The sequence below is a fragment of the Triticum dicoccoides genome, chromosome 6A (assembly GCF_002162155.2).
Source record: "Triticum dicoccoides isolate Atlit2015 ecotype Zavitan chromosome 6A, WEW_v2.0, whole genome shotgun sequence".
Lineage (NCBI taxonomy): Eukaryota > Viridiplantae > Streptophyta > Magnoliopsida > Poales > Poaceae > Triticum > Triticum dicoccoides.
The window spans coordinates 433,496,118-433,568,206 of record NC_041390.1 but is presented as its reverse complement, the minus strand read 5'-3'; positions in this window follow the sequence as shown (position 1 = coordinate 433,568,206).

Here is a 72,089-nt window from a genome sequence, read left to right as displayed (position 1 = left end):
ATGGACATTGGATGTCATTGATAACGGGATCACATCATTAGGAGAATGATGTAATGGACAAGACCCAATCCTAAGCATAGTACAAGATCGTGTGGTTCATTTGCTAGAGCTTTTCTAATGTCAAGTATCGTTTCAGACCATGAGATTGTGCAACTCCCGGATACCGTAGGAGTGCTTTGGGTGTAGGTATTAAACGTCACAACGTAACTGGGTGACTATAAAGGTGCACTATATGTATCTCCGAAAGTGTCTGTTCAGTTGGCACGAATCAAGACTGGGATTTGTCACTCCGTATGACGGAGAGGTATCATAACGAGCTCAATGTGACTAAGGAGTTAGCCATGGGATCATGCGTTACGGACAAATAAAGAGACTTGCCGGTAACGAGATTGAACGAGGTATGGGGATACCGGCGATTGAATCTCGAGCAAGTAAGATACCAATGGACAAAGGGAATTGTATACGGGATTGATTGAATCCCCGACATCGTGGTTCATCCGATGAGATCATCGTGGAACATGTGGGAGCCAACATGGGTATCCAGATCCCGCTGTTGGTTATTCGCCGGAGAGATGTTTCGATCATGTCAGCATGGTTCCCGTACCCGTAGGGTGTACACACTTAAGGTTCAGTGACGCTAGAGTTGTTATCGGAAATTGTATGTGGTTACTGAAGGTTATTCGGAGTCCTGGATGAGATCCCGGACGTCACGAGGAGTTCCGGAATGGTCCGGAGGTGAAGATTTATATATGGGAAGTCCGGTTTCAGTCACCGGAATAGTTTCGGGGTTTATCGGTATTGTACCGGGACCACTGAAAGGTGCCCGGGGGTCCACCATGTGGGGCCACCTTCCCCGGGGGACATAATGGGCTGAATATGGGAGGGAACCAGCCCCCTAGTGGGCTGGTGTGCCCCCAAAGGCCCAAGGCGCCTAGGGTTGGAAACCCTAGGGGGAGGGGACGCCTCCCACCTTGCTTGGGGGGCAAGTCCCCCCCTGGCTGCCGCCCCCCTCTAGATGCATCTAGGGGGCCGTCCCCCTCTTCCCTTCCCCCTATAAATAGTGGGGGTGGTAGGGCAGCCGCACCCCCTTCCCTGGTGCAGCCCCTTCCTCCTCCAACTCCTCCTCCTCCGTAGTGCTTAGCGAAGCCTTGCCGGAGAACCACGAGCTCCACCGCCACCACGCCGTTGTGCTACTGGAGTTCTCCCTCAACTTCTCCTCTCCCCTTGCTGGATCAAGAAGGAGGTGACGTCCCTGGGCTGTACGTGTGTTGAACGTGGAGACGCCGTCCGTTCGGCGCTTGGATCTGATCTTCCGCGATTTGAATCGCCGCGAGTACGACTCCATCAACCGCAGTCTTGTAATGCTTCCGCTTAGCGATCTTCAAGGGTATGAAGATGCACTCCTTCTCTCTTGTTGCTAGCATCTCCTGGATAGATCTTGGTGACATGTAGGAAAAGTTTGAATTATTACTACGATCCCCAACAGTGGCATCATGAGCGAGGTCTATGCGTAGATTCTATGCATGAGTAGAACACAAAGTAGTTGTGGGCGATGATTTGTTCAATTTGCTTACTGTTACTACTCTTATCTTGATTCGGCGGCATTGTGGGATGAAGCAGCCCGAATCGACCTTACACGTACGCTTACGTGAGACTGGTTCCACCGACTAACATTCACTTGATGCATAAGGTGGCTAGCGGGTGTCTGTCTCTCCCACTTTAGTCGGGTCGGATTCGATGAAGAGGGTCCTTATGAAGGGTAAATAGCAATTGGCATCTCACCATTGTGGCTTTTACGTAGGTAAGAAACGTTCTTGCTAGAAACCAATAGCAGCCACGTAAGACATGCAACAACAATTAGAGGACGTCTAACTTGTTTTTGCAGGGTATGCTACGTGATGTGATATGGCGAAAATGATGTGATGAATGATATATCTGATGTATGAGATTGATCATGTTCTTTTAATAGGAATCACAACTTGCATGTCAATGAGTATGACAACCGGCAGGAGCCATAGGAGTTGTCTTAATTTAATGTATGACCTGCGAGTCAATGTAAACGCCATGTAATTACTTTACTTCATTGCTAACCGTTAGCCATAGTTGTAGAAGTAATAGTTGGCGAGACAACTTCATGAAGACACGATGATGGAGATCATGGTGTCATGCCGGTGACGAAGGTGATCATGCCGCGCCTCGAAGATGGAGATCAAAGGCGCAAGATGATATTGGCCATATCATGTCACTTTATGATTTGCATGTGATGTTTGTCATGTTTACCTCTTATTTGCTTAGAATGATGGTACCATAGATAAGATGATACCTCACTAAAATTTCAAGAGATGTGTTCCCCCCAACTGTGCACCATTGCGAAGGTTTGTTATTTTGAAGCACCACATGATGATCGGGTGTGATAGATTCTAACGTTCGCATACAACGGGTGTAAGCCAGATTTACACATGCGAAACACTTAGGTTGACTTGATGAGCCTAGCATGTACATACATGGCCTCAGAACATGAGAGACCAAAAGGTCGAGCATGAGCCATATAGTAGATGCGATCAACATGGAGATGTTCACCATTGATGACTAGTTCGTCTCACGTGATGATCGAACACAGCCTAGTCGATTCGGATCATGTATCACTTAGATGACTAGAGGGATGTCCATATAAGTGGGAGTTCATTAAATAATTTGATTAGATGAACTTAATTGTCATGAACTTAGTCTAAAATTTCTTTACAATATGTCTTGTAGATCAAATGGCCCACGCTAATGTTGCCCTCAACTTCAACGCGTTCCTAGAGAAAACCAAGCTGAAAGACGATGGTAGCAACTATACGGTCTGGGCCCGTAACTTGAGGATCATCCTCATAGCTGCCAAGAAAGCATATGTCCTTGAAGCACCGCTAGGTGACGCACATATTTTCCCAGCAACTGAAGACGTTATGAATGCCTGGCAGTCACGTAGTGATGATTACTCCCTGGTTCAGTGTGGCATGCTTTACAGCTTAGAACTGGGGCTCCAAATGCGTTTTGAGCAACACGGAGCATATGAGATGTTCCAAGAGCTAAAAATGGTTTTCCATGCTCATGCCCGGGTCGAGAGATATGATGTCTCCGACAAGTTCTACAGTTGTAAGATGGAGGAAAACAGTTCTATCAGCGAGCATATACTAAAAATGTCTGGGTTGCACAACCGCTTATCTCAGTTGGGAGTTAATCTTCCAGATGACTCGGTCATTGAAAGGATCCTCCAGTCGCTTCCACCTAGCTACAAGAGATTTGTGATGAACTACAATATGAAAGGGATGGAAAAGACCATTCCTGAGTTATATTCAATGCTGAAATCAGTAGAGGTGGAGATCAAAAAGGAACATCAAGTGTTGATGGTGAATAAGACCACTAGTTTCAAGAAAGGAAAGGGTAAGAAAAACTTCAAGAAGGACGGCAAGGGAGTTGCCGCGCTCAGTAAGTCAGTTGCCGGGAAGAAGCCAAAGAATGGACCCAAGCCTGAGACTCAGTGCTTTTATTGCAAGGCAAAAGGGCACTAGAAACGGAACTGCCCCAAGTACTTAGCGGATAAGAAGCCCGGCAACGCCAAAGGTATATGTGATATAAATGTTATTAATGTGTACCTTACGAGTGCTCATAGTAGCTCATGGGTATTTGATACCGGTGCAGTTGCTCATATTTGTAACTCAAAACAGGAGCTGTGGAATAAGTGGAGACTGGCGAAGGACGAGGTGACGATGCGTGTCGGGAATGGTTCCAAGGTCGATGTGATCGCCGTTGGCACGCTACCTCTACATTTACCTACAGGATTAGTTTTAAACCTCAATTATTGTTATTTAGTGCCAGCTTTGAGCATGAACATTGTATCTGGATCTCATTTAATGCGAGATGGCTACTCATTTAAATCCGAGAATAATGGTTGTTCTATTTATATGAGAGATATGTTTTATGATCATGCCCCGCTGGTCAATGGTTTATTTTTATTGAATCTTGAACGTGATGTTACACATATTCATAGTGTGAATGCCAAAAGATGTAAGCCTGACAATGATAGTCCCACATACTTGTGGCACTGCCGCCTTGGTCACATTGGTGTCAAACGCATGAAGAAACTCCATGTAGATTGACTTGTGGAGTCTCTTGATTATGAATCATTTGACACGTGCGAAAATGCCTCATGGGCAAAATGACCAAGACTCCGTTCTTCGGAATAATGGAGCAAGCAACCAACTTGTTGGAAATCATACATACTGATGTATGCGGTCCAATGAGCGTTGATGCTCACAGTGTCTATCGTTATGTTCTCACCCTCACTGATGACTTAAGTAGATATGGGTATATCTACTTGATGAAACACAAGTCTGAGACCTTTGAAAAGTTCAAGCAATTTCAGAGTGAGGTAGACAATCAATGTGAAAGGAAAATAAAGTTTCTACGATCAGATCGTGGAGGAGAATATTTGAGTCACGAGTTTGGCACGAACCTAAGGAAATGTGGAATCGTTTCACAACTCACGCCGCCTGGAACACCTAAGCGTAATGGTGTGTCCGAACGTCATAATCGCACTCTATTGGATATGGTGCGATCTATGATGTCTCTTACCTATCTACCACTATGATTTTGGGGTTATGCTTTAGAGACTGCCGCATTCACTTTAAATAGGGCTCTGTCAAAATTTGTTGAGACAACACCATATGAATTATGGTTTGGGAAGAAACCGAAGTTGTTGTTTCTAAAAGTTCGGGGATGCGATGCTTATGTCAAGAAACTTCAACCTGAAAAGCTCGAACTCAAGTCGAAAAAATGTGTCTTCATAGGATACCCTAAGGAAACTATTGGGTATACTTTCTACCTTAGATCCGAAGGCAAGATCTTTGTTGCCAAGAATGGATCCTTTCTGGAGAAAGAGTTTCTCTTGAAAGAAGTAAGTGGAATGAATGTAGAACTTCATGAGGTACTGCCTCTCGAACCAAAGAGTAGCGCAGCTCAGGAATATATTTCTGTGGTGCCTGCACCGACTAGAGAGGAAGTTAATGATGAAGATCATGAAACTTTGGATCAAGTTGCTACCGAACTTTGTAGGTCCACAAGGACACGTTACACACCAGAGTGGTACGGCAACCCTCTCCTGGAAATCATGTTGTTAGACAATGGTGAACCTTCGAACTATGAAGAAGTGATGGCGGGCCCAGATTCCAAAAAATGGTTTGAAGCCATGAAATTCGAGATAGGATCCATGTATGAAAACAAAGTATGGACTTTGACAGACTTGCCCGATGATCGGCAAGCCATAGAAAATAAGTGGATCTTCAAGAAAAAGACTGACGCGGATGGTAATTTGACCGTCTATAAAGCTCGGCTTGTTGCTAAGGGTTATCGACAAATTCAAGGGGTTGACTACGATGAGACCTTCTTGCCCGTAGTGAAGCTGAAGTCCGTCCAAATCATGTTAGCAATTGTCTCATTCTATGATTATGAGATATGGAAAATGGACGTCAAAATGACATTCTTAATGATTTCCTTAAGGAAGAATTGTATATGATGCAGCCGGAAGGTCTTGTTGATCCTAAGAATGCTGACAAGGTATGCAAGCTCCAGCGCTCCATCTATGGGCTGGTGCAAGCATCTCGGAGTTGGAACATTCGCTTTGATGAAATGATCAAAGCGTTTGGGTTTATGCAAACTTATGGAGAAGCCTGTGTTTACAAGAAAGTGAGTGGGAGCTCTGTTGCATTTCTCATATTATATGTGGATGACATACTATTGATGGGAAATGATATAGAACTTTTGGAAAGCATAAAGGCCTACTTGAATAAGTGTTTTTCAATGAAGGACCTTGGAGAAGCTGCTTACATATTAGGCATCAAGATCTATATAGATAGATCAAGATGCCTCATTGGTCTTTTGCAAAGCACATACCTTGACAAGATATTGAAGAAGTTCAATATGGATCAGTCCAAGAAGGGGTTCTTGCAAGGTGTGAGATTGAGCATGGCTCAATGCCCGACCTTGGCAGAAGATAGAGAAAAGATGAGTGTCATCCCCTATGCCTCAACCATAGGATCTATTATGTATGCCATGCTGTGTACTAGACCTGATGTGAACCTTGCCATAAGTTTGGTATGGAGGTACCAAAGTGATCTGATACGTCTCCGTCGTATCTACTTTTCCAAACACTTTTGCCCTTGTTTTGGACTCTAACTTGCATGATTTGAATGGAACTAACTCAGACTGACGCAGTTTTGAGCAGAATTGCAATGGTGTTATTTATGCGCAGAAACAAAAGTTCTCAGAATGACCTGAAACTTCACGGAACATCTTTTGGGAAATAATAACAAATCCTTGCAAAAGATGAAGACCAGGGGCCCACCACCTGTCCACAAGGGTGGGGGGCGCCCCCTACCTCGTGGGCCCCCTGGAGCTCCTCCGACCTCAACTCCAACTCTATATATTTGGTTTTGGGAAGAAAAAAATCAGAGAGAAGAATTCGTCGCGTTTTACGATACGGAGCCTCCGCCAAGCCCTAAAACCTCTCGGGAGGGCTGATCTGGAGTCCGTTCGGGGCTCCGGAGAGGGGAATCCGTCGCCATCGTCATCATCAACCATTCTCCATCACCAATTTCATGATGCTCACCGCCATGCGTGAGTAATTCCATCGTAGGCTTGCTAGACGGTGATGGGTTGGATGAGATTTATCATGTAATTGAGTTAGTTTTGTTAGGGTTTGATCCCTAGTATCCACTATGTTCTGAGATTGATGTTGCTATGACTTTGGTATGCTTAGTGTGCTTGTCACTAGGGCCCGAGTGCCATGATTTCAGATCTGAACCTATTATGTTTTCATCAATATATGAGAGTTCTTGATCCTATCTTGCAAGTCTATAGTCACCTATTATGTGTTATGATCCGTTAACCCCGAAGTGACAATAATCGGGATACTTACCGATGATGACCATAGTTTGAGGAGTTCATGTATTCACTATGTGTTAATGCTTTGGTCTGATACTCTATTAAAAGGAGGCCTTAATATCCCTTAGTTTCCATTAGGACCCTGCTGCCATGGGAGGGTAGGACAAAAGATGTCATGCAAGTTCTTTTCCATAAGCACGTATGACTATATTCGAAATACATGCCTACATTACATTGATGAATTGGATTTAGTTCTGTTCACCCTAGGTTATGACTGTTACATGATGAACCGCATCCGGCATAATTCTCCATCACTGATCCATTGCCTACGAGCTTTCCATATATTGTTCTTTGCTTATTTAATTTTCCATTGCTATTGCTATCATCACTACAAAATACCAAAAACATTACTTTTGCTATCATTACCTTTTGCTACCGTTACCACTACTATCATATTACTTTGCTACTAAATACTTTGCTGCAGATATTAAGTTTCCAGGTGTGGTTGAATTGACAACTCAGCTGCTATTACTTGAGAATATTCTTTGGCTCCCCTTGTGTCGAATCAATAAATTTGGGTTGAATACTCTACCCTCGAAAACTGTTACGATCCCCTATACTTGTGGGTTATCAAGACTATTTTCTGGCGCCGTTGCCGGGGAGCATAGCTCTATTCTTTGAGTCACTTGGGATTTATATCTTCTTATCATTATGAAGAACTTGAGAGATCCAAAAACCAAGATGTATCCCTCAACTATGAGGGGAGGTAAGGAACTGCCATCTAGCTCTGCACTTGATTCACCTTCTGTTTTGAGTAAGCTTGCGACACCTAAACCTCCCTATTCTATTCGTTCTGATATGTCGCATGTTATTGATGATGCCACTTCTGCGATGCATGATACTTATGATGAAACTACTTCTATGCTTGATACTACTGTGCCACTTGGTGAATTTCTTGATGAACAACTTGCTAGGGTTAGAGAGAATGAAAATATTGAATCTGATAATACTGATAAAAGTGATGATGAAGACTTGCCTGTTATTCCTAAGGGTTATGTTTTTGATAAAGAAGCTTCTTTAGCTATTTTAGCTTGCAAAGATAGATACGAACTCAAGAGGTTATTAGCTAAATGGAAGCAGCAATCTCTAAAAGCTAGAATGAAACCTGACCCTGCTTTTGCTACTTCACCTATCTGTGTTCCCGATAAGGATTATGAATTCTCTATTGATCCTGATATAATTACTTTGGTTGAATCTATTCCTTTTCATGGCTATGAATCTGAAACTGTTGTGGCACATCTTACTAAATTAAATGATATAGCTACCCTGTTCACTAATGATGAGAGAACTCGCTACTTTTATATCCTTAAAATATTTCTGTTCTCATTAAAGGGTGATGCTAAGATATGGTTTAATTCTATTGATCCTGGTTGTGTGCGTAGTCCCCAGGATATGATTTATTACTTCTCTACTAAATATTTCCCTGCTCATAAGAAACAAGCTGCTTTAAGGGATATATATAATTTTATGCAAATTGAAGAAGAGAGTCTCCCACAAGCTTGGGGGAGGCTTCTCCAATTACTTAATGATTTGCCTGATCATCCTCTTAAGAAAAATGAAATACTTGATATTTTTTATAGTGGACTAACCGATGCCTCTAGAGATTACCTGGATAGTTGCGCTGGTTCTGTTTTCAGGGAAAGAACGCCGGATGAAGCTGAAATTCTATTGAATAATATGTTGACAAATGAAAATAATTGGACACTTCCTGAGCCAGTTCCTGAGCCTATTCCTAAACCAACTCTGAAGAAGAGAGGTATTCTATTTCTCAGTCCTGAAGATATGTAAAAGGCAAAGAAATCTATGAAAGAAAAAGGTATTAAAGAGGAAGATGTTAAGAATTTACCTCCTATTGAAGAAATACACGGTCTTAATTTACCGCATGTTGAAGAAACATATGATCTTAATCCTTCACCTATTGAAGAAATACATGGTCTTGATAACCCGACACAGGTAGTAAAGGTAAATTCTCTCTATAGATATGATAAAGCTGAAATCCCATTTACTAAATTTGCTAGCCCATGCTTATATGAGTTTGATAAATTTATGGCTAAGCAAGAAGACTTCAATGCTTATTTTGGTAGACAATTGAAATACAATTCAAATATGCTTGAACATTTGGGTGATTATATGGCTAATGTTAAAGGTGAACTTAAACTTATTAGTAAACATGCTTCTATGGTTACCACTCAACTAGAACAAGTACTTAAAGCTCAAAATGATTTTCTCAATGAATTGAATAGTAAGAATAATGATAACGCTGTTAGAGTTATGACTAGAGGTGGTAGAATGACTCAGGAACCTTTGTATCCTGAAGGCCACCCTAAGAGAATTGAGCAAGATTCTCAGAGAAATAATATAGATGCACCTAGTCCTTCTAAAAGGAAGAAAAAGAAAAATGATACGACTTTGCATGCTTCTAGTGAACTTATTGCCGAAACACCTGAGAATCCAAATGATATATTCTATCTCTGATGCTGAAACACAATCTGGTAATGATCCTGAAACTAGTGATAATGTTAACGAAAATGTTCATGATGATGCTCAACCTAGTAATGATAATGATGTAGAAATTGAACCTGGTGTTGATCTTGATAACCCGCAATCAAAGAATCAATGTTATGATAAGAAATATTTATTTGCTAGCAAACATGGTAAAGAAAGAGAACCATGGGTTCAGAAACCCATGCCTTTTCCTCCCAAACCATCCAAGAAAAAGGATGATGAGGATTTTGAGTGCTTTGCTAAAATGATTAGACCTATCTTTTTGCGTATGCGATTAACTGATATGCTCAAAATGAATCCTTATGCTAAGTATATGAAAGATATTGTTACTAATAAAAGAAAGATACCGGAAGCTGAAATTTCCACCATGCTTGCTAATTATACTTTTAAAGGTGGAATACCTAAGAAACTTGGAGATCCAGGAGTACCCACTATACCATGCTCCATTAAAAGAAACTATGTTAAAACTGCTTTATGTGATCTTGGAGCCGGTGTTAGTGTTATGCCTCTCTCTTTATATCGTAGACTTGATTTGAATAAGTTGACACCTACTGAAATATACATGCAAATGGCTGATAAATCAACTACTATACCTGTCGGTATTTGTGAGGATGTGCCTGTTGTAGTTGCAAACGTTACTATTTTAACGGACTTTGTTATTCTTGATATTCCTGAGGACGATAGTATGTCTATTATTCTTGGAAGACCCTTTTTGAATACTGCAGGGGCTGTTATTGATTGCACTAAAGGCAATGTCACTTTTCATGTTAATGGTAATGAGCATACGGTACACTTTCCGAGGAAACTACCTGAAGTCCACAGTATCAATTCTATTGGAAAAATTCCATCGATTATATTTGGAGGTTTTGAATTTCCTCTTCCTACTGTCAAGAAGAAATATGATATTCTTATTATTGGGGATGTGCATATCCCCGTTGAGGTAATATAGTGTTATTCAAAATTTCTCCGGTTCCATGTTATTCGGAATTAGTTCGTTAACAAGACTTGATCAACCTTGTTAGTGGATTCCTTTTGATGAGCATGAGATGGATGAAACTAGAAGTCACAACCTTTTGTACCCTCATTTTACTTTCTGTTATTTATATTAAATATAATAAAAATAGTATTTTCCGTCTGTTATCTGAATTATCCGTGCAATATAAAAATACCCCAAAAATAAAAGTTCTCCAAATGCCCTGAAATTTAAATATGATTTTTCTAGAATATTTGAGAATATTTGGCACAAAGAACATAGCAGGAGGAGCTGCTGGCACCTGGCCATGAGGGTCAGGGGCGCGCCCTACCCCCTGAGCACACCCCCTGCCTCGTGGGTCCACGGTGGCCCTCCTCCACTTATCCTTTCGCCCACACACTCATTCCTCCCACAAACACGAATATCCAGCTCAAACCCGAGTCCAAGCTCATTTTGCTGCCATTTTCGATCTCCTTGCTCAAAGCACCTCTCACAAAACTGCTTGGGGAGATTGTTCCTTGGTATGTCACTCCTCCATTGGTCCAATTAGTTTTTGTTCGAGATAATTAGATTTATGCCCCTAGTTGTGTCCCACTTATATGTTTTACCCCTAATTTCCAAAAGTCACCGGTTCTGTCCAAGTCACTTTGCTCCTCTTATGCTTTTGCCCTTTGACCGTTTGACTGACAGTTTGAAAACTTCATAACTAATTCATACTGAATCAGAAAAATGCAAATAAGATACCAAACTGTTCAAAAAAACATCACCTATATGTCAGTGTCATTTGCATTCATGAAAAAAAGTGTTGGAAAGTGCACATCCGAGTTTTAGCTCTTTTGATACCACCATGAATAGTAAAATCAAAAAAATTCAAAAAAAAATATGGTGGCAAAGAATGACAAATGTTCTAAGTGCTTGCCAAGTTTCATTAGGGAACGACATTCGTGGAAGTCATGGCAAACAAATAATCTATTTTGGAGTGTTGATTGTTTTTTCTCCTGGGGCACCCATGAATGTCATTCCCTAACGAAACTTGGCGAGCACTTAAAACATTTCTCATTCTTTGCCACCATTTTTTTTGAATTTTTTGAATTTTTTTAGATTTTACTATTCATGGTGGTAGCATAAGAGCTAAAACTCGGATGAGCACTTTCAAACACTTTTTTCATGAATGCAAATGACACTGACATATAGATGATGTTTTTCTGAACATTTTGGTATCTTATTTGCATTTTTCTGATTTAGTATGAATTAGTTATGAAGTTTTCAAACTGATGGTCAAATGGTCAAAGGGCAAAAGCATAAGAGGAGCGAAGTGACTTGGACAGAAGCGGTGACTTTTGGAAATTAGGGGTAAAACAGCCGAGTGGGACATAACTAGGGGCATAAATCTAATTATCCCTTTTTGTTCTAGTGCTTTATTCATTGCAAATTTGTGTTGCCTAGGTGACCATGTTCTTGAGCTTGCATGTCAAATTTATATGGTTCCAAGTAGTTTTGAAGCATGATTTAGGCTCTCTTATGAAGAAAAACTTGAATTGGAAGTTTCTATCCCTAGAAAACTTTATGATGAAATTAAAACTAAAGATCATGAATGCTATGCTTTATGTGATTTGGGTGCTAGTGTTTCCACGATTACAAAGACTTTGTGTGATTTGTTAGGTTTCCGTGATTTTGATGATTGCTCTCTAAACTTGCACCTTGCGGATTTCACTATTGAGAAACCTATGGAAAGAATTAATGATGTTCTTATTGTTGCAAATAGGAATTATGTGCCCGTGGATTTTTATTGTTCTTGATATAGATTGCAATCCTTCGTGTCCTATTATTCTTGGTAGACCTTTCCTTAGAACGATTGGTGCAATTATTGATATGAAGGAAGGAAATATTAGATTCCAATTTCCATTAAGGAAAGGCATGGAACACTTTCCTAGAAAGAAAATTAAATTACCTTATGAATCCTATATACTTAAGAAGTTCATCCCCACTATTTGATTTATCTCAACATGCAACATAGACACCTCAGCACCCAATCACACCAAGCCACATCACACCTCATGCACTCCCTAAAAGAAAAAAGAAAAAAAAATAAAATCTATCGCAATCAATCCCCTCGTCCGACGCCCGCACATAGCCTTTGGTTACCAGGTCACAGGAGGGCACCCACCAGCCACCACAACATGCTGATGCTTCTAACGCATGAGCCCCAATTAACTCTCCCACCCAGTCCCTCAATTAACTCCACGGTCCATTGATTTCCGTAACTCTATTCATCTTCTCCACTGAGTAATCGATGCTGTGGATCTCCCCTTTAAGCTTCCATCTTTGCTCACATGGATCCCCCTTGCCTAACCCAGGGTGGGTGGTCGGACCGAGGTGAGCCCCCCTCCCGGCGCCACGCCTGCCACTGCTGACGCCATCGACTGCCACCCCTCCTTCTCCGCCCCCGCTGCGGTCCTTGGTGGCCTCCGACGGGCCCTGCTTCATCTGTCTCTCCCTGCAGATGGACGACATGAAGAGGAGATTGCTGCATGCGGTGGTGGCCTATACTGGTGGTCCAAATCAGACTGGCCGCTGGTGTCTCACCTGGAAGGAAGCTCTGCCCGACGACTCAGCCATGGAGTGGATGCCGCATGGGCCAGGTCCCTAGCCGGTGCATGGATTTCTTTTCGGCCTCGAAGGGATGGGCTGATGGTGACGCCGGTGAGGCCTCCATTGCAGGAGCGTTGGATCGACCTCGACTCCGATTTAGAGTTGGCTTGCTCCCCCAACGTCACCTGTACAAAAGGTGTACTCTCCCTCCTCTATCTTCTCAGGTCTGACTGCATTTTTGAGTTAGTTTGGATTGAAAAGTCCGATTTTGTTGTAGGAGCCATTTTTCGGAGAAAGCTCTGTTTGGTCTCCATCCACATCCTACTGGCAGCAAACCCGGTTAGTCTCTCATATCCACAATCCTCTCAACCCACACACTGCCAACAAGCATATATATGTCGAGATATGATAGATCATGCTCATATCTCTGACCCGGTTGATTCTAATTGGAAGCGCCCTTCGAGTATTGTTTGTCCAGCTTCTATAATATTTTGCTTTGTATCGATTCCTATGGATTTTTGTGCATGACCCGCTGTGCTTTCTTACTAATCAACCCATCAGCCTTTTCAGACTTGGATAGTCATGTTGAGGAGCTTGCTTTCTTGTATTTTGCCAAAGCAACACACATGAAAATTTAATCGTACTAACTTGTGGAATTATTTTCTAGGATGAGGAGGTGTAGTGTGAACAACTCTACCTACCGATCAACAATAAATGATCTGTCCAGTGAAAGGTTTCTTTTCATAAGCATGTTCTAGGCATTTTTGTTTTTTGAATCTTGAACTGATAGCAAAATGTTTCAGATAATGTTCTCTTGATTTCTGATATTGAATAGTTAAAGTTGAATCCAGCCACATTTCTTTATTGTACTTATTGATACAAGCTTTGATTTTTTGGACCACAACTGTTTTACCTCCGACAATGCCATCGAGCATCAGCTCCCTATATTTTGCTATATATAATTTTTTTAAAAGTTTATACTCTACTGTAGAGTTTTTTTATCAGGAACTAATTGGGGCTTTTCTCTATAAGTAGCGCTTTTTATACAGCTCTGACCTCTACTCTTTTTCTTGGTGTAGATTATCATCTTTCTCCTACGATGTTGCACATTATATTATTTGAGCATTGCTTCCTTTGGTTGCATTGCTCCAGTTTTTATGGCATGACATTAGAACCATGTAACAAAGGAATTCCGGTTTTAGTTGAAACCTGACTCCAATGACATAGTAGATACAAATTGCATTGGGATTTAGATCTACACGTTTGGAGTTCAACTATTTGTCATGCCTAACATCACGTTATTCGATGGAGGATGTACGAGTGTAATGTATTCCTTATGCAGATGTAAAATTTATGATCAATGAACAGAATTGCTTCACTTGGTAATATTAAATATGAACACAATTCTGGTTACATCTTTTCTACTGTTCGTCAATCCTGTTTTGTCCGGCACCCATCATTCTATAATTTTCATTATACACTGTCTATCTTTGTACTCCCTGTAGTATCAAAAAATGTCTTACATTATGGGATGGAGGGAGTAGATGTTTGTTGAGTTCATCTATTAAAGAGATACTTAGTATTCAAGTCCACATGAAAACTGATTTGAAACAAGTGATTTTCCATTGGTCAAACAAATATATACAACAAGTTGTACACAGATGTCCCCGCAGCAACGTGCGGGGAAATCATCTAGTATATTATGAGAGCCATTTATGGATTGCCTACCAAAGATGGCAATACCTAGATCTATTCTTGCTTGTTATGCCTAGCTAGGGGCGTTAAACGATAGCGCTTGTTGGGAGGCAACCCAATTTTATTTTTATTCCTTCTTAGTAATAAATAAATTATTTAGCCTCTGTTTTGGTTGTGTTTTTTGTGTTTAATTAGTGTTTGTGCCAAGTAGAACTGTTGGGAAGACTTGGGGAAAGTCTTGTTGAACTTGCTGTAAAAAACAGAAACTTTAGCGCTCACGAGAACAGCTGTAATTTTTATTTGGAAAGTGATATTTAGTTAATTCTTTTTGCAGACGATTAATAGATAAATTCCTCAGGTCCAGAAATTTAATTTAGAATTTTTGGGGTTCCAGATCTTGCGCTAGCTACAGATTACTATAGACTGTTCTGTTTTTGACAGATTCAGTTTTACGTGTGTTGTTTGCTTATTTTGATGAATCTATGGCTAGTAAAATAGTTTATGAACCATAGAGAAGTTGGAATACAGTAGGTATAACACCCATATAAATAAAGAATGAGTTCATTACAGTACCTCGAAGTGGTTTTTTGTTTTCTTTCGCTAACGGAACTCACGAGATTTTCTACTTTAAGTTTTGTGTTGTGAAGTTTTCAAGTTTTGGGTAAAGATTTGATGGATTATGGAACAAGGAGTGGCAAGAGCCTAAGCTTGGAGGTGCCCATGGCACCCCCGGGATAATATAAGGACACCTAAAAGCCAAAGCTTAGGGATGCCCTGAAAGGCATCCCCTCTTTCGTCTACTTCTATCAGTAACTTTACTTGGAGCTATATTTTTATTTACCACATGATATGTGTTTTGCTTGGAGCGTCTTGTATGATTTGAGTCTTTATTTGTTAGTTTAACACAATCATCCTTTCTGTACACACCTTTTTAGAGAGCCATACATGATTTGGAATTTGTTAGAATACTCTATGTGCTTCGCTTATATCTTTTGAGTTATATAATTTTGCTCTAGTGCTTCACTTATATCTTTTAGAGCACGGTGGTGGATTTGTTTTATAGAAACTATTGATCCCTCATGCTTCACTTAGATTATTTTGAGAGTCTTAATATCATGGTAATTTGCTTAAAATCCTAATATGCTTGGTATGCAAGATTAATAATAAAAGTTCTCTTATGAGTGTGTTGAATACTATGATAAGTTTGATACTTGATAATTGTTTTGAGATATGAAGATGGTGATATTAAAGTCATGCTAGTTGAGTAGTTGTGAATTTGAGAAATACTTGTGTTGAAGCTTGTGATTCCCGTAGCATGCACGTATGGTGAACCGTTATGTGATGAAGTCGGAGCATGATTTATTTATTGATTGTCTTCCTTATGAGTGGCGGTCGGGGACGAGCGATGGTCTTTTCCTACCAATCTATCCCCCTAGGAGCACGCGCGTAATACTTTTCTTTGATAACTTGTAGATTTTTGCAATAAGTATATGAGTTCTTTATGACTAATGTTGAGTCCATGGATTATATGCACTCTCACCCTTCCACCTTTGCTAGCCTCTCTAATATCGCGCACCTTTCGCCGGTATCATACACCCACCATATACCTTCCTCAAAACAGCCACCATACCTACCTATTATGGCATTTCCATAGCCATTTCGAGATATATTGCCATGCAACTTTCCACCGTTCCGTTTATGACACACTCCATCATTGTCATATTGCTTAGCATGATCATGTAGTTGACATAGTATTTGTGACAAAGCCACCATTCATAATTATTTCATACTTGTCACTCATGCATCATTGCATATCCCGGTACACCGCCGGAGGCATTCATATAGAGTCATATCTTGTTCTAAGTATCGAGTTGTAAGAAAAATAAAAGTGTGATGATCATCATTATTACAGCATTGTCCCAAGTAAGGAAAGGATGATGGATACTATGATCCCCCCCAAGTCGGGATGAGACTCCGGACAAAAAATAAATAAAAGAGGCCAAAGAAGACCAAATAAAAAAAGAGAAAGAAAAGAGGCCATAAAAAGAATAAAAGGCCCAAATAAAAAAATGAGAGAAAAAGAGAGAAGGGACAATGTTACTATCCTTTTACCACACTTGTGCTTCAAAGTAGCACCATGATCTTCATAGTAGAGAGTCTCTCATGTTATCACTTTCATATACTAGTGGGAATTTTTCATATAGAACTTGGCTTGTATAATCCAATGATGGGCTTCCTCAAAATTGCCCTAGGTCTTCATGAGCAAGCAAGTTGGATGCACACCCACTTAGTTCTTTTTGAGCTTTCATATACTTATAGCTCTAGTGCATCCGTTGCATGGCAATTCCTACTCACTCGCATTGATATCTATTGATGGGCATCTCCATAGCCCATTGATACGCCTAGTTGATGTGAGACTATCTTCCCCTTTTTGTCTTGTTCACAACCACCACTTTATTCCACCTATAGTGTTATGTCCATGGCTCACGCTCATGTATTGCGTGAAGATTGAAAAAGTTTTGAGAATGTCAAAAGTATGAAACAATTGCTTGGCTTGTCATCGGGGTTGTGCATGATTTAAATATTTTGTATGGTTAAGATAGAGCATAGCCAGACTATATGATTTTGTAGGGATAACTTTCTTTAGCCATGTTATTTTGAGAAGACATAATTGCTTTGTTAGTATGCTTGAAATATTATTATTTTCTATGTCAATGTGAACTTTTGTCTTGAATCTTTCAGATCTGAATATTCATACCACAATTAAGAAGAATTACATTAAAATTATGCCAAGTAGCACTCCGCATCAAAAATTCTCTTTTTATCATTTACCTACTCGAGGACAAGCAGGAATTAAGCTTGGGGATGCTTGATACGTCTCCAACGTATCTATAATTTTTGATTGCTCCATGCTATATTATCTACTGTTTTGGACATTATTGGGCTTTATTATCCACTTTATATTATTTTTGGGACTAACCTATTAACCGGAGGCCCAGCCCAGAATTGTTGTTTTTTGCCTGTTTTAGGGTTTCGAAGAAATGGAATATCAAACGGAGTCCAAACGGAATGAAACCTTCGAGAACGTGATTTTCTCACCGAATACAACTCAGGAGACTTGGACCCTACGTCAAGCCAATCAACAGGAGGCCACGAGGTAGGGGGCGTGCCTGCCCCCCCCCCCAGGCGCACCCTCCATCCTCGTGGGCCCCCTGTTGCTCCACCGACGTACTTCTTCCTCCTATATATACCCACGTACCCCCAAACGATCAGATACGGAGCCAAAACCCTAACTCCACCGCCGTAACTTTCTGTATCCATGAGATCCCATCTTGGTGCCTGTTCCGGAGCTCCGCCGGAGGGGGCATCGATCACGGAGGGCTTCTACATCAACACCATAGCCTCTCCGATGAAGTGTGAGTAGTTTACTTCAGACCTACGAGTCCATAGTTAGTAGCTAGATGGCTTCTTCTCTCTTTTTGGATCTCAATACAATGTTCTCCCCCTCTCTTGTGGAGATCTATTCGATGTAATCTTCTTTTTGCGGTGTGTTTGTTGAGACCGATGAATTGTGGGTTTATGATCAAGTCTATCTATGAATAATATTTGAATCTTCTCTGAATTCTTTTATGTATGATTGGTTATCTTTGCAAGTCTCTTTGAATTATCAGTTTGGTTTAGCCTACTAGATTGATCTTTCTTGCAATGGGAGAAGTGCTTAGCTTTGGGTTCAATCTTGCGGTGTCCTTTCCCGGTGACAGTAAGGGCAACAAGGCACGTATTGTATTATTGCCATCGAGGATAACAAGATGGGGTTTTCTTCATATTGCATGAGTTTATCCCTCTACATCATGTCATCTTGCTTAAGGCGTTACTCTGTTTTAACTTAATACTCTAGATGCATGCTGGATAGCGGTCGATGAGTGTAGTAATAGTAGTAGATGCAGGCAGGAGTCGGTCTACTTGTCTCGGACGTGATGCCTATATACATGATCATACCTAGATATTCTCATAACTATGCTCAGTTCTATCAATTGCTCAACAGTAATTTGTTCACCCACCGTAGAATACTTATGCTCTCGAGAGAAGCCACTAGTGAAACCTATGGCCCCGGGTCTATCTTTATCATATTAATCTCCTACTACTTAGTTATTTACTTTGCTATTTACTTTGCCTTAATTTACTTTGCATCTTTATCATAAAAATACCAAAAATATTATCTTATCATATCTATCAGATCTCACTCTCATAAGTGGCCCTATAGGGATTGACAACCCCTATTTGCGTTGGTTGCGAGGATTTATTTGTTTTATGCAGGTACGAGGGACTTGCGTGTAGCCTCCTACTAGATTGATGCCTTGGTTCTCAAAAACTGAGGGAAATACTTACGCTACTTTTCTGCATCATCCCTTCCTCTTCGGGGAAAACCAACACAGTGCTAACAGAGGTAGCAGTTTACATTGAGTATGACTTGACTGGATCTCTTTTACCATGAATTACAATATCTAGTCAGTCCTTGATCTTTAAAGGTGCTATGCATTTATGTTTTGCAGTCTCAGAAAGGGCTAGCGAGATACCATCTTGTTATATCATATTATGATTGTTTTGGGACAGTGTTGTCATCCGAGATTTATTATTATTGCTCGCTAGTTGATTATGCCATTGATATGAGTAACCTTGAGACCTAAGCATTATTGTGAATGTGGTTAGTCATAATCTTTGCTGAAAACTTGAATGATGGCTTTACATATTTATAACAACAAGAGCAAACAGAGTTTGTAGAAGTTTTTCTTTATCACTTTCAGTTTATCAACTGAATTGCTTGAGGACAAGCAAAGGTTTAAGCTTGGGGGAGTTGATATGTCTCCGTTGTATCTACTTTTCCAAACACTTTTGCCCTCGTTTTGGACTCTAACTTGCATGATTTGAGTGGAACTAACCCGGACTGACGCTGTTTTCAGCAGAATTGCAATGGTGTTATTTATGCGCAGAAACAAAAGTTCTCGGAATGACCTGAAACTTCACAGAACATCTTTTCGGAAATAATAAAAAATCCTTGCAAAACATGAAGACCAGGGGGGCCACCACCTGTCCACGAGGGTGGGGGCGCTCCCCCTACCTCATGGGCCCCCTGGAGCTCCTCCGACCTCAACTCCAACTCTATATATTTGGTTTCGGGGAGAAAAAAATCAGAGAGAAGAATTCATCGCGTTTTACGATACGGAGCCGCCACCAAGCCCTAAAACCTCTCGGGAGGGTTGATCTGGAGTCCGTTCGGGGCACCGGAGAGGGGAATTCGTCATCATCAACCATCCTCCATCACCAATTTCATGATGCTCACCGTCGTGCATGAGTAATTCCATTGTAGGCTTGCTAGACGGTGATGGGTTGGATGAGATTTATCATGTAATCGAGTTAGTTTTGTTAGGGTGTGATCCCTAGTATCCACTATGTTCTGAGATTGATGTTGCTATGACTTTTCTATGCTTAATGCTTGTCACTAGGGTCCGAGTGCCATGATTTCAGATCTGAACCTATTATGTTTTCATCAATATATGAGAGTTCTTGATCCTATCTTGCAAGTCCATAGTCACCTATTATGTGTTATGATCCGTTAGCCCTGAAGTGACAATAATCGTGATACTTACCGGTGATGACCGTAGTTTGAGGAGTTCATGTATTCACTATGTGTTAATGCTTTGGTCCAGTACTCTATTAAAAGGAGGCCTTAATATCCCTTAGTTTCCATTAGGACCCCGCTGCCACGGGAGGGTAGGACAAAAGATGTCATGCAAGTTCTTTTCCATAAGCATGTATGACTATATTCGGAATACATGCCTACATTACATTGATGAATTGGAGCTAGTTCTGTGTCACCCTAAGTTATGACTGTTACATGATGAACCGCATCCGGCATAATTCTCCATCACTGATCCATTGCCTATGAGCTTTCCTTATATTGTTCTTCGCTTATTTACTTTTCTGTTTCTATTGCTATCATCACTACAAAATATCAAAACATTACTTTTTCTATCATTACCTTTTGCTACCGTTACCACTACTATCATATTACTTTGCTACTAAATACTTTGCCACGGATATTAAGTTTCCAGGTGTGGTTGAATTGACAACTCAACTGCTAATACTTGAGAATATTCTTTGGCTCCCCTTGTGTCGAATCAATAAATTTGGGTTGAATACTCTACCCTCGAAAACTGTTGCGACCCCCTATACTTGTGGGTTATCATGATCCCGATATGGAACACTGGACAACGGTCAAGAATATCCTGAAGTACCTGGAAAGGACTAAGGATATGTTTCTCGTTTATGGAGGTGACGAAGAGCTCATCGTAAAGGGTTACGTCGATGCTAGCTTCGACATAGATCTGGATGACTCCAAGTCTCAAACCGGATACGTGTACATTTTGAATGGTGGGGCAGTCAGCTGGTGTAGTTGCAAGCAAAGCGTCGTGGCGGCATCTACATGTTAAGCAGAGTACATAGCTGCCTCGGAGGCAGCGCAGGAAGCAGTCTGGGTGAAGGAATTCATCACCGACCTAGGAGTTATTCCCAATGCGTCGGGCCCGATGACTCTCTTCTATGACAACACTGGAGCTATTGCCCTTGCCAAGGAGCCCAGGTTTCATAAGAAGACCAGACACATCAAGTGTCGCTTCAACTCCATTCATGAATATATTCAAGATGGAGACATAGATATTTGTAAACTGCACACGGATCTGAATGTCGTAGATCCATTGACTAAACCTCTTCCACGAGCAAAACATGATCAACACGAGAACTCTATGGGAGTTCGATTCATCACAATGTAACTAGATTATTGACTCTAGTGCAAGTGGGAGACTGTTGGAAATATTCCCTAGAGGCAATAATAAAATGGTTATTATTATATTTCCTTGTTCATGATCATTGTCTATTGTTCATGCTATAATTGTATTAACCGGAAACTGTAATACATGTGTGAATACGTATATAGATCACAACATGTCCTTACTGAGCCTCTAGTTGACTAGCTCATTGATCAATAGATGGTGGTAGTTTCCTAACCATGGACATTGGATGTCGTTGATAACGAGATCACATCATTAGGAGAATGATGTGATGTTCAAGACCCAATCCTAAGCATAGCACAAGATCGTGTGGTTCGTTTGCTAGAGCTTTTCTGATGTCAAGTATCGTTTCCTTAGACCATGAGATTGTGCAACTCCCAGATGCCGTAGGAGTGCTTTGGGTGTATCAAACGTCACAACGTAACTGGGTTACTATAAAGGTGCACTACAGGTATCTCCAAAAGTGTCTGCTGGGTTGGCACGAATCGAGACTGGGATTTGTCACTCCGTATGACGGAGAGGTATCTCTGGGCCCACTAGGTAATGCATCATCATAACAAGCTCAATGTGACTAAGGAGTTAGCCACGGGATCATGCGTTACAGAACGAGTAAAGAGACTTGCCGGTAACGAGATTGAGCGAGGTATGGGGATACCGATGATCGAATCTCGGGCAAGTAACATACCGATGGACAAAGGGAATTGTATACGAGATTGATTGAGTCCCCGACATCATGGTTCATCCGATGAGATCATCGTGGAACATGTGGGAGCCAACACGGGTATCCAGATCCCGCTATTGGTTATTGGCTGGAGAGATGTCTCGGTCATGTCTGCATGGTTCCTGAACCCGTAGGGTCTACAGACTTAAGGTTCAGTGATGCTAGAGTTGTTATGAGAAATTGTATGTGGTTACTAAAGGTTGTTTAGAGTCCCGGATGAGATCCTGAACACCATGAGGAGTTCTAGAATGGTCCATAGGTGAAGATTTATATATGGGAAGTCCAGTTTCAGTCGCCGGAATAGTTTCGGGGTTTATCGGTATTGTACTGGGACCACCGAAAGGTGTGCAGGGGTCCACCAGGTGGGGCCACCTGCCCCGGGGGACTTAATGGGATGAATATGGGAGGGAACCAGCCCCTAGTGGGCTGGTGCCCCCCAAGGGCCCAAGGCGCCTAGGGTTGGAAACCCTAGGGGGAGGGAGCGCCTCCCACCTTGCTTGTGGGGCAAGTCTCCCCCTGGCCGCCGCCCCCCTCTAGATGCATCTAGGGGCCGGCCTCCTCTTCCCTTCCCCCTATAAATAGTGGGGGGAGGGCAGCCGCACCCCCTTCCCTGGTGTAGCCCCTCCCTCCTCCAACTCCTCCTCCTCCATAGTGCTTAGCGAAGCCCTGCCGGAGAACCACGAGCTCCACCGCCACCACGCCATCATGCTACCGGAGTTCTCCCTCTACTTCTCCTCTCCCCTTGCTGGATCAAGAAGGAGGAGACATCCCCGGGCTGTACGTGTGTTGAACATGGAGGCGTCTTCTGTTCGACGCTTGGATCGGATCTTCCGTGTTTTTTTATCACCACGAGTACGACTCCATCAACTGCATTCTTGTAACGCTTCTGCTTAGCGATCTTCAGGTGTATGAAGATGCACTCCTTCTCTCTTGTTGCTAGCATCTCCTATATTCATCTTGGTGACACGTAGGAAAATTTTGAATTATTACTACGTTCCCCAACAAACACTAGTATCAAACTTAAAAAAGAAATGCTCGGCTAGCTAGCTAGTTTCTGAAAAGACAAGGCATTAAGAGGTATCATATTCTTTTAATAACTTGCATTGCAACATTCATGATCAATAGCTATGCACAAATGGTTTCAAAAAATATCTATGGACAAATGCAAGAAAATCTACACGACCTATCCAGCTCTCTTAAATATTTCCTTCAGGCGGTTTCTTTACAGCTGGGTATATATTGCAGTTGACAAAAGAAGATGTATTTGCAGTTGCCGGCCACTCTGGAATGTCGAGGTGCTTCCTGACCTTCTCAATGTCAGCCACCAAGTCCCAGGTGGTATTCTACTCAACACAAGCATGGGGAGTGCTCTTCCAGCGGCTCTCTACAATCAAACACACACAGATTAAGCATCGCGGTCTCCTAGGAACATGAGTCTCCAGGTGGCGTTCTCCTCAAAATATGGAACAACATGCTGCATGACAACTAGAGTATATGCATTGCACTCAACAATGAACAGCAGGCCTGGGCCTAGCCCGCACAGGGCCCAAAATTTTGGGGGGCCCCAATTTTTTTACATAAGCCTAGTCTTATGAACTGCTGGGCTGGGCGCTGGAGTGGGCTCTACCGCTCTAGGCTGTAGTTGAAGCGAAGCGACGAGCGGAGGGCATCGATCGAGGGCATCGAGCGACATCATTTTTCTCCCAAAGAAAAAACAAAAACGAGCGACAGCGACCAGCGCTCCGCTGAAATGGGATCGGCTAGGCCTGATATGATCTCCTCGACTCCAGCGCTGAAACCGCGACAGCGACCACCACTGAAATGGGAACTTCTTCTGATCTCCTCGACTCCTCCTCGACTGCTCGTACTCGATGAAGCCTGTAATCAATGTCTCGATCGCTACAACCTAAAGGGATTAGGAATTCAAGATCGTGAAAACTAAAAACTCTAATCATGAGGCGACGGCCGTGGGCTCGTGGCTACATGTGATTACAGACAGCTTAGCGAGTCCTTTTTGATTAAATTCGATTCCTACTTCTAATTGCTAATTTTGTAATTAAGTATTGGCAGGGATCGTTACTTTTTGAATTTTTTTTGAATTTTGCAGGGATCCTTACTTGTTAGAGATTCATTCTTACTTCTTACATCCTCGGTTAAAGATCACAGGACCCAAAAGTAGGTGAGTTAGACTTTATATTATATACATTAAAATTTTTTCTGCGAGATATATACTATAATTGCTCGATAGTTCATTTTTTTGTGAGATAGGCCCCATTTTTAAATTTTGCACAGGGCCCCGGATTTTACCGACCCGACCCTGGTGAACAGGCATCATAGAGAACGAGATACCATGAGATGAATGATGGCACTCGATAACCCACAACTATAGGGGATCGTTTGTAGCCTTCTTCGATAAATAAGAGTGTTGAACCCAATGAGGAGCTAAAGGTAGAAAAGAATCCCTCAAGTTCTATCAACCACCGATACAACTCTACGCACACTTGACGTTTGCTTTATGTAAAACAAGTATGAAACTATTTTGCAAGAATAAAACTATGAGTACTTTGAGAAAATAAAACTACAAATAAATTGCAAGGTAACAAAAGTGGATAGCTTCTGTCAACAAGAAAGTCATATGTCCCTAGGCAATCGATAACAAGTACCGGTAATCATTCTTGTAATTTTATATGACGGAGAGGCATGAGCTAACATACTTTCTCTACTTGGATCATATGCACTTATGATTGGACCCCTAGCAATCATCCACAACTACTAAAGATCATTAAGGTCATAAAACCCAACCATAGCTTTAAGTATCAAGTCCTCTTTACTCCCATACACCATGGACATATTGCAACACCCTACAGCGAGTTTAAGCTTCTGTCACTCTCGCAACCCACCATAAGCGAACCATGGACATATTGCAACACCCTACAACGAGGATCCATCTGTTTGCGCGACATGGAGGGCACCGTAGGACAACACCATAAATAAAAAATACAATCATACCAACCAAGATCACGATTAACCCATAGGACAAAACGGATGTACTCAAACATCATAGGATAACCATAGATCATTGGGAAATAATATATGGAGATGAGAACCATGTTTAGGTAGAGATTACAGAGGGGATAAGAGGTGTTACACCACTGCATAGAGGGGGAGAAAGTTGGTATTGATGGTAGCAAGATTGTTGATATAGATCGCCGCCACGATCCTTGCCCCGGCAGCACTCCGACGCCACCGGGAGAGGGGGAGAGAGCCCCCTCCTTCTTCTTCCTTGGCCTCTCCCCTAGATGGGAGGAGAGTTTCCCCTCTGGTCCATGGCCTCCATGGCAGTGGAGGGGCAGGAGCCTCTCCAAGATTGAATCTATCCCCTTGTTCTCTTATGTTTCGCGTTCCCCAGATCTGGCCTTTCACCGTTTCTTAAATTCCCGGAGATCCGTAACTCCGATTGCACTGAAATTTTTACATGATTTTTTCCATAAATTATCTTTCTTGTGCCGGAATAAGGGCCCCAACCGCCTTGAGGGCACAAGACACCAGAGCACGCCATGGGGTGCTCGGCGTGCCCTGGTGGGTTGTGGAGGCCGTGGGCCTCCGTTAGCATTGATTCCACCTCCCAAAAATCAGAAATATTCGAAAATAATTCTCTGTAAATTTTTATCTCGTTTGGTCTTCGTTTCATATGGGTATTCTATGAAACAAAAAACATGCAACAAATAGGAACTGGCACTGGGCATTGGATCAATAGGTTAGTCCAATAAATCATATAAAATGTTGCCAAAAATATATAAAAGTTGTATAGTATTGGCATGGAACAATAAAAAATTATTGATACGACAGAGACATATCAGCATCCCCAAGCTTAATTCGTGCTCGTCCTCGAGTAGGTAAATGATAAAAAGATAATTTTTGATGTGGAATGCTACCTAGCATAAACTTGATCATATATCTAATCATGGCATGAATATTAAGACATAAGTGGTTCAATGCAATAGTCTATAATTCGACATAAAGACATCAAAACTCAGGCATCCCAACAAACAATCATGTCTTTCAAAATATCAATGCTAAAGAAAGATATCCCTACAAAATCATATAGTCTTGTCATGCTCCGACTTCTTGACACAACGTATTTATCATGCACAAACCCGATGACATGCCGATCAATTGGTTCATACTTTTTAGCACACTTCTGCTTTTTCAACCCTCACACAATACATGAACGCAAGCCATGTATATAGCACTATGTATGGAATAGAGTATGATGGTAGGGGTAAATATAGAGAATAGAAAAAAGTAAGAAAGTCTCACATCGACGGGGCTAACCAACGGGATACAGAGATGCCCATCAATTGATATCAATGTGAGGAGTAGGGATTGCCATGCAACGGATACACTAAGAGATATAAGTGTATGAAAGCTCAACATGAAAACTAAGTGGGTGTGCATCCAACTTGCTTGCTCATGAAGACCTCGGGCATTTGAGGAAGCCCATCATCAAAATATACAAGCCAAGTTCTATAATGAAAAATACCCACTAGAATATGAAAGTGACTACATAGGAGACTCTCTATATGAAAAACATGGTGCTACTTTGAAGCACGAGTGTGGTAAAGGATAGTAACAATGCCCCTTCTCTCTTTGTTTTCTTTTTCTTCTTCTTCTTTTTCTTTTTTCTTTTTTTTCTCTCTCATTGTCCGGAGTCTCATCCCGACTTGTGGGGGAATCATAGTCTCCATCATCCTTTCCTCACTGGGACATGCTCTAATAATGAATAATGATGATCATCACACTTCTATTTACTTATAACTCAAAAGAAATAAAAATTACAACTCGATACCTAGAACAAAATATGATTCTATATGAATGCCTCTGGCAGTGTACCAGGATGTGCAATGATCTAGCATAACAACGATATCAAAAAATGGACAAGCCATGGAAATATCATGCTAGCTATCTTATGATCATGCAAAGCAATATGAAAATGAATGCTCAAGTCATCAAAACGGAAGCGGTGGAACTTGCATGGCAATATATCTCGAAATGGCTATGGAAATGCCATAATAGGTAGGTATGGTGGCTGTTTTGAGGAAGATATAATAGGGCTTATGTGTGATAGAGCGTATCATATCACGGGGTTTGGATGCACTGGTGAAGTTTGCACCGACTCTCGAGGTGATAAAGGGCAATGCACAGTACCGTAGAGGCTAGCAAATTGTGAAAAGGTGAGAGTGCGTATAATCCATGGACTCACATTAGTCATAAAGAACTCATATACTTATTGCAAAAGTTTATTATCCCTCGAAGCAAAGTACTACTATGCATGCCCCTAGGTGTATAGATTGGTAGGAAAAGACAATCGCTCGTCCCCGATCGCCACTCATAAGGAAGACAATGAATAATAAATCATGCTCCAACTTCATAGCATTACGAGAGACTATACGTGCATGCTTCAGGAATCACAAACCTTAACTCCAATATTATTACTAACCACAACCATTTACTAGTACCTCCCACATATTACCATCTCTATATCGTAAAACTATTGCAAGGAATCAAACATATCATATTCAGTGATAAAGAAAGAAAAAAAAGGAGACCCATGCCATGATTTTCAAATCTTTTCTATTTTTCATCGAAAAGAGGTCTACGAAGACTTTTGGGAAAACATCGACATTTGCTGGCTTATTTGGCAAAGAAAAATAGAGTACCATAAGTCTTATGTAGGATTTCATGACTAACCATGCAAATGACCAATTCCTTTTGACTCTCTAAATAGATATAAGCGAAGCATGAGAGTTTAATTCTTTCTACAAAAGACCATGCTCTAACAAATATAAGTGAAGCAAAAGAGCATTCTTCAAATAATGGATTTCTATGTGAAGAGAAACAGGCAATCCAAACCTCAAATGATATAAGTGAAGCACATAAAGCATTCTACAAAGCCATACTCAAAAGATACAAGTGTAGTGCAATGAGTATTCTATAAATCAACCATGGACTGTCTCAACCAGCATGGTGCATAAAAGAAAAGTGAAAACTAAACACAAACACTCCAAGTTTTAAATTCCCCTCTATATTTTTTGTTTTTAAAATTTATTAAAGCAACAGAATAAAATGACTCTCTAAAACTTCCGGGTTGTCTCCCTGGCAGCGCTTTCTTTAAAGCCATTAAGCTAGGCATAAAGTGCTCAAGTAATGAATCCACCCGGATCCCAAGGTATATCAAAGCCAATTTTACTTAAGAATGATTTGGCATTTAGTAGTAAGCACAAAGCAACATATATCATGCAATGACGAAGTCTAACTCTCTTCCTATGCATCGTCATGTCATACAAGAACAATTCATGCACATCAAGTAAAGGCCAATACATAGCATAAGTAGTTTCTTGCAATTTTATCGTGTTGGGAGCATAGAGAGGCAGAGATGTAGTTCCTCTCTCATAATAATTGCAAGTAGGAGAAGCAAACACATGCATATTATATTCATCAAAATTATCATGTGAAACGGTAAAAGGCAACCCATCAATGTAATCCTTAATATGAGCAAACTTCTCCAATATAGTGTAGTTGGGAGAATTCAAAAAGATAATAGGACTATCATGCGTGGGTGCAATAGCAACAATTTCATGTTTAACATAAGGAACTATAGCAAGTTCATCTCCATAAGCATCATTCATATTGGCATCTTGGCCACAAGCATAGCAATCACCAAGTTCATCAAAAATGGATATTTCAAAAGAATCAACATGATCATAGCAATTATCATAGCACTCATCCTTCGGTAAGAGTGAAGGGATATTAAACAATGTGTGAGTTGAAGAGTTACTCTCATTAGAAGGTGGGCACGGGTGATCAATCCGCTCTTCCTCCATTTGTTCTTCGCTCTCCTCATAATCTTTTTCATCCAATGAGCTTATAGTTTCATCAATTCCTTCTTCCATAGACTCCTCTAAAATATTAGTCTCTTCTTTGACATCGAAGACTTTCTCAATAAATGCATCAATATCGGAATTGTATTTATAATTATCATAACAATATTTAAGTATAGCAAAAAAATTAGGTATATAAACTGAATCATCAAAATCTTCAAAGTTTTCAAACAAAGATTCAATTTCATAAGCACCCTTAAAAGCAACAAATTCTTCTATTCGTTCCACATCATAGTAATCATATATACCATTAGCATAAAAACTAAGGTTTCATTATCATTAAATTTGCATGAAAAGGGAAGGTGTGGAGACTTCATCCTAGAGTAACAAGTATAATCATATCTCAAGCATAGCTCCCGAGCATACCGACACAACATATGAATTTGATCCCATATCAGTTTCCCTTTTTGTATCAAGCGATAATCCCTAAAGTATTCATGTTGATTCAAGGTGTCTCCCATTATCAAGTTGGATGGGGTTTTCTCAGGATTATCAAAGTGGTGTTTAATATCTTTGACATAACATGCATCGAGGGATTTAGGAGGTTCCCCATCTCCATGAGTAGCAAGTACAACTATTTTTTTGGTGTTTCGTGTTGCGTATCCATAACTAAAGATAGAGAACAACTTATAAAAGAAAATAAACTCTACTTAGTGATAAAGCAAACAAGCACACACGAGAATATTCACCCCACACTATTGTTCCCCGGCAACGGCGCCAGAAAAAGTTCTTGATAACCCAAAAGTATAGGGGATCGTTTGTAGACTTCTTCGATAAATAAGAGTGTCGAACCCAGCGAGGAGCTAAAGGTAGAACAAATATTCCCTCCAGTTCTATCGACCACCGATACAACTCTATGCACACTTGACGTTTGCTTTACGTAAAACAAGTATGAAACTATTTTGCAAGAATAAAACTATGAGTACTTTGAGAAAATAAAACTACAAATAAATTGCAAGGTAATAAAAGTGGATAGCTTTTGTCAACAAGAAAGTCATTTGTCCCTAGGCAATTGATAACAAGTACTAAAGGAAATATTCCCTAGAGGTAATAATAAAGTTGTTATTTATATTTCCTTATATCATGATAAATGTTTATTATTCATGCTAGAATTGCATTAACTGGAAACTTAGTACATGTGTGAATACATAGACAAATAGAGTGTCCCTAGTATGCCTCTACTTGACTAGCTCGTTAATCAAAGATGGTTAAGTTTCCTAGCCATGGACATGTGTTGTCATTTGATGAACGGGATCACATCATTCGATAATGATGTGATGTACTAGACCCATCCGTTAGCTTAGCACTATGATCATTTAGTTGATTGCTATTGCGTTCTTCATGACTTATACATGTTCCTATGACTATGAGATTATGCAACTCCCAAATACTAGAGGAATACTTAGTGTGCTATCAAATGTCACAACGTAACTGGGTGATTATAAAGATGCTCTACAGGTGTCACTGTCGGTGTCAAAACCGGTGGATCTCGGGTAGGGGGTCCCGAACTGTGCGTCTAAGGTCGATGGTAATAGGAGACAGGGGACACGATGTTTTACCCAGGTTCGGGCCCTCTCTATGGAGGTAAAACCCTATGTCCTGCTTGATTGATCTTGATTAATATGAGTATTACAAGAGTTGATCTACCACGAGATCGTAATGGCTAAACCCTAGAGGTCTAGCTTGTATGGTTATGATAATGAGTATTACAAGAGTTGATCTACCACGAGATCGTAATGGCTAAACCCTAGAGGTCTAGCTTGTATGGTTATGATAATGAGTATCCCCCTCCGGACTAAGTCCTCCGGTTTATATAGACACCGGGAGGATCTAGGGTTACACAAGGTCGGTTACAAAGAAAGGAATCTATATATTCGGTCGCCAAGCTTGCCTTCCACGCCAAGGAGAGTCCTATCCGGACAAGGGTGCAGTCTTTGGTCTTCGTATCTTCACAGCCCATCAGTCCGGCCCATGGCTAACAGGCCGGACGCTCGAGGACCCCTTAGTCCAGGACTCCCTCAGTAGCCCCTGAACCTAGCTTCAATGACAAGGTATCCGATGCGTAGATAATTCTTCGGCATTGCAAGGCGGGTTCCTCCTTCCGAACTCCAAGGAAGTCTTCGGGTGTATTGAACGTGTCTGGACCTGTAAAACACACCCCACACAACCGTAGAGAGAATATAATATTCCATGAGTCCAATCTACTGACAACTTTTTTACAACATGACATCACGTCCGCCCGGTGACTATATCAAACCGTTTTATCTGCCATCCCATGTTTCGAGATGCGATTTCCATTGGCACATCTTGTCAACACAGAGATCGTGTCCCCTTATTACGGGATCCTCATCAATACGGGCGTGGGTAACCCCACCGTGTCGTTTACACAGCCCTTGGGAGTAGGCAAATTTCAAGGCGGGTGGGGAGGCGTTCAATATTCACTGCCTTTATAAGGAGATAGGAATCCCTTTTCTTCACCCACGCCTTCTCTCTTCCTCTGCCCTTCCACTCTTGAGCTCTAGCGCACAAGTTCTCATCTGTTTCCCACCAAAGCAAGAACTCAACCATGTCCGGATCCGGAGGTTAAGGCAAGTGGATGTCCTCCTCTGTCAAGGAGGAGGATGTCCCCGAGCTTTGGGCGGCCGGGTATCTGGCGAAGGGAATCGCCCACCGCCTTCTAGCCCAGGGACAAATCGTTCCCACGTCGAAGCCCAACGAGAGGGTAGTATTCATCCCTCATTTCCTCCGCGGGTTAGGGTTTCTACTCCACCCCTTCGTCCGCGGGCTGATGTTCTACTACGGGATAGACTTCCACGACCTATCCCCGAACTCCTTTCTCAATATCTCGGCGTTCATCATCGTGTGTGAAGCCTTCCTCCGCATCCAACCCCACTTTGGGTTGTGGCTCAAAATCTTTAATGTGAAGCCGAAGGTGGTGGATGGCCAGCACGCGGAGTGCGGAGGCGCCATGGTGAGCAAGCTGGCCAACGTCTCCTAGCCAAAAGGAACTTTCATGGAGTCTGTCAACGAATGGAATAAACAATGGTTCTACATTATAGAACCCCGCTATGCCACCTAGGCCGCGGTTGGCTAATTCAACTCCGGAGCTCCCATGCGACTCACCTCCTGGGTTGAGAAGAGCCCAAACTGGTGTTCGTCAGACGAGTAGACAGCACTACAAACGCACATTCAAAGCATGGTGGACAAGGATGTCAAACTTGTCGATGTAATCCAGGTGATGCTAGTTCGCCGAATTCTCCCCTGCCAAGGCTGAAGTCACTCTCTATGGGAGTTTAATCCGAAGAAGCACCAAACCCAAGAGAGGCTCTTTGAAACAACCCACGGAGATACCTGGAAGTTGCTTTTTAAGGGCAACGAGATACCGCCGGCCACAACCTCGGACCGCGGGTACAACATTAATCGCTCCGCCAGCAAGGTAAATCTTTATCACATCCTTTACTTGCTTGTTTCAAGGATGATATCTAAGCTTTTATTAGCATGGCTTCTTCAGGAGTGGATGGAGAAGGCGAAGCGGATCCAATGTCTGGCTCCGCTGCCTGAAGAACCAGTCATCCCACGTTTAGCGAAGATGCTGGTGCCGACGCCCTATAAGGCGCCGGAGAAGAAGGCCATAGGGAAGGCCAAGGGGGTCTGGAGTGGCCCCTGCCGCAAGGGCGCTTCGGACGCGATGTCTGAAGATAAGGCCCACTCCTCCGACGCCGAAGACAACAACAATGAGGAGGAGGAGGAGAACAACCCTCCCCCTGATGAGGGGAGGAAGAAGAGGGTGGTTTCCACGAATCTGGAGGCAGAGACTGATACTTCCATTTTGCATCATTCTTTTATATCGATATTTATTGCATTATGGGCTGTTATTACACATTATGTCACAATACTTATGCCTATTCTCTCTTATTTTACAAGGTTTACATAAAGAGGGAGAATGCCGGTAGTTGGGATTCTGGGCTGGAAAAGGAGCAAATATTAGAGACCTATTCTGCATAGCTCCAAAAGTCCTGAAACTTCACGGAAGACGTTTTCAGAATATATAAAAAATACTGAGCGCAAGAAGTTCACCAGGGGGGCCACACCCTGCCCACGAGGGTGGGGGGCGCTCCCTACCCCCCTGGGCGTGCCCCCTACCTCATGGGCCCCCTGGTGGCCCTCTGATGGCCATCTTCTACTATATGAAGTCTTTCGATGAGAAAAAAATCATGAGCCATCTTCTCGGACGAAACTCCGCCGCCACGAGGCAGAACCTTGGCAGAACCAATTTAGGGTTCTGCGGAGCTGTTCTGCCGGGGAAACTTCCTTCTGGGAGGGGGAAATAATCGCCATCATCATCACCAACGCTCCTCTCATCGGGAGAGGGAAATCTCCATCAACATCTTCACCAGCACCATCTCCTCTCAAAACCCTAGTTCATCTCTTGTATCCAATTCTTGTCTCCAAGTCCGGGATTGGTACTAGTAGGTTGCTAGTAGTGTTAATTACTCCTTGTAGTTGATGCTAGTTGGTTTATTTGGTGGAAGATCATATGTTCAGATCCTATATTCATATTAATACCCCTTTGATTATCAACATGAATATGCTTTGTGAGTAGTTACGTTTGTTCCTGAGGACATGGGAGAAGTCTTGCTATTAGTAGTCATGTGAATTTGGTATTCGTTCGATATTTTGATGAGATGTATGTTGTCTCTCCTCTAGTGGTCTTATGTGAACGTCAACTACATAACACTTCACCATTATTTGGGCCTAGAGGAAGGCATTGGGAAGTAATAAGTAGATGATGGGTTGCTAGAGTGACAGAAGCTTAAACCCTAGTTTATGCGTTGCTTCGTAAGGGGCTGATTTGGATCCATATGTTTCATGCTATGGTTAGGTTTACCTTAATACTTTTGTTGTAGTTGCGGATGCTTGCAATAGAGGTTAATCATAAGTGGGATGCTTGTCCAAGTAAGGACAATACCCAAGCACCGGTCCATCCACATACCAAATTATCAAAGTACAGAACATGAATCATATGAACGTGATGAAAACTAGCTTGATGATATTCCCATGTGTCCTCGGGAGTGCTTTACTCTCTATAAGAGTTTGTCTAGGCTTGTCCTTTGTGTCGGCATTCTGGGAACGGGGGTCCCCAGACTTGCCTGCCTGCGGCCCGCGGCGTGGCTAAGCCAGCAGCCCGTATGACCCATCTTCACCAACAAAGCGCCCAAGACCCTCGCGAGGGGGCCAAGCCTCGCGAGGCGGTCAACGCAAGACCTCCTCTGGAGTGGCCTAGCTAGGCAGGCTCACGAGGAGCGGAGATATCAAGGCAAGGCGAACCTCCCGAGGCTCTCGTGAAAACATCACGAACTATATTTTAAAGTAGACAACTGCGCGACGGTGTTGACGGTGGCCTTGAAGAGGAGGTGCTCCACCAAGATCTGGCGGTCGACAGGCATGTTAGCCATAGCAACCTCGTTCGCGCGTGCGGCCGCATACTACTCAGCTCCATGTTATGCTGTGTGTAAAATGGCTGTGGGCGGTGCTTAATTGGAGGAGGGGGGTAGTGATTTCGGTGGAAGGTGTCGCTCCGTCAGTCGGGGCATGTGGGACAGGAAAGGAGGAGGATGGCGTGGGTGGGGTGTGGATTACCTGACCATATCGACGAGGTTGTGCAGCAAGAAGAAGGGTCAGCGGCGAGGAGGCCGCGCAGCAAGAAGAAGGGTCGCCGGCAAGGAGGTAGCGCTGCAAGAAGGGTCGCCGACGAGGAGGCGGCGCTGCAAGAAGAAGGGTAGCCGGCGAGGAGGTGGTGCTGCAAGAAGAAGGGTCGCCGGCGAGGAGGCTAAGCTGCCAGTAAGCAGCACTGGAGGTTTGAACTTGGAAAGCAAGGAGGAACAGTGGAAATGTGGCTTTTGGTAGGAGGGAGGGGCGGGGAGATAGATATTTCCGCGGTGGCAAAAAAAATTCGCTCGGTGCCGCGAGAAACTGGCGCAAGTGTGGTTCAAGCGGGGGCGGTGGACTGTAGACGATGAAGCTTCCTGCGTAAGCCAGACAAGACGGTGCGCCAAGATATTTTATATCGCATCCCACATGATTCTTTCTAGTAAACTATTTGTGGTATACCTGATTTTTTTCACTATGTTTTGAAAGACAAAATGGTGTTACGGAGGGAAAGGATGGTGTTTGAATTGCTAGGACATTTACATACAGTGAACATGCAACTAGTACATGAGTGTCGTGTTAAATTTGGAATTATTCCGGGTTCGTTTGGCATTTTTATGCATTAATTGAGTTTCTGGGCATTTAATGTGCATAATTCAAATTTGAACTACAAGCACATGCTCCAATGCACCAAAGTTTGCTGAAAAATTACATGTGTGTCTTTGGGGGAATTTATAGCTCCCATGCAAGAAATGGAAATAAAATTCAAACATCTAGGCATCGTGGCTTGGTCGGAAAGATTGAGAAACTTGGTTTTTTAATTCCTGTAAATCCAAAACACGGCTGAAAATCATGAAACTTGGCATGGTCTCATGACATGGCACCAACATGCTGCTGTAATTTTTTTGGCCGAATTGGGACAAGCTTTGGTGTAAGCTTCTTCTTGCAAACCGGAGCTTCCCTCAAGAAGGCTCCTGGTTCCGAGAGAGAACGTGTCACCTCCGTGTGCGAAACGACATACGTACACTGCCTTCTCCCGCCTTAATTTTTTTTTCACACGCAGATTAGACTAAATAGAAGTATCGTGCTAAATTTTGGAATTATTATGTGTTCGTTTTTCCTTTTTTATACATTAATTGAGTTTCTGGGCATTTAATGTGCATAATTCAAATTTGAACTACAAGCACGTGCTCTAGTGCACCATAGTTGTTTGACAAATCACATGTGTGTCCTTGGGTGAATTTCTAGGTCCCATGCAAGAGATAGGAGTGAAATTCAAACATCTTGGTGTCGTGGCTCGGCCGGAAAGATTGAGAAACTTGGTTTTTTAATTCCTATAATTCCAAAACACGCCTAAAAATCATGAAACTTGGCATGGTCTCATGACATGGCACGAACATGCTGCGGTAATTTTTTTGGCCGAATTGGGACAAGCTTTGGTGTAAGCTTCTCGTAAACCGGAGCTTCCCTCAAGAAGGCTCGTGGTTTCAAGAGGGAACATGTCACCTCCGTGTGCGAAACGACATACGTACACTGCCTTCTCCCGCCTTAATTTTTTTGCACAGCCAGATTAGACCAAATAGAAGTACCGTGCTAAATTTTGGAATTATTCTGGGCTCGTTTTGCCTTTTTATACATTAATTGAGTTTCTGGGCATTTAATGTGCATAATTCAAATTTGAACTACAAGCACAAGCTCCAGTGCATCAAAGTTTTTTGAAAAATCACATGTGTGTCCTTGGGTGAATTTCTAGATCCCATGCAAGAGATTGGAGTGAAATTCCAACATCTGGGCGTCGTGGCTCGGCCGGAAAGATTGAGAAACTTGGTTTCTTAATTCCTGTAATTCCAAAACACACCTGAAAAACATGAAACTTGGCATGGTGTCATGACATGGCACGAACATGTTGTGGTAATTTTTTTGGCCGAATTTGGTCAAGCTTTGGTGTAAGCTTCTTGCAAACCGGAGCTTCCCTCAAGAAGGCTCGTGGTTCTGAGAGGGAACGTGTCACCTCCGTGTGCGAAACGACATACGTACACTGCCTTCTCCTGCCTTATTTTTTTACACAGCCAAATTAGACCAAATAGAAGTACCATGCTAAATTTTGGAATTATTCCGGGCTCGTTTCGCCTTTTTATACATTAATTGAGTTTCTGGGCATTTAATGTGCATAATTCAAATTTGAACTACAAGCACATGTTCCAGTGCACCAAAGTTGTTTGAAAAATCAGATGTTTGTCCTTGGGTGAATTGCTAGGTCCCATGCAAGAGATGGGAATGAAATTCAAACATCTGGGCGTCGTGGCTCGGCCGGAAAGATTGAGAAACTTGGTTTTTTAATTCCTGTAATTCCAAAACACGCCTGAAAATCAAGAAACTTGGCATGGTGTCATGACATGGCACCAACATGCTGCGCTAATATTTTTGGCCGAATTGGGACAAGCTTTGGTGTAAGCTTCTTGCAAACCAGAGCTTCCCTCAAGAAGGCTCGTGGTTCCATGAGGGAACGTGTCACCTTCGTGTGCGAAATGACACACGTACACTGCCTTCTCCCGCCTTATTTGTTTACACAGCCAGATTAGACCAAATAGAAGTACCGTGCTAAATTTTGGAATTATTCTGGTCTCGTTTCGCCTTTTTTATACATTAATTGATTTTCTGGGCATTTAATGTGCATAATTCAAATTTGAACTACAAGCACATGCTCCAGTGCACCAAAGTTGTTTGAAAAATCACATGTGTGTCCTTGGGTGAATTTCTAGGTCCCATGCAAGAGATGTGAGTGAAATTCAAACATCTGGATGTCGTGGCTCGGCCGGAAATATTGAGAAACTTGGTTTTTTAATTCTTGTAATTCCAAAGCACGCCTGAATATCATGAAACTTGGCATGGTGTCATGACATGGCACCAACATGCTGCGGTAATATTCTTGGCCGAGTTGGGACAAGCTTTGGTGTATGCTTCTTTCAAACCGGAGCTCCCTTCAAGAAGGCTCGTGGTTCCGACAGGGAACGTGTCACCTCCGTGTGCAAAACGACATACGTACACTGCCTTCTCCCGCCTTATTTGTTTTACATAGCTAGATTTGACCAAATAGAAGTACCATGCTAAATTTTGGAATTATTTCGTGTTCGTTTGGCCTTTTTATACATTAATTGTGTTTCTGGGCATTTAATGTGCATAATTCAAATTTGAACTACAAGCACATGCTCCAGTGCACCAAAGTTGTTTGAAAAATCACATGTGTGTCCTTGGGTGAATTTCTAGGTCCCATGCAAGAGATGGGAGTGAAATTCGAACATCTGGGCATCGTGGCTTGACCGGAAAGATTGAGAAACTTGGTTTTTTTAATTCCTGTAATTCCAAAACATGCCTGAAAATCATGAAACTTGGCATGGTATCATGACATGGCACCAACATGCTGTGGTAATTTTCCTATCCGATTTGGGAAGGCCCACACATTAACAATTAACAAAGTCATTTTGGAAAAAGTGCAGTCATGTTACAAATCGGAAACACAAGTATTATTGAAATTGTGGGCGTTCGACTTACCAATTACGTGCAGCCACGCATCCCCTTTTTTTATTGGCTAGGAGGTGCCGTGCGGGGTAGCTGTTTGAGTACGGAAGGCGTGCGATCAGACCCTTGCGCGTGCTCATCAGGAGGAGAGCCCTTTGACCGCTATGCGCCGCGCACATCCCTCTCAACGTCTCCATTAATGGCGCCCGAGCACCTATTCTACGACATGGCTATATGTCTCTGGACTGGGATTTAAGAGAGAAATATGAAAATCTAAAAAGAAAGTAATGCACGGATCTTGATGTAAGATCTGACGGACCTATATAGCATCGTCTACGACTTATAGCAAGCATGATGAATATAAGGACGATGACAGTGGATAATAATTGTCTTACATATTTAGGAACATAATTAAAATAGCCACATGCGGCAACGCCCGAAATACACAAGGGCAAAAGAGTAAGGAAGACAATGATCTGGCTCACTGATCTCTACTTTCTTGATGCGTTGCTGCAGGCCGCGGGAACTAGTCACCGTGGCGAGCGGCAACAAGCTCTTTCTTGTCCTCAAGATGCTGCTTGAGAGCATCCACGAATTCCTCCACTAGCCTTCTACGCTCGATGCGCAGCTTGTTATTCTCGTCCATAAGTTTCTCGACGATGACGTCGGTCCTCTTCAACAAGGCAGTGGTCTGCTCCTGCTACTCCGCACTTCCAACGATCTTCGCCCTTAGCAGGTCGTGCTCGGCCCGGAGCTTCGCATTGCTCTCATTTAGTTGTCGGATGCCGTTGGTAGACTGTTCAAACGACGCTTGTAGGTCATCCTGCAACCTCGCCCACCTGGAGATCTGATCCATCTGCCTATGGACGAGGGCACGCATGCGCCTGTAAGAGTCCTCGCCTGCCCGCGAGGCATTTTCCCAGGCCGACACAGCAAGGGAGGACATGTCTCCTGCATTCACGGCGTGGTGGGGCATCTCTTCTGCTTCCGCGGCGCGGCCGGACCAGTCTGCTGCATCGACGACGCGGCGGGTCCTCCATGCTGCTTTGGTGGCGCGGTGGGACCTCTCTACTGCTACGACCGTGCGGCGGGACATGTTGGCTTGTATCGCGGTGAGTCAGGACATCTCTCGTGCTTCCGCTTCCAGGCTCGCCTCTCCCTGGTCGCAATCTCTCGACCCAGAACTCACGCTGGCCATGGCAGATGCAAGGGAACGATGATGAATGACTTGTTTGTTTTTGACTTTTTGTGGATGAGGAGTTGAGGAGGAATGTGCAGTCATCTTGGAGTAGTAGTATTTGTAACCGCGTAGTAATACACTCCTAAGTGGGAAACCGTTTAGGTTTTGATTGGTGTGAACATGTTTGCAATTTGGAATGTGATGGGACGCATGCTCAAAATTTACTGAGGGTTATAAGTGTGGCACTATTCCCGGAAGGCGTAACGTGGGCACGTACGCCTTCTCGGCCACGTACGTGGCGTTTGCACCATAGGGTCCACCTCAATAGGCAATGTGAGCACACGTCTTTTAATTATAATTGGTGTGCCCATGTAATGCACACACGTTGATCTATCTAACTGTTTCAGTTTGGTGTAGCTAAACACAAACAGTTCATCCATGTGAAGTGTATGCCATCAATCGCGGACACTTTGATCCGGCTTACCCATTTCTGTTCTGTTGCCTAATCGCAAACAGTTAATCCTTCTGTAGCGTATGCCCTCAATCACACACACCTTGATCTGGCTGACCGTTTCTTTTGTGTTGCCTAATCACAAACAGTTCATCTAAGTGAATCGTATGCTATATATCGCACACACCTTCATCTGGCTGCCCGTTTCTTTTGTGTTTCCTAATCACAAACAGTTCATCCGAGTGAACCGTATGCTGTATATCACACACGCCTTCATCAGGATGCCCGTTTCTTTTGTTCCGCCTCATCGCAAATAGTTCATTGCACTAAACCGTATGCCCTGGATCACACACGCAACTAAAATCTGAACCGTGTTTGATGCATCCTCCATCGCAAATGTTTTCACCTTTTTGATGGTTTTCATACATCACCATTTGCGATTATGGCATCGCACACAGTTTCTCGAAGGGTCTCTGATCAGAGTGTCGTGTTAGCAGCATCCTGCAGTAGTGATATATCATGCAACAACGAAGTCTAACTCTCTTCCTATGCATCGGCATGTCATAAAAGAACAATTCATGCACACATAGTAAAGGCCGATACATAGCATAAACAGTTTCTTGCAATTTTATCATATTGGAAACATAGAGAGGTGAAGATGTAGTTCCTCTCTCATAATAATTGCAAGTAGGAGCAGGAAGCACATGCATATTATATCTATCAAAATCATCATGTGCAACAGTAGAACGCAACCCATCAATATAATCCTTAATAAGCGCAAACTTCTTCGATATAGTGTAGTTGGGAGAATTCAAAAAGATAATAGGACTATCATGTGTGGGTGCAATAACAACAATTTCTTTCTTAACATAAGGAACTATAGCAAGTTCATCTACATAAGCATAATTCATATTGGCATCTTGTCCACAAGCATAGCAAGCATCAAGTTCATCAAAAAGGGATATTTCAAACGAATTCAAGGGATCATAACAATCATCCTTCGGTAAGCACGAAGGGAAATTAAACAATGTATGAGTTGAAGAGTTACTCTCATTATAAGGTGGGCACGGGTAGCTAATCCACTCTTCCTCCTTTTATTCTTTGCTCTCCTCATCATCTTTTTATCCAATGAGCTCACAATTTCGGCATTTTCTTCTTCCATAGATTCCTGCAACATATTAGTCTCTTCTTGGACAGCGGAGATTTTCTCAATAAACGCATCAATGTCGACATTATATTCATAATTCTCATAGCAATATTTAAGTATAGAAAAATTTCAGGCCTATAAACATCATCATCAAAAGCTTCATACTTTTTAAACAAAGATTCAATCTATAAGCACCCTTAAAAGCAATGAATTCTTCTATTCGTTCCACATCGTAGTAATCATATATATCATTAGCATAAGAAGCCAAGGTTTCATTATCATTAAATTTTCATGAAAAGGGAAGGTGTGGAGCTTTCATCCTAGAACAACAAGTATAATCATATCTCAAGCATAAATTCCGAGCATACCAATGCAACATATGAATTTGATCCCATAATAGTTTCCCTTTTGTGTCAAGCGATAATCCCTAAAGTATTCACGTTGATCGAACGTGTCTTCCATTATATAATTGAATGGGGCTTTCTCATGATTATTAAAGTAGTGCATAATATCTTTCACATAATGAGCATCGAGGGTTTAGGAGGTTCCCCATCTCCATGAGTAGCAAGTAAACCTATTTTTTGGCATTTCGTGTTCCATATCCATAACTAAAGATAGAGAACAACTTAGAACAACAAATAAAATCTACTTAGTGATAAAGCAACCAAGCACACACGAGAATATTCACCCCACGCTATTGCTCCCCGGCAATGGCGCCAGAAAAAGTTCTTGATAACCCACAAGTATAGGGGGTCAGTTGTAGCCTCTTTCGATAAGTAAGAGTGTCGAACCCAACGAGGAGCTAAAGGTAGAAAAAATATTCCCTCAAGTTTTATCGTCCATCGATACAACTCTACGCACGCTTAACGTTTGCTTTACCTAGAACAAGTACGAAATTAGAAGTACTTGGTAGGTGTGATAGGATAGGTTTGCAAGATAATATGGAACACATAAATAAAATCTAGGGGCTGTTTAGATAAAGAAATAACTAAGTTAGTTTTAGTAGAGAGCTTTTTGTCACGAGAAAGTTATTTGTCCCTAGGCAATCGATAACTAGACCGGTAATCATTATTGCAATTTTATATGAGGAAGAGGCATCAGCTAACATACTTTCTCTTCTTGGATCATATGCACTTATGATTGGAACTCTAGCAAACAACCATAACTACTAAAGATCATTAAGGTAAAACCCAACCATAGCATTAAAGTATCAAGTCCTCTTTATTCACATACGCCATAACCCACTTATCCATGTTTGTGTTCCTATCACTCACACAACGCAGAAAATAAGCAAACCATGAACATATTGCAAACCCTACAACCGAGATCCCTCACTCTTGTGCGACCCGGAGAGCACCATAGGACAACACCAATAATAAAACATGCAAATCAAACCAATCACAATCTTTAATTAACCCATAGGACAAAACAGATCTACTCAAACATCATAGGATAGCCACACATCATTGGGAAATAATATATATGTAACGCCCTCGATGCGGCTATATCTCCTATGTGTCGAAGCACGACTTAGAGGCATAACCGCAATGAAAGCAATGTCGCAAGTAAGGTAATCTTCACAACAACCCATGTAAATAGATAATAGGGGAAAAGGTACATAGTTGGCTTACACTCGCCACATCACACAAATACATGAATAACATTACAATCATCCAATACACTCATGGTCCGACTACGGTACCAAAATAAAGATCAACCCCAACATGCGACACGGTCCCCGATCGCCCCAACTGGGCACCACTACTGATCATCTGGGAAAGACACATAGTAACGGCGAGAGTCTTCATCGAACTCCCACTTGAGCTCAAGCGCATCATCTGGAACGGTATCATCGGTCCCTGCATCTGGTTTTGGAAGTAAACTGTGAGTCATGGGGACTCAGCAATCTCGTACCCTCGCGATCAAGACTATTTAAGCTTATAGGTAAGGCAAGGTAATATGTGGAGCTGCGGCAAGGGACTAGCATATATGGTGGCTAACCTGTTCGCAAAAGAGAGCGAGAAGAGAAGGCAAATCACGAACGAAGAACTATGATCAAGAAGTGATCCTATAGCAACCTACGTCAAGCATTACTCCAACACCGTGTTCACTTCCCGAACTCCGCCGAGAAGAGACCATCACGGTAACACACGCGGTTGATTCATTTTAATTAAGTTAAGTTTCAAGTTATCTACAACCGGACATTAACAAATTCTCATCTGCCCATAACCGCGGGCATGACTTTCGAAAGTTCAAATCCCTGCGGGGGTGTCCCAACTTAGCCCATCACAAGCTCTCACGCTCAACGAAGGATATTCCTTCTCGCGAGACATTCCGATCAGACTCGGCATCCCGGTTTTACAAGACATCCTCGATAATGGTAAAACAAGTCCAGCAACACCGCCCGAATGTGTCGACAAATCCCGATAGGAGCTGCACATATCTCATTCTCAGGGCACACTCAGATGAGACTAGCTACGAGTAAAAGAACCCTCAAGTTTCCCCAAGGTGGCCCCGCAGGCAGCTCAGTCGGACCAACACTCAGAGGAGCACTGGCCCGATGGGGTTTAAATAAGATGACCCTCGGGCTCCGGAAACCCAAGGGAAAAAGAGGCTAGGTGGCAAATGGTAAAACCAAGGCTGGGCATTGCTGGAGGAGTTTTATTCAAATCAAACTGTCAAGGGGTTCCCATTATAACCCAACCGCGTAAGGAACGCAAAATCCGGGAACATAACACCGATATGACGGAAACTAGGGCGGCAAGAGTGGAACAAAACACTAGGAAAAAGGCCAAGCCTTCCACCCTTTACCAAGTATATAGGTGCATTAAGATAAACAAGATAATATGGTGATATCCCAACAATAAACAATGTTCCAAACAAGGAACGATCTCCAATCTTCACCTACAACTAGCAACGCTATAAGAGGGGCTGAGCAAAGCGGTAATATAGCCAATCAACGGTTTGCTAGGACATGGTGGGTTAGAGGTTTGACATGGCAATTTGGGAGGCATGATAAGCAAGTGGTAGGGATCGTAGCATAGGCATAGCAAAAGAGCGAGCATCTAGCAAGCAAAGATAGAAGTGATTTCGAGGGTATGATCATCTTGCCTGCAAAGTTGTCAGAGTTGACTTGATCCTCGTAAGCGAACTCAACGGGCTCCTCGTTAGCGAACTCGTCTCCCGGCTCTACCAAAAAAAGACAAACAAGCAAAAGGAACACAATCAACCACGTGCAATGCTCAAATAAACACGATGCAAACATGGTATGTTATGCGGGATGCGGTATGTGATGCATATGCAAGATTTGACAAGGAATGATTGAACCTAGCCTCAACTTGGAAATCCAAGAGTGCCACTGGAAAGGTGAGGTAATTTCGGTTGAAATCGATATAAAGATCACCGGAATCGGATGCACGGTTTGGAAATGGCAAGCAAAAGAAATATGGCACCGGTCTGTGATAATCAGCAAGTAGCCATCTAAAAGCATCAAGATAATTATGCTACAGCACTCAAACATGACAACAAAATACATGGCAGGGATCCACTCATGATGCTTGACAAAAGATGAACACTGATATATGGCCAATTCATCCATTAACAGGTTCAAACAAGCATGGCAAAAGTGCAAATGATAACAGGTTTCAGACTTAGTGAAATTAACACAAGTCTGGAATTTAACATCAGGAAGCACACTTTAGAGCATGAAAACTATATGCTACAGGAACTTAAAATGGCAAAGCAAGGCATGGGATGAAGCTACTCAAAGCACTTAACAAAAGTCCCTTAGTGACATTGAGCCAAAAGGGATCAGAAAATACAATTGCAAGCATGCGAACATGGCAAAAACATAAACAGATCTCAGACTTGGTGAAAAACTGGAGCATGCAAATCTGTTAACGAGTAGGCATGTTTACGAGCTCGATGCACTCACTACAGAGCATGGCATGACAAACTAAGCATACACCCATCAAGAATACATGGCATATAAGCTAGCCATGGCAAGAACAACAACATAGCATGCACGGATCAATAGCAACATCCTCGGCAAAATCGCTAACAAGTTAACAATCTGCCAGGATTCACGAAATAGCAAAAGTAGAGCTCGATTGACTCAAGCTAGGGTGCTCCATAAATGCAAACAAAGACATGAATGGATACAGCACCACAATGTTAACAAATCATCCTTAATGATCATCCTCAAAAGAGGCACGGGTCACTAGGAAACAACATGAACATATGGCATATTGACAACATCAGGACAAGGACTTAGTGAAATTCTAAGTCCCTGAATTCAGCATTACCGATTACGCTACTTTGCAAGCTTGTGCTAGTCACCACACATATGACAAAAATACATGGTAAGCACCTCTGTAAAGATGACATGGCATATAACAAAACTCATGTAGAACTCAGGAGCATATCATGCACACATTAATCATGGCAAAAATGACAAATATCTATTTGATGAAACAGATCTGGCAATTATATCACATAGCCCTCTTCCAACAGCATTTCGGGCATCAAGATGAGCTCAAATGAAAATGATGCAATGAGATGAAATGATTTACTCTCTGAGGCGGACATTTTGATATGCTACACGCACAAATCGGAGCCACGGATGCGGAGATACGACATGATGAAGTTTGCAAAAAAAATAAGTTGGAGGAGGCAAAAGTTAGGTCAACCTCCCAGATCTAGATCGGGCACGCGGATCAAGGTCAGATCCGAGCTCGCCGGAGTTCGTGTCGGCATCGATGGAGGGTGGCGGCCAGAGTGCGCCGTGGGGAGAAGGAGGAGGAGGCCGGAGTGCGCCGGCGACGAGGAGGCGGCGAGGAGGCGGCGCGGGCGCGGTCGCCGGAGCTCGGCCAACACGGCAGACCGCGGCGGCAAGGTGGTAGGGGCGACGTCTTGGCGGCGGCGGCAGGAGATCTGGTGGGCGGCGGAGGTGCGCTGGCGGCCGGCGAGGGAGAGGACGAAGGCGGCGCGGCGGCATCTCTGGCCCGTGCGCGGGCGCGGGCGGGCCGGCCACGGGCCGTGGCGGGCTTCGGCGGCGGAGGAGCTCGGCGGCCACTCAGGCAGTGCCACGTGGCGGCGGCGGGAGCCTTCGGACATGTCCGTCGGCGAAACTTTGTCCAGCGCGCGAGGAGACGGAAAGATCTAGGGTTAGGGGGGAAGAGACCCGGGAATTTCGGGAGAGGATCTATATATAGGCATAGAGGGACCTAGGAAGCTCCAAATGGAGTGCGGTTTTCGGCCACGCGATCGTGATCGAACGCTCTAGGTGATGGAAGGGTCTTTGGTGGGTTTTGGGCCAAAATGGAAGGGTGTTGGGCTGCAACACACACGAGGCCTTTTCGGTCCCTCGGTTAACCGTTGGAGTATCAAACGAAGTCCAAATGGCACGAAACTTGACAGTCGGTCTACCGGCAGTAAACCAAGACCACATGGCAAGTCTCAGTCCAATCCAGAAATGTTTAACCCCACACATGAAAAGAGGTAGAAAGGTCCACCGGAGAAGATAGGAGCGCCGGAATGCAAAAGGACAACGGGGAAAATGCTCGGATGCATGAGACGAACACGTATGCAAATGCAATGCACATGATGACATGATATGAGATGCATGACAAGGCAACAACACACGGAGACAAAAACCTGAACCCGAGGAAATAAAATAACTTAGCGCCGGAAACGGCAAGAGTTGGGATACTTATAAGGTAAATTACATCCGGGGTGTTACAATATAGCGTTGAGCACCATGTTTAAGTAGAGATTACAGCAGGGAAAAGAGGTGTTGAACCGCTGCATAGAGGGGTAGAGAGTTGGTGATGACAGCGGTGAAGTTGTTGGTGTAGATCGTCGTCACGATGATGACCCCGGTGGCGTTCCGGCGCCACCAGGAGAGAGGGGGGAGAGCCCCCTCCTTCTTCTTCTTCCATGACCCCCCCCTAGATGGGAGGAGGGTTTCCCCTCTGGTCCTTGGCTTCCATGGCAGCGGAGGGGTGGGATCCCCTCCGAGATTGGATCTCTCTCTCTCTCTCTCTCTCTCTCTCTCTCTCTCTCTCTCTCTCTCTGTTTCCTTGTGTTTCTGCGCTTCCAGTTTCTGCCCTTTCACAGTTTCTTAAATTCTTGGAGAACTGTAACTCCGATTGGGCTGAAATTTTAAGATGATTTTTATGCTGATATTAGCTTTCTTGCGGCGAAATAAGGGCACCAACCGCCTTACGGGGTGACCACAATGACCCAGGGTGCGCCCTACCCCTGGGGTGCACCCCCTGCCTTGTGGCTGCCTCGGGCATCATCTCACGTTGATTCTTTTTCCCAAAAATCACATACATTCCCGAAAAAATCTCCATAAGTTTTTATCGCGTTTGGACTCCGTTTGATATGGATTTTCTGCAAAACAAAAAACATGCAATAAACAGGAGCTGGCACTGGGCACTGGATCAATATGTTAGTCCCAAAAATAGTATAAAAAGTTGCCAAAGTATATATGAAAGTTGTATAATATTGGCATGGAACAATCAAAAATTATGGATACGACGGAGACATCTCATTGAGCACCATGTTTAAGTATATATTACAGCGGGGAGAAGAGGTGTTACACCACTGCATAGATGGGGAGAAAGTTGGTGTTGATGGTAGCAAGATTGTTGATGTAGATCGCTGTCATAATCCTAGCCCCGACGGCACTCCAGCACCACCGGGAGAGAGGGGTGTCGGTATAAAAACTGGCGGATCTCGGGTAGGGGGTCCCGAACTGTGCGCCTAGGATCGATGGTAACAGGAGACAGAGGACACAATGTTTACCCAGGTTCGGGCCCTCTCTATGGAGGTAATACCCTACGTCTTGCTTGATTGATATTGATGAATATGGGTGTTACAAGAGTTGATCTACCACGAGATCGTAATGGCTAAACCCTAGGAGTCTAACCTATATGACTATGGTAATGAATGTCTCCTTTCCGGACTATCCCCTCCAGTTTATATAGACACCAAGGGGATCTAGGGTTTACACAAAGTCGGTTGCATAAGAAGGAATCTTCATAGTCGGTCGCCAAGCTTGCCTTCCACACCAAGGAGAGTCCAATCCGGACACAGGTATAGCCTTCGGTCTTCATGTCTTCACAGCCCATCAGTCCGGCCCATGGATAATAGGCCGGACGCCCGAGGACCCCTTAGTCCAGGACTCCCTCAGTAGCCCCTGAACCTAGCTTCAATGACGAGGGGTCAGGCGTGCAGATTATCTTTGGCATTGCAAGGCGGGTTCCCCCTTCCGAACTCCTAGTTGATCTTCAGATGTAATGATTGTATCCGGACTTGTATGCACAACCATAGAGGATATAATATTTCATGGGTTCAATCCACCGACCACCTTTTGGTAATATGACACCACACCTACCCGGCCTTTGCCTGCGAACCGTTTTAGCCAGCCCGTTGTCCCACGGCCCAAGATGTGGCATTATTGGCATATTTTATCCAAACGAAGACCGTGCCTCCTTTTTTTAAGGGATTCCTGTCGACCCGAACATGGGTAACCCAACCGTCGCTTGGGTACAACTCCTTGGGAACAAGAAAGTTTCTGAGGCTCGAGAGGAGACGTTTGATATTTGCAGCCTTTATATAGGGGTACAGACCCGTCTTTTTCTTCCACGCTTGCCTCTTCCTCAACTCCTGCTACCCCGAGCTCCAACTCTCGGGCTTCAGTCGCCACCAACCCCAATCATGTCTGGATCTAGCCATCAAGGCCGGTGGGTAGCCTCTTCTGTCACAGAGGAAGACATTGCAAAGCTTCGGGCAGCGTGGTACCTGACCGCTGAAATCCATCATCGGCTTCCTGCCGAGGGGCAGGTCATTCCCACCACCAGATCTGTCGAGAGGGTCGTGTTCGTGTCCCACTTCCTCCGCGGGTTGGGTTTTGCACTTAACCCCTTCATCCGAGGACTCATGTATTATTACGGGCTAGACTTCCACGATTTGGCCCCGGACTCTATTCTACTTATCTCGACGTTTATCGTCACGTGTGAAGCCCTCCTCTGAACTCCTCCGCACTTCGGCTTGTGGCCCAAGACCTTCGATGTGAAGCCGCAAGTGGTAGAGGGGGAGCAGGCCGAGTGCGGCGGCGCTGCGGTGAGCAAGCTTGCTAGCGCTGTTTGGCTGAAAAGATCCTTCGCCAAATCTTCTGATCTGTGGCAGCAGGGGTGGTTCTATATCACCGAGCCCCGCAGCTCCAAGTGGGCGACTGCGCTTGTATTTCGACCCAGCTCTCCAACTCAACTTGCATCGTGGATTAATTAGGGGCTAGATTGGGGATAAACGAATGATGTGCAAACTCTGCAAAGTCGCATCCAGAGCCTCATTGAGAGGGACATCGACATAGCCAACGTCGTTCATATAATGCTAGTTCGTCGGACCCTGCCATGCCAGTGACGGCCTCTCCGCCTATGGGAGTTCAATCTAGAAGGGCCGCAGACTCTTCAAAACTTCTTCGGTGCAACGCCCGAAGGAATGTCGAGATTGGTCTTCAGAAAATGAAGGCAATGGCCGGACACTGCCAGAGATGTCGTCCTAGACTGCAACCATCCGGACACCCCGGTAAGTACACGTTTACTGAATACCTTACAGTCAAATATCCAGTGGCAAGAAACCAATAGTATCATCCTTTTTCGGGGCTGGATAAAGAAGGTGGAATTGATTAGGTGTCTGGCTCCCCTTCCCGAAGACTCAGCTACTCCTGTGTTAACAAGGATGCTGGCCTTGGCGCCTTTCCAGGCATCGACAGGGGAGGGCGAGAAGACCCAAGATGACCTTGGTTCTGGAGGTAAGTAGGGCACTGAGTCCGGAGAAATCGACCTTTCCCTGCCCGAAGACGGAGGCAGGAAAGGACCCAGTGTTCCTTCTCCAAACAGGAGGAAAAGGGCCGCCTCTGAAGATGGGGAGGGGCGGTCTTCCAAGAAGGTCAAGATGCCACCATTGACCGGCTTGGGTTTGGAAGGTGACGCCATTGAGAAGCTCCAACAAGGGGACAAACCCTCGGCCAAACCGTAAGAAAATCCAGAGTACCTTGATTGCGTCCTATTCCGTTGCTGTTACCATAACACATTCATGCATTTTACAGGTCAGCACAGAGTTTTTCTGGGCGATCCTCTTCTTCGGGAAGCCTCCTTCCAGAGATGATGGAGAGCGAGACGCCTCCTCCAACCTCCTCGCCCAACAAGGCGGATGACTCTGAAGTGTCATCACGGAGGGTCCCTTTAGACCAGGGGACAGAAGAGGCGGTACCCCAAGGTGGACCTCCGACCATCCGGGATTCAGGGGCTGATGGTAACAAGGGCCTCGGACTGTCCGATTCTCAGCCGACAGCGATTATGGAGACGGGCAAGCAGATTCCTTCAAAGGATGATCGTGCTGTTGGAGCAATTACTGGAAGCCCGCAGACTCCGGATATATTGTGAGACATGTTGCGGAAAGCATCTGTCTCGGGGGAACAACATACCTTGATGGGTACAGTGATTGAGAAGATTTCGTCCGTGAAGAGTGGATTAAATGAAGCCTTCATGAGCCTACTAAAGGGCTTCAAGGTTTGTAACATAATGTTTTCGGCTATGTTTCATTTGCGAAGATACACCTGTGTATAGGTAGTAGCCCCTGATACTCGGGTTGCCTTCCACTAGGAAGCAAAACGGAGGATCGAAAAAGGATCGTTTGAGGACTAACCTGATAAACCTTGAACGCAGGCTGCTTCCCCTTTGGCCACCTCCTGGACTATGGAGATTGCCGATTTGCAGTGGAAGCTTGATGTGGCAGGGGATGATCTTGCTTTAATCAATATGCGTCTTGACGAGTCGCAAGGTATGTATTCAGGGCAATCCTCATACATTTTTGTGGTATAAGCGTGATGCTGAAATTTGGCTGCAGATGGTGTTGCCGCTGTTGAAGTTCTTCGAGCGGAGCTGGCCCGTGCCAAGGAGCAGGCCCGACGTAGCAATGCTGCTGCCAAAAAGGCAACTGCTGAACTAGAAGCCGAACGAGCTGTATGGTGCCAAGATGAGGAGAAGATATCCACGATGACGCTCGAGCTGGAGAATGCCACCGGTCGCTGTGAATTTCTGGATACAGAGAGTGAAGCTTTAACGGCTGACCTGGAGAAGGCCTTGCAAGAGGCAAGAGGAGCGCGGTCGGAATGCAGAGCGGCCCGTGGGGAGGTTCGACAGGCGAGGGAGATTGCGGCTGGAAAGCCTTTCCTGCTGCAAACTAAGTTCGGCGACCCGAACTATGTCCAGCTCAACCAAGTATGGAGTTCTCCGGACGAGTTCTTGGACTTGCCGAAGAGTTCTGCCGATGCGGTGTAGTATTACCGAGCGCGGGATGGATATGCAACGAAGAAGCTTTTTTGGTTGCAGTTTGGCGCGTCAAAGCGCCCCTTGTTGCTTAATGAACAGACGTCCCAATGGGCCGAACTTCATAGGATGTCCGGCGCTACCATGAAGGACGTCATAGTCTGGCTATGGCCAACTGAGCCTGTTCTGAATAGCTATTTTGGTTTAGTGCAAAGGCTTGTTGACATGGTGCCGCGTATCGACACTGTGAAGCGGTCAACGTGCATTGAGGGTGCACGGATGGCTTTCGCCCGAGTCAGACGTTCTGGGGGAAGATGAAAGCCATCGATGTTGCGACGAAGGGTCCACCCAAAGGCAAGGACCGTCCGGAATCGGAACATTATTTTGAGGACATCCTAGAGGCCGCTCGCTTTGTGGAGGGTCGGTGCTCACATAATGTTCGAGTGAAAATTGTAAAAGTCAATTTTATAGTTAATCTATTTATGTTTTGCTTGAAAGCTTGAATTCCTCCTGTGCGGCCATTTTGATATAGTCTGAAAGTTTTCCAGTCGTCGGCTTCAGCCCCCTCGTAGGAAGTACGGGGGTGTTCGGAAAAGCATTTAATCACTCTTTATCCAACGTCTTGGTCCATGAAGGAGGTGATAATGCGGCGAACCAGCCAATCAGACTATAAGGCGTTAACACTTTCACTTAGCCATGGGAGTTTTATGGTGGGGCTACGACATAGCCCCTGGTATGTATGCGGTGTATGGTGCCTTACATGTTTGATCTAAAAAAGATCCCTCGTGTGACACGGAGAATTGCTAAAGATTCTGATAAGTCGTCAAGCGGTTGACCAGCTCACGCCGCATCATGACAGTCAGTTTTCGGCTTTCTCTACTGAGGTGCTCGTCTCGTTTAGACCAGGGCACAATCGCAGTGGTTCTCCCTTTACTACCCTAGCCGATACAGCGGAACGTAGGGTAGCAAGCACAGGAGTCGGGCAACCCAACTATTGACCCAAGACAATGATTCGGAGCTGATGCATATAAGGCCAAACTTGCGACGCTGAAGTATGTTATAGAGTTGTTCGGACTTTTACTGGCAGCTCATTTGTTCCCACACCGAGCCCCTGGCAGATGAGGCCAAGGTATATCTGCGAAATAACCATAGGAGCCATGTTTATCGGGAAAACCACATGGATGATTAGTTTGAATATTGTTTACTGGTAACTAAGCGATATGCCAGTGATTACTTATGATTATATAAAAGCCATCCCCCCGGCTATTTGACATGCTTGGGGTTGGAGGCGGAGGAACAGGCATAATACAGGCTCGAAAAATGGAGAGTATGGTCTACAAAAAGTTATTTTGGACCTCCTGTCACACGTCTGCGCCGCCGGTCCTCGGCAGGGAATCCTTGATGGACATAGCCCCTTAGGTGAGTGTACGGATCCGAACTCCGATAGAGCCAGTTTCCGATTTTTAAACTGTTCCTCACCTGTTTTTTTAAAGGATATCGAAAGAGGAAATAAAAAAGGAAAATAAATAATTATATATAGAAAAAGTTACTGGAGCGCTCGCAGGCTTGTCCATATTGTGCTTCTGCCGATGCCCATGGTATCTTGAGTGCGTAATGATGTATGCGCGGTACAAACTTTGTAGGTGTACGGAGTGGGCGGCAGAAGCCGGGCTGCTATTTCCGTTCTAGGGGTAGTTGATCTTCGGGTGGAGACTGCTTCAGACCTTCGGTTTTTCATTGGTGAACCTTCCTGTCGTCCTTGTCGCTTGGCGGCTTCCTTCCCCTATGTTCGGTGTTGATCTTGCCGGCCTGTTTAAAGACCCAGCAATTTTTTGTTGGTATGATTAGCTGGTTGTTCGGGGTGGTCGTGAATCTGGCAGGGTTGGTCTAAAATCCTGTCCAGGTTGGATGGTTCATCTCAATTCGCCTTGGATGGCTTCTTCCGCTAGCCGGGCTTGGGGTTGCTGAATCCGGCGTTGACTGTTGTGTCGCCTGATCTTTCATTATCATTGTGACTGTTGTTTTTGCTTCCCCGTGGCTTGCCATTAGCGTCTCAGATTTCGGAGGTGCCCTGGTTGCTGGCACTATTGCTTCTACGAGCGAGCCAGCTATCTTCTCCCGTGCAAAAGCGAGTCATCAGAGCAGTGAGAGCTGTCATGGATTTAGGTCCTTCTTGGCCAAGGTGGCGTGCGAGCCATTCGTCCCAGACGCTATGTCTGAAAGCCGCGAGGGCTTCCGCGTTCGGATAGTCGACGATTTGGTTCTTTTTGACTAAGAACCGGGTCCAGAGCTCCCTGGCTAATTCGCCGGGTTGTTGGACAATGTGACTTAGGTCATCGGCATCCGGTGGCCAGACATGTGTTCCTCGGAAGTTATTGAGGAAGGCCTCTTCCAAGTCCTTCCAACTGCCTATGGAATTTTCAAGCAGGTTGTTTAACCAGTACCGAGCTGGTCCTTTTAGTTTTAGTGGGAGGTATTTAATGGCGTGGAGGTCGTCTCCACGGGCCATATGGATGTGGAGGATAAAATCTTCTATCCATACTGTGGGATCAGCTGCCCCGTCGTATGATTCAATATTGACGGGTTTGAATCCTTCAGGGAATTCATGATCCATTACTTCATCAGTGAAGCAAAGCGGGTGTGCGGCGCCTCTATGTTGGGCCACACTGCAGCGTAACTCCGAAGGAGTCCCATTGCGGTTTTCGGCCTGGTTGCGGCGAGGTGTGACACGTCCGAATAGGTAGCCATTGTGTGTTGAAGCATGTTTTCGTGATCCGTAGATTGGTCTTGTGCTTCCTGCTCTATTGTCCCAGTCCCTCTGTAGGTTATCTGGGTAATCGTGGCCTACGTTATTGTTGCCTTTACGGCGAGGTGGGGCGGTCTGGTGTTCGGCTTGAGTTGCCTTTTTATCCGGACAAGGTTGCCGACGACCTGCCGTGTTGTGTGACGATGGTATGGGCTCCAACGCCCCGTCATCGGACTGGTAGAGCGATCTGTGCTTTGGGTAGCTTTTGGCTGGGCCACTGAGGCCGTATTCTTCGCCGACCAAGACTTCGGTCCATCTGTCATTGAGTAGGTCTTGGTCAGCTTGAAGCTGCTGCTGCTTCTTTTTCAGGCTCCTCGCCGTAGCTATCAGCCTGTGCTTGAAGCACTCCTGTTCGAGGGGCTCTTTGGGTACGATGAAGTCTTTTTCGCCGAGGCTCTCTTCATCTTCGGAGAGCGGAAGGTAGTTGTCGTCCTCCGATCCGTCGCTAGGCAGGGCCTGTTCGTCGGGGCTGGCTTGCCCGTTTTCCTGTTCCTCCTGCTTGAATGTTTCTCCCACAGGGTCTTCATTGCTTTCGGCGCCGTTCGGAGTACTATTTTCTCCAATGCCATTGTTGATGCGGTGTGACTTGGGGCGCCGGAACTCAGACTGTGACTCAGGAGTTTTGACTGGATCTCCCTTGTCTCTGCCGCGAGGATTTTTAAGTCTATTGATCATGTACACGTCATGTGAGGGGGTGTCCGTCTTGCGTCCGAAGACTAGCGGATCTTGGCCTTACTCCTTATATGCATCGTCGTTTGGACCGTCAATGTCTGCGGGGCCAGCAGTGGACATGTCGGTTAAGTCCTCGACAGTGGCTATGAAGTGGGTGGCGGGTGGGAAACAAAATTCTCCGTCGTCAGCCCCTAGTTCGAGCCGGACATAGTTCGGCTGTGAGTCTCCCGTGAATGACATGTTCTTTAAAAAGTTTAACACATCGCCCAAAGGTGAGTGCTGAAAGACGTCTGTGGCACCGAATTCAAAGATCGATAACCGATCTAGCTCGGTGTATGCAAGCGTATATGGTCTGAAATTTATAACCGGAGATGAATCCAGAGTTCCATTGACGCAGATATCGTGGGGTGACGAGTCCGTGCGCGGCTCCAATGCAGCGGATTTTGTGGCTTCGGATGGCACGATCTTCTCTGGTTCTAAGGCTATTACAGCAATAGGGACCATCTCCTGCATGTGATCCGATGAGAGATTTAAGTCATGTTCCTCGGAGCGAGGGGAACGATCGCTGCGGTTTCAAATCCATTGAAGATCAAGTCTCCACGGATATCCGCAACGTAGTTCAAGCTTCCAAATCTGACCTGGTGGCCAAGGGCGTAGCTATCGATCTGCCCCAGATGGCCAAGCGAGTTGGCCCATGGTACGAAGCCGCCGAACACGAAGATCTGTCTGGGGAGGAAGGTTTCTCCTTGGACAGCATTGCTATAGATGATTGAAGGGTCCATCGAACCTTTCGTTGACGGCATAGTGGAACTCTCAATGAAAGCACCAATGTCGGTGTCAAAACCGGCGGATCTCAGGTAGGGGGTCCCGAACTGTGCGTCTAGGATCGATGGTAACAAGAGACAGGGGACACAATATTTACCCAGGTTCAGGCCCTCTCTATGGAGTTAATACCCTATCTCCTGCTTGATTGATATTGCTGAATATGGGTGTTACAAGAGTTGATCTACCACGAGATCGTAATGCCTAAACCCTAGGAGTCTAACCTGTATGACTATGGTAATGAATGTCTCCTTTCCGGACTATCCCGTCCGGTTTATATAGACACCGAGGGGATCTAGGGTTTACATAGAGTCGGTTGCATAAGAAGGAATCTTCATAGTCAGTCGCCAATCTTCATAGTTGGTCGCCAATCTTCATAGTTCTCGGAATGACCTGAAACTTCACGGAACATCTTTTCGGAAATAATAAAAAATCCTTGCAAAAGATTAAGACCAGGGGCCCCACACCCTAGCCACAAGGGTGGGGGCGCGCCTGCCCCCCTAGGGCGCGCCCCCTACCTCGTGGGCCCCCTGGAGCTCCTCCGACCTCGACTCCAACTCTATATATTTGATTTCGGGGAGAAAAACATAAAGAAGAAGGATTCATCACGTTTTACGATACGGAGCCACCGCTAAGCCCTAAAACCTCTCGGGAGGGCTAATATGGAGTCCGTTCGAGGCTCCGGAGAGGGGAATCTGTCGCCATCGTCATCATCAACCTTCCTCCATCACCAATTTCATGATGATCACTGTCGTGCGTGAGTAATTCCATCGTAGGTTGCTGGACAGTGATGGGTTGGATGAGATTTATCATGTAATCGAGTTAGTTTTGTTAGGGTTTGATCCCTAGGATCCACTAGGTTCAGAGATTGATGTTGCTATGATTTTGCTATGCTTAATGCTTGTCACTAGGGCCTGAGTGCCATGATTTTAGATCTGAACCTATTATGTTTTCATCAATATATGAGAGTTCTTGATCCTATCTTGCAAGTCTATAGTCACCTATTATGTGTTATGATTCGTTAACCCCGAAGTGACAATAATCGGGATACTTACCGGTGATGACCGTAGTTTGAGGAGCTCATGTATTCACTATGTGTTAATGCTTTGGTCCGGTACTCTATTAAAAGGAGGCCTTAATATCCCTTAGTTACTTCTAGGACCCCGCTGCCACGGGAGGGTAGGACAAAAGATGCCATACAAGTTCTTTTCCATAAGCATGTATGACTATATTCGGAATACATGCCTACATTACATTGATGAATTGGAGCTAGTTCTGTGTCACCCTAGGTTATGACTGTTACATGATGAACCGCATCCGGCATAATTCTCCATCACTGATCCATTGCCTACGAGCTTTCCATATATTGTTCTCCACTTATTTACTTTTCCGTTGCTATTGCTATCATCACTACAAAATACCAAAAACACTACTTTTGTTACCGTTACCTTATGCTATTGCTGCCACTACTATCATATTACTTTCCTACTAAATACTTTGCTGCAGATATTAAGTTTCCAGGTGTGGTTGAATTGACAACTCAGCTGCTAATACTTGAGAATATTCTTTGGCTCCCCTTGTGTCGAATCAATAAATTTGGGTTGAATACTCTACCCTCGAAAACTGTTGTGATCCCCTATACTTTTGGGTTATCAAGACTATTTTCTGGCGCCATTGTCGGGGAGCATATCTCTATTCTTTGAGTCACTTGGTATTTATATCTGCTTATCATTATGAAGAACTTGAGAGATCCAAAAACCAAGATTTATCCCTCAACTACGAGGGGAGGTAAGGAACTGCCATCTAGCTCTACACTTGATTCACCTTCTGTTTTGAGTAAGCTTGTGACACCTAAACCTGCTTCTACTATTCATTCTGATATGTCGCATGTTATTGATGATGCCACTTCTGCTATGCATGATACTTATGATGAAACTACTTCTATGCTTGATACTACTGTGCCACTTGGTGAATTTGTTGATGAACAACTTGCTAGGGTTAGAGAGAGTGAAAATATTGAATCTGATAATATTGATGAAAGTGATGATGAAGACTCTCCCTCTAATGAACATGAATCACCTGTTATTCCTGAGGGTTATGTTTTTGAAAAAGAAGCGGCTCTAGCTATTTTAGCTTGGAAAGATAGATACGAACTCAAGAGGTTATTAGCTAAATGGAAGTAGCAATCTCTTAATGCTAGAATGAAACATGACCCTGCTTTTGCTACTTCACCTATCTATGTTACTGATAAGGATTATGAATTCTCTGTTGATCCTGATATAATTACTTTGGTTGAATCTGATCCTTTTCATGGCTATGAATCTGAAACTGTTGTGGCACATCTTACTAAATTAAATGATATTGCCACCCTGTTCACCAAAGATGAGAGAACTCGCTACTTTTATATCCTTAAAATATTTCCGTTCTCATTAAAGGGTGATGCTAAGATATGGTTTAATTCTCTTGATCCTGGTTGTGTGCGTAGTCCCCAAGATATGATTTATTACTTCTCTGCTAAATATTTCCCTGCTCATAAGAAACAAGCTGCTTTAAGGGATATATATAATTTTGTGCAAATTGAAGAAGAGAGTCTCCCACAAGCTTGGGGGAGGCTTCTCAAGTTACTTAATGCTTTGCCTGATCATCCTCTTAAGAAAAATGAAATACTTGATATCTTTTATAATGGACTAACCGATGCTTTCAGAGATTACCAGGATAGTTGTGCTGGTTCTGTTTTCAGGGAAAGAATGCCGGATGAAGCTAAAATTCTATTGAATAATATGTTGACAAATGAAAATAATTCGGCACTTCCTGAGCCTATTCCTAAACCAACTCCGAAGAAGAGAGGTGTTCTATTTCTCAGTCCTGAAGATATGCAAGAGGCAAAGAAATCTATGAAAGAAAAAGGTATTAAAGCCGAAGATGTTAAGAATTTACCTCCTATTGAAGAAATACACGGTCTTAATTTACCGCCTGTTGAAGAAACATATGATCTTAATCCATTACCTATTGAAGAAACTCATGGTCTTGATAACCCGACACAGGTAGTAAAGGTAAATTCTCTCTATAGATATGATAAAGCTGAAATCTCATTTACTAAGTTTGCTAGCCCATGCTTAGATGAGTTTGATAAATTTATGGTTAGGCAAGAAGATTTTAATGCTTATTTTGGTAAACAATTGAAATACAATTCAAATATGCTTGAACACTTGGGTGATTATATGGCTAATGTTAAAGGTGAACTTAAACTTATTAGTAAATATGCTTCTATGGTTACCACTCAAGTAGAACAAGTACTTAAAGCTCAAAATGATTTTCTCAATGAATTGAATAGTAAGAATAATGATTATGCTGTTAGAGTGGCTACTAGAACTGGTAGAATGACCCAGGAACCTCTGTATCCTGAAGGCCATCCTAAGAGAATTGAGCAAGATTCTCAGAGAAATAATATAGATGCACCTAATCCTTCTAAAAGGAAGAAAAAGAAAAATGATAAGACTTTTCATGCTTCTAGTGAACCTATTGCTCAACCACCTAAGAATCCAAATGATATTTCTATTTCTGATGCTGAAACACAATCTGGTAATGAACCTGAAACTAGTGATAATGTTAATGATAATGTTCATGATGATGCTCAACCTAGTAATGATAATGATATAGAAATTGAACATGTTGTTGATCTTGATAACCCACAATCAAAGAATCAACTTATGATAAGAAAGACTTTGTTTCTAGGAAACATGGTAAAGAAAGAGACCCATGGGTTCAGAAACCCATGCCTTTTCCTCCCAAACCATCCAAGAAAAAGGATGATGAGGATTTTGAGCGCTTTGCTGAAATGATTAGACCTATCTTTTTGCGTATACGATTAACTGATATGCTCAAAACAAATCCTTATGCTAAGTACATGAAAGATATTATTACAAATAAAAGAAAGATACCGGAAGCTGAAATTTCCACCATGCTTGCTAATTATACTTTTAAGGGTGGAATACCAAAGAAACTTGGAGATCCAGGAATACCCACTATACCATGCTCCATTAAAAGAAACTATGTTAAAACTGCTTTATGTGATCTTGGAGCCGGTGTTAGTGCTATGCCTCTCTCTTTATATCGTAGACTTGATTTGAATAAGTTGACACCTACTAAAATATCTTTGCAAATGGGTGATAAATCAACTGCTATACCTGTCGGTATTTGTGAGGATGTGCCTATTGTAGTTGCAAACGTTACTATTTTAACGGACTTTGTTATTCTTGATATTCCCGAGGACGATAGTATGTCTATTATTCTTGGAAGACCCTTTTTGAATACTGTAGGGGCTGTTATTGATTGCACTAAAGGCAATGTCACTTTTCATGTTAATGGTAATGAGCATACGGTACACTTTCCGAGGAAACAACCTCAAATTCATAGTATCAACTCTATTGGAAAAATTCCATTGATTATATTTGGAGGTTTTGAATTCCCTCTTCCTAATGTCAAGAAGAAATATGATATTCGTATTATTGGGGACGTGCATATCCCCGTTGAGGTAACATAGTGTTATTCGAAATTTCTCTGGTTCCATGTTATTCGGAATGAGTTCATTAACAAGACTTGATCAACCTTGTTAGTGGATTCCTTTTGATGATCCTGAGATGGATGAAGTTAGAAAACACAACTCTTTGTACCCTCCTTTTACTTTCTGTTATTCATATCAAATAAAGTAAAAAATCGTATTTTCCGTCTGTTATCTGAATTGTCCGTGCAATATAAAAATACCTCGAAAATAAAAGTTCTCCAAATGCCCTGAAATTTAAATATGATTTTTTCTGGGATATTTGAGAATATTTGGCACCAAGAACATAGCACGGGGCATCCACCTGGCCACGAGGGTGGAGGGCGCGCCCTACCCCCTGGGTGCGCCCCCTGCCTCGTGGGCCCACGGTGGCCCTCCTCCACTTATTCCTGCACCCACACACTCCTTCTTCCTCCCACAAACACGAATATCCAGCTCAAACCCGAGTCCAAGCTCATTTTGCTGCCATTTTCGATCTCCTTGCTCAAAGCACCTCTCACAAAACTGCTTCGGGAGATTTTTCCTTGGTATGTGACTCCTCCATTGGTCCAATTAGTTTCTGTTCTAGTGATGTATTCATTGCAAATTTGTGTTGCTTAGGTGACCCTGTTCTTGAGCTTGCATGTCAAATTTATATGGTCAAAAGTAGTTCTAATACATGATATAGGCTCTAGGCACTTGTAGGAGTAGTTGCTATCAATTTTGTTGAATTTGGTTTACTTTTATTTTGAAGTTACTAAAAATTTCAGAAATTTTTTAGAGGAAGAAATATGCTTAGGAAAATGTACCAAGGTGGTTCTTCAAGGAAGCAAGGACCCAGGCTTGCAATGCGTGATGCTGATGAAGAACCACCAAGAGACGCTCCAGTGTGTCCTTGTGAATGGCCTTCGGAAATCTTTATGGATCGAGCAGGAATTAAGGAAGAATTTAACGCATATTTGCGTAATGCTGATCTTGTGATCTTCGAGGAAGAAAAGTGCCGCTAGTATCACTATCTCACTAGTTCCTTTGTGAGGAGGTTTGAATTTTCATCTTCACGTAATTCTCCAACTGTCATGTTTGATCTTTATGAAAATTCTTACACTATGGACTTAGAGGATTTTACCACTGCTTGCAAACTTCCACAATGGGGTAGTGTCAGGGAACCTCGCAAATCTGAATTTAGAGACTTTTCTTGCTAGTATAACTGTGGGGGAATCTAGAGATATAACACAAGCTACCATAGGGAGCCTTCACTTTCCTCCTATACAGTATTTTTCTCTCTTCATAGGTAGATGCATTAATGGTAAAGATGAGGCATGTCACATGTGTGTCCATGACCTTAGTATTCTTAGGAGTGTTTTGTTAGGAGATAAATCTTATAATTTGGGAGCCATTGTTGCACGTAGGTTGCATCTTAATAGATTTAATGGAGATTTCTTTGGTGGAATTTAGGCAACCCGCATAGCTAATTTTCTTGGTATAGCCATACGTGAAGATGATGTTGAGTTGCCTCCTGCTTATTTGGATTATGAGGCTATGGTTCACCACCAGTTTGTCGAGAGGAATGAATCACTTCTCCAGTATCGCTTAATCTTTGACAGACGCCGTGCTGTCCGTATTACTCTCCCTGCTCATGCCTTCTTTGATTATCAGGCAAAAGGAAGATATGTTATTACCGGAGAGGAGGCAGATGAGTACGAGAGGAGGGCGGAGGCCGCTCGTCGCCACACTGCAGCTCAGGAGGCGATAGCCGCTGCATTGCAATACGATCCCAACTATTACTATGGATATCCGCCAGGCCAGCCGTGGCCATAGACCAACTTAGGCCAAAAGCCTAAGCTTGGGGGAGTACGTATTTCCCACCGACATTACATTCATGTTCACACACTCATTGCTAGATGTCGGTGGTCATACTTTTTCATTGTATCATCCATGCTAGTTTATTTTCCTTTTTATGATTTCTTCTTGCGTGTTTAATAAACCTTAAGAAAAACAAAAAAAATTAGTTATAGCTTTTAATTAGTTTACTTTCCATGCTTGTAGTAGTAATTAAAAAGAAAACCCAAAAAGATTTCCTGATCTTCTTTTGCTTGTTGGGAGCTTTCCCGTGTAAATAGTTTTATTTATTTTCTTTTCTTTGGGGGTCGGTTGGAGAAGACCATAATGAAATTATTGAAGTAGCTCTTATATGCATTATTCTTGATCTGACAAAAGAGCCCATATTGCCTTGTCTTCTCCTGTTTATTGAATGCTTGCAGATTCCAGCTTAGTCCAATGCACGTGCACTCTTCATATTATTCACATCGTTCGGTCGTGCAAGTGAAAGGAAATTATGACGATATATGATGGACTGACTGAGATGAGAAAAGCTGGTATGAACTCGACTTCTCTTGTTTTTGTAAATATGATTAGTTCATCGTTCCTGATTCAGCCTATTATGAATAAACATGTTTGAAATGACAACTAGAGATCATAGTTTCTTGTGTCATGCTTGATTAGCTAGGAGCTTATAATGGTTTACCTTGCGTGCCAACATGCTATTAAAATGGTTCTGATGTGGTATGATAGGGTGGTACCCTCCTCTGAATGATTTAAGTGACTTGACTTGGCGCATGTTCACGCATGTAGTTAAAACAAAATCAACATAGCCTTCACGATATTTGTGTTCATGGCAGATTATATCCTACTCATGCTTGCATTCGGTGTTGATTAATTTTAATGCATGTTCATGACTGTTGTCGCTCTCTAGCTAGTCGCTTCCTAGTCTTTTGCTATCCTTCACCTATACTAAGCGGGAATACTGCTTGTGCATCCAACTCCATAAACCCCAAAGTTATTCCATATGAGTCCACCATACCTACCTATATACGGTATCTACCTGCCGTTCTAAGTAAATTTGCATGTGCCAAACTCTAAACCTTCAAATAAATATCCTGTTTTGTATGCTCGAATAGCTCATGTATCAACTAGGGTTGTCCGTATCTTCCATGTTAGGCGGGTTATTCTCAAGAGGAGTGGACTCTGCTCCTCACTCACGAGAAAATGGCTGGTCACCGGATGCCCAGTCCCATGCTTTATGCAAACTAAATCAAAATAATTGCAAACAAAACTCCCCCTAGGACTCTTGTTAGTTGGAGGAACTCGTTGTTTCGAGCAAGCCATGGATTGATGCTTGTTGGTGGAGGGGAGTATAAACTTTACCATTCTGTTTGGGAACCGCCTATAATGTGTGTAGCATGGAAGATATCGCCATCTCTTGGTTGTTATGTTGACAATGAAAGTATACTGCTCAAAATATTATTCACCTCTATTTCAAAACCGAGCTCTGGCACCTCTACAAATCCATGCTTCCCTCTGTGAAGGGCCTATCTATTTACTTTCATGTTGAGTCATCATCCTCTTATTAAAAAGCACCAGTTAGAGAGCACCACTGTCATTTGCATTCATTACTGTTAGTTTACATTGAGTATGACTTGACTGGATCTCTTTTACCATGAATTACAATGTCTAGTCAGTCCTTGATCTTTAAAGGTGCTCTACATTTATGTTTTGCGGTCTCAAAAAGGGCTAGCGAGATACCATCTTGTTATATCATATTATGATTGTTTTGAGAAAGTGTTGTCATCAAAGATTTATTATTATTGCTCGCTAGTTGATTATGCCATTGATATGAGTAAACATGAGACCTATGCGTTATCGTGAATATGGTTTGTTCATAATCTTTGCTGAAAACTGGAATGCTGGCTTTACATATTTACAACAGCAAGAGCAAACAGAGTTTGTAAAAGTTCTCGGAATGACCTGAAACTTCACGGAACATCTTTTCAGAAATAATAAAAAATCCTTGCAAAAGATGAAGACCATTGGGCCCACACCCTAGCCACGAGGGTGGGGGCGCGCCCCCTACCTCATGGGCCCCATGGAGCTCCTCCGACCTCGACTCCAACTCTATATATTTGCTTTCAGGGAGAAAAACATAAAGAAGAAGGATTCATCACATTTTACGATATGGAGCCGCCGCCAAGCCCTAAAACCTCTCGGGAGGGCTGATCTGGAGTCTGTTCGGGGCTCCGAGGAGGGGAATCCGTCGCCATCCTCATCATCAACCTTCCTCCATCACCAATTTCATGATCCTCACCGCCGTGCGTGAGTAATTCCATCATAGGCTTGCTGGACGGTGATGGGTTGGATGAGATTTATCATGTAATTGAGTTAGTTTTGTTAGGGTTTGATCCCTACTATCCACTATGTTCTGAGATTGATGTTGCTATGATTTTGCTATGCTTCATGCTTGTCACTAGGGCCCGACTTCCATGATTTCAGATATGAACCTATTATGTTTTCATCAATATATGAGAGTTCTTGATCCTATCTTGCAAGTCTATAGTCACCTATTATGTGTTATGATCCGTTAACCCCGAAGTGATAATAATCGGGATACTTACCGGTGATGACCGTAGTTTGAGGAGTTCATGTATTCACTATGTGTTAATGCTTTGTCTGGTACTCTATTAAAAGGAGGCCTTAATATCCATTAGTTTCCGCTAGGACCCCGCTGCCATGGGAGGGTAGGACAAAAGATGTCATGCAAGTTCTTTTCCATAAGCATGTATGACTATATTCGGAATACATGCCTACATTACATTGATGAATTGGAGCTAGTTCTATGTCACCCTAGGTTATGAATGTTACATGATGAACCGCATCCAGCATAATTCTCCATCACTGATCCATTGCCTACGAGCTTTCCATATATTGTTCTCCGCTTATTTACTTTTCCATTGCTATTGCTATCATCACTACAAAATACCAAAAACACTACTTTCATTATCGTTACCTTTTGTTATTGCTGCCACTACTATCATATTACTTTGCTACTAAATACTTTGCTACAGATATTAAGTTTCCAGGTGTGGTTGAATTGACAACTCAGCTGGTAATAGTTGAGAATATTCTTTGGCTCCCCTTGTGTCGAATCAATAAATTTGGGTTGAATACTCTACCCTCAAAAACTGTTGCGATCCCCTATACTTGTGGGTTATCAGGTTTACATAGAGTCGGTTGCATAAGAAGGAATCTTCATAGTCGGTCGCCAAGCTTGCCTTCCACGCCAAGGAGAGTCCAATCCGGACACAGGTATAGTCTTCGGTCTTCATGTCTTCACAGCCCATCAGTCTGGCCCATGGATAACAGGCCGGACGCCCGAGAACCCCTTAGTCCAGGACTCCCTCAAGGGGGAGAGAGCCACCCTCGTTCTTCTTCTTCCTTGGCCTCCCCCTAGATGCGAGGAGTGTTCCCCCTCTGGTCCATGGCCTCCATGGTGGCGGAGGGGCAAGAGCCCCTTCGGTATTGGATCTATCCCCATGTTCTCTTCTGTTCCACATTCCCCAGATATGACCCTTCACCGTTTCTTAAATTCTCGGAGATCCGTAACTCCGATTGCGATGAAATTTTTACACAATTTTTTCCATAAATTATCTTTCTTGCGCCAGAAGAAGGGCCCCAATTGCCTTACGGGGAGGGCACAAGACGCCTAGGCGTGCCATGCCCTGGTGGGTTGTGGAGGCCGTGGGCCTCCGTTAGCGTTGATTCCACCTCCTAAAAATTACAAATATTCCAAAATAATTCTCCATAAATTTTATCACGTTTGGACTTCGTTTGATATGGATATTCTGCGAAACCAAAAACATGCAACAAACAGGAACTGGCATTGGGCACAGGATCAATAGGTTAGTCCAATAAATCATATAAATTTTTTCCAAAAATATATAAAAGTTTTATAATATTGGCATGAAACAATCAAAAATTATAGATACGACAGAGATGTATCAGCACTCAAATTCTAATCTCAGATAGATAAAATTCATTGCCATAGTAAGTTAGTCACGGTACACCTTCACTTGGGTATATATAGGAAGTCAAGTCTGTTATCATAAGCAAGTGTTCTTAGGTTACCCTCAACATGGCTGCTTAACTTATACTTAAATGTGCACAAACAGTACATATCAGAATCATGTATTTAATTTAAAAGTGACAACAGTGGATAAAATCATGCACACTCAAACATAGCCAGAACAACAGCAAATAGAGCAGTATGTTGACGTGCCTGAAGAGCCCGACGGCCTTCGTGAGAAATCAAAAGGACCAACGGACGGATCTAGGGTTGTTGCCACACCTCCGTGTGGGCGCTCAGGAGTAAGAGACCTTCGTCGGTGAGCTACAGCTGTGTGGGGAGGGCAATCAAGCACGCGTTAGCATCATCGTGGAACGGGAGATGGTGGTTGGATTAAATCAAATCAATCCAAGAGGATAGGGGAAGATGGGTGCCTTGAATGGAAGATGCACACCTCCATGGACAGGAAGAAGCACATCGTTGCCGGTTGTGACGATCTCCATGTCGTGGGAGCAACAGATGATGGGCTGGAGAAAGAGGAGGTTGTGTAGGTCGACCGCAAGTAGCGTCCACGACGCCGACTACTGGTCATGGGAGCCATGCCCGGAGAATACGCCAACCTCGTCTTTGAGCTGCCACATCTGCAAGGCAAGGCGGCGAATGGGGAGAATTAGAGGTGGCTCAGCCAATATGAAGAATTTGAGGCATGGAAGGAGTTGGAGTGTGTGCGCCGCATGGACGCCGCGACCGTCTTGATGAGGGAGTAGGGGCAGACTTGGTCGAGCGCAGGACCCCGCCCACGTCGCCGGCGAGCCACTGGTCTAGCTGGTGGTGGTGGTGCATGATGGCAATGCCCTAGACCGGATCGGATCAAATCTCCCCTGCGAGGACGGATTTGAATCGGATTGCGAGGGCGGAGGGAGGCGGCGTAGGGGAAGGGAGGGAGGAGGCGGACGGCGTAGGGGAGGGGAGGGAGGATCGTGTGGGCCTTGTCGATGGCGCATCTGGTGCTGCACCTCCAGCCCGCGGATCTAGAGCTCTGTCACCATGGCTGCGCCACGGGCTAGAGTTTCGGGCGCTTGGGAAAGAAGGAGAAGGTGGGGCGTCGGCGGTGGTTGGGTAGAGGAGAGGGTGGGGGTCTCCTGCGGTCTCGGAGAAGGTGAGGGGCGCGCGGGCGGCAGAGGGGTGTGCGGCATAGGGGAGGGGAGAGAGGAGGGAGAAGAGAGCGAGGGGACAAAGAAAGGAGGCGGGGTGGATGGAAAATGTCCACGAGGACTCACAAGAGCTAGGGTTTCGGCTTAGGTGGGCTTGGGGTGAGGGTTGACGTTGGATCCGCGAGCATCCTACGGTGTTCCATCCACGATTCGCGTGAAATGCCCACAAACCAATCAAAATGCAGTACACGCGTACGATGTCATGACCATCTAAATTGGTCGTAGTTAACTAAAAATTGGTCATAGTTGACTAAAAATCCATTTTCCATTTTCAAGTGCTCAAAATGAGTTTTTTGTGAAGGACCTACAATATATTTTTTGCAAAATTGGATCAAATCAATTTTATAAAATATTAGGACATATTTAATGTACAATTTACCAAAGAGTTAGGTGTCAAAAGTTTTGATTCACCTCTCGTGAAAAAGACAAATTTCCGCCGATCCAGTTGGAAGCGGGTCAAGTTTGAATAGAAGCTACCTTATAGTTTACTCTTTATTTTTCCAAAAATCATTTTTTAGGTACGTAAGTATCTTTACTTAGAGAAACACCAAAAGTTTTTCAAGATTCAACCACTAGCTCAGAACAGTCATGCCCGTCGTTTTGACCACATTTTGAATTGGGCATGAAAAATTCAAAAAAAAAATCAGAAAATTGGAAATCCTTCGCATTGTGTCATTACATGTGACCAAGTTACCAGGAAAAATAATAAACTTGTAATATGGTAATTATTTAAAAAAATGTTCTTAGAAATGAGCTATCATGTACGAAGATTCATGGCTTTCAAGCCAAATAGTCTATCTTATGGCCACATGCATGCCATATTTTGTTCTAATGATCGCATATTGTGTACAAAGGTGCATCTTGGAATGACAAACAATGTTGGCTAAGGAAGTTTTCATTTTCTTTGGACGAAAAATTCATTTTCCATTTTTTGAATGCCCAAAATGAGTTTTTGTGAAGGGTCTACCATATATTTGTTGCAAAATTGCACCAATATAATTGTATAAAATATTAGGACATATTTAATGTACAATTGACCAAATAGTTGGGTGTCAAAAGTTTTTCATTCAGCTCTCGTGAAAAAGACAAATTTCCGCCGATCTAGATGGAAATGGGTCAAGTTTGAACTACAGTTGTCTTATAGTTTGTTCTTTATTTTTTCCAAAAATCATGTTTAGGTACATAAGTATCTATTTAATTAAAGAAACACCAAAAATTTTCCAAGATTCAACCCCTAGCTCAGAACGGTCATGCCCGCCGTTTTGATTGCATTTTCAAATGCGCATGAAAAAATAAAAAAATTGGAAAACCTTGACATTGTGTCGTTATATGTGACCAAGTTACCAGGAAAAATAATAAAATTGTAATTCGGCAATTATTTTTAAAAAGTGTTCTCAGAAATGAGCTATCATGTGTGAAGATTCATGGCTTTCAACCCAAATGCTCAATCTTATGGCCACATTCATGGCATAGTTTTTATAAATGATCTGATATTGTGCACAAGGGTGCATATTGGAATGGCAAACAATGTTTCCTAAGGAAGTTTTCATTTTCTTTGGACAAAGAATTCATTTTCCATTTTTTGAGTGCCCAAAATGAATTTTCTTGTGATGGACCTACAATATATTTGTTCAAAAATTGGACCAAATCAATTTTCTAAAATAATAGGCCATATTTAATGTAAAATTGACCAAATGGTTAGGTGTCAAAAGTTTTGATCCACCTCTCATGAAAAAGACAAATTTCTGCCGATTGAGTAGGAAGTGGGTCAAATTTGAACTGCAGCTGCCTCATAGTTTGCTCTTTATTTTTTTCCAAAAATCATTTCTAGGTACATAAGTATCTACTTAATCAGAGAAACACCAAAAAAATCCAAGATTCAACCACTAGCTAGGAACGGTCATTCCCGTTGTTTTGACCGCATTTTGAAACGGGCATGAAAATATCAAAAAAATCAAAAAAAATTGGAAAACCTTCGCATATGTGACCAAGTTACCAGGAGAAATAATAAACTTGTAACACGGCAATTATTTTTAAGAAGTGTTCTCAGAAATGAGCGATCATGTGTGAAGATTCATGGCTTTCAACCCAAATGCTCAATCTTAAGGCCACATTCATGGGATAGTTTGTTCAAATGATCTAATATTGTGCACAAGGGTACATCTTTGAATGGCAAACAATTTTGCCTAAGGAAGTTTTCATTTTTCTTTGGACGGTAATTTCATTTTCCATTGCTCGAGTGCCCAGAATGAGCTTTGTGAAGAACCTACCATATATTTGTTGCAAACTTGTACAAATCAATAATATAAAATACTAGGACATATTTAATGCACAGTTGACCAAATGTTTGGGTGTCAAAAGCTTTGATCCACCTCTCGTGAAAAAGACAAATTTCCGCCGATTCAGTAGGATGCGGGTCAAATTTGAACTGCACCTGCCTTATAGTTTGCTCTTTATTTTTCTCAAAAATCATTTCTAGGCACATAAGTATCTATTTAATCATAAATACATGGTTTGGTCGCGATACGTCGAGGTTTGGACAGTGGCCGAGGGCCCCAACTCCAGAGCGCGTAAACTCGCATGTCCACCACGTGGTCACCGCATGACCGTGGTGTTGCCACGCGTTCTGGGTGTCCTAGGCATGTCTAGTGGGTTGGGAGCTCCCCGGTAGGTTTCAGGAAGAAGAAGAAGGCAATAGAAGAATCTCACGAGGAGATTGAACTGAGCTCAAACATGAATTAGCAGCCAAGTGCTTGATTAGTGGTGGGGAAAATGCACATGGCCAAATGGGCCTGAGTTTTGGCCGAGGATGGTCATCTACTAAGGACACTGTGTTGGAAAATCTGCAGCTCAAATGGAGGAGCCTAGGTGTCACTTGCTTTGCAAAGTACCACACTGGACAGAAATATGAATGTTGAAGCTGGACTCAAATGAATGAATGGATTGATCAGAAATTTGGAGGAGGATGATAATTTGGGCATATGAATGCACTTTAAAATTTTCATACCATTTGGATAAATAAAAATGGTACTTCCTTCACAGTGCTCTCCACTGAACAGAAAATTGGGAAAATGTTGAGGGAAATTGGCTAGAATAAATGAGATAAAATTTGGTGGAGGGAGGTTCTATGGGCAGAGTCATGTCATGGTATATTTTCAGCAATTATAAATTAACATAAACTATAGTTGATTCACAAACTGAAAATATTACCAGTAACAAAGATTGGATGGTGAGCTCACATGGATTGTTAGATGGGGCTCAAATTTTGTGGAGAGCTATGATTCGGGAATATAGAAGATGTGGCAAAAATTCAGCTCATTAGGATATGCCTAGCTAGTACTTCTTTCACAACAGTTCTAGCGGAACAAAAACTTTGGAAATTTGCCAAGGAAGATTTACTTGGCAAATCGAGCTGAATATTGCCATGAGGAAATGATTTGGATAGTAAAGAATGCCCAATTGTTTGGGGGAATTTTGGGAATGACAGAAATATAGGTTGCTTCACAACCTAGGGCAAAAATTGACACATAGGCAAAACTGATGAGGTGGCACCTAGTCATAGCACTGCACCATAATTTACAAGGCTATGACCATCTATATTGGTCGTTATCAGCTAGAAATAAGGAAACGAACTAGTGTTGTTTTCTTTACGACAATTTTGTGTAAGGAAATTATTACCTTTCTGACCAAAATGGTCGTTATGGTTTAGGGTTTGGAGGCCCCCGAATAGCTTTTGACCAATTGGTCTCAAATGGTCATAGATTTCTGACCAGTTCTCCGAGGGTCACTAACAGAAGGTAACAAGTTGACATATTTCTTGTAGTGAGAGATACTACTTATGCATCCAAAAACCCTTAAACCCAACTTCATGTTTTGAGAGCCCACTATACCTACCTATGGATTGAGTAAGATCCTTCAAGTAAGTTGTCATCGGTGCAAAAAGGCAATAAAAATTGCTCCTAAATGTGTTTGATCTTTTAGTGTAATGGAAAATAAGTGTTGTATGAACTTGTGATGGAAAAGTAATAAAAGTAACAAACTACATAATAAAGGTTGCTATCATAAGGAGAAATATAACGTGACGTTCTTTGCATTAAGAGATTGTGCATTCAAAACCAAAAAGTGCATGACAACCTCTGCTTCCCTCTACGAAGGGCCTATCTTTTACTTTTATGTATTTACTTTTTATGCAAGAGTCAAAGTATTCTTCTCTATTCCTTTTTATTTTCTCTTTTTGCAAGCACCACGTGGTGGGGAAAAATCTAGGCACATACATCCAATTGAATGAGAGTGATCATGAGTTATTATTCTTGACATCACCCTTGAGGTGAATAAGTTGGGAGGCGAAACTATAAGCCCCTATTTTTCTATGTGTTTGGTTCAAACTTTTTGCTCATATGTATGTTGTGAGTGTTAGCAATCATAGAAGACTAAATGATGGTTGAGTATGTGGACTTCCAAAAGGCTTCAATACGAGACCCTTCCAGAAAATATCATGAATTGTAGTTGCAAAGTTGACTGACAACATAGTTTGTTTGTTTTCAATAAGGTTTATGCTTTCTACTTTGATGTTGTGATGAATTGTTACTTGTTC